A 72,089-nucleotide genomic window follows, 5' to 3' on the forward strand; every position below is an offset into this window, starting at 1 on the left:
AGATCTTCACTGAGCTGATCTGTCTGCTGGAGAAAAGAAGCTCTGATGTGAATCAGCAGATCAGATCCCAGCAGGAAACTGAAGTGAGTCGAGTCAAACAGCTTCAGGAGAGACTGGAGCAGGAGATCACTGAGCTGAAGAGAACAGACCATGAACTGAAGCAGCTCTCAGACACAGAGGATCACAACCAGATTCTACACAACTACTCCTCACTGTCAGTCAGTGAATCTACACACTCATCCAGCATCAGGATCCGTCCTCTGAGGAACTTTGAGGACGTGACAGCAGCTGAGTCACAGGTCAGAGGTCGACTACAGGACATTCTGAGTGAGGCAAAGACAACGATTTTACAGATTGTGTCTCAAGTGGATGTTTTACTGCCACAACCAGAGCCCAAGACCAAAGCTGACTTCTTAAAATATTCACAGGAATTCACATTGGATCCAAACACAGCAGATTAACTACTGTTTATTGTTTGAGGGAAACAGAAAAGTAACATATTTTGGCGAAGGTCAATATGTTCCTCTTTACCCATACGGATGCCTTATTTGGCGTCAGGTCCTGAGTAGAGAGATTCTGGCTGGACGTTGTTACTTCGTGGTGGAGAGCACAGCAGGAGTTGATGTAGTAGTAACATACGCGAATATCAACAGAGCAGGGTGGTTAGATATAATTGGATTTGGATACGATCATGAATCTTGGTCATTGTATCGTGAAGGTTTCGGTAATATGCAAGTTTACATCTGCTACATTGATGCTTCTGGGTCTAAAGGTCGTACCTCCAGAATCGGAGTGTACCTCCAGAATCGGAGTGTACCTGGATCAAAGCGTCGGTGTTGTGTCCTTCTACGGCGTCACTGACACCATGACTCTGATCCACTGTTGCCAGACCACAATCACTCAGCCTCTCTATGCTGGACTTGGCTATGACAGGCTTGCAGGCAGAGCTGAGTTCTGTAAACTCAAATAGACTCGAGTCATTTAAAGAGCAGTGACTTAGATTCTGTGATTAAATCTTGAATTAAAAAATAAACTTTTATCTCCATGTTTTTTGCTCAAAGTTCGTCATCAATGTAGAAATAAGGTTCTGTAATGTTTTATAAACTGTATTTAGATGTGAAAAAAGATCTGAGAGGAAAAGGAGGTTCCTAATAAAATGTTCAGTTTGTGGTTCTAAACACTGGTTTTCAACTGTACTCAGAGACAAGACTCCACTGTCTGCCATTTAAACATCTTTAAATACGTTGTCAGTTCCTTGCAGTGGAGATTGAACAGGGACGTGTGACCCATTAGAAAAAAAATCTGCATCTGTCGACGTCTGCCGATTTGAATGACGCATCTGTCTCACAAATCCTTGAACATTATGGAGATTCAAACTAAAACTAAAAACAAAAAAGGGCTTTAGTGAGGTCACAGTGACAAACTGACACATGATGAGTGAAGTGTTGAAACGTGAAACAGCAGCAGAGGAAAACTTCACTCTGAGCATCGCATGGTTCTCTCAGGAGGATTCTACTGATTTCACACATCAGCAACAGATTCTTCAGTGATAAACAATATTTCCACTGAATTATATGAAATTCTCCTGAATGAGGGTTTGTCCTTTATCTTTAATGAGGTCATAAAGGAAGAGGCGGACAGAGGGTGAAAGGCCACAGTCACGTCCTTTTTATTCGGTTTGATACCAACAGAGAAATGAAAACGACAAAAATAAAGCTGAACAGACAAAATTGTTTCCCTCTCCCTACTCATTACACAACAAGACATACATTAGAATCAAATAAGAAGCCTCACTTTTTAACATTAGATACAAAAATGACCTTTATACATCCAGCTCCACTGTTACTCAGGTTGGCACATACAGTCACACAAAAAAGCAGATGATGATGGGAACTTGCCAGGAAGCCTGAATAGAGGCTGGATCTTCAAAATAAAGAACCTCAACTGGAAATAAGACCATATCCGAAAGCCTAAAAAGGCTGGATTTCAATATAAAAGCCTCCGATGTTAATTAGACATCACCAGGAAGCCTGAAAGAGACTGTTTTTTCTAAATAAGAGACACACAGACTCCTCTGCTCGCCTCTCTCTCTCTCTCTTGCACAAGGCGCACATTCAAAACTTCTCGGGAGGAATTTTCTAGTTTTCTATAGTCCCTTATAAATACAATTATTACTCAACAATTTGTATCATTTCATCTCAATAAAAAAACAAAAAACATCTTATTGAACTGTAAATGGAAAATAATGTCCTTATGACTGTGGTGTCTGCTGCTAGCCTTTCACCTAAATAAGAACCAAAATGGGGCAATTAGGTACCGTAAAAGTTGCTGGAGTTGTAGAAGTGCCAAAACTCTGCGCAGGCACTAATCTCAGCTTCACAGCGGGTCTCGGCCCCAGCTTCAACCTCTGTCTTTTATCTTCCCTTTGTTGGCGTGACTGTGTCGAGGCAGAGGTTCACCGAGTCTCCTCCCTTCTCTGGTGTGGCTCCGCAAAGATGATTGCCTTCTAGTTACAAGCCTCTGCCCCGCATCATGGCTACCATCACCAGTGTACCTCACCCCACCTCTCCCCCCTGTTTCTCCTTCTCTTTCTCCTGTCTCCCTTGTTCCCCAGCTCCGTGCTTAGCAAACATCAAAGGGACCTATCATACCCCGATGGTTTAAATCTTTTAACAGGGAATAACAGCCGGAGTACATCCAGACCCCTCGCGTCCCACAGTCATGTCACCATGTGTTCCCGCAATGATAGCCAGGGGAGAGGCTCTGGCTTGGTGGAGATCTTTGCTGGTGGTGTGTGTTGTCTCTGCAGGACCGTGAGGGGGGCCAGGGCACTGTGATCAGGGGCCAGGCTAAATTCTGTTTGAAATGTGAATGGGCTAATTTTTATCAGCCTCACTCATGCTAGGGGAGGTCCCAGGTGCCACAGCATGCCAAGGGTCATCATTAGAAGACAGCTGCCTTCAAAAAAACAAAATAGATACCATATATATATATATATATAAAGCAGGCACGCCAAAGTATCTTGTGGCAATGCTTCTATTTTATTCTTTTATTATTTCTCTGTTAAAGTCATAAACATTAATGAACAAAATTTATACAACCCACATGCTCCTTCTCCAAGGCTCCCACATCTTCACTTTTTCTTCATCTGATTTCTTTCTTTCTTTTCTCCCAACCTTTTTTTTCTTTTCCTCAGCTGGTGTATAAACAAACAAAATAGTGACTGAAAAATGTGGAGACGACCTAGCTGGAGATATGGGGGGAGGTTCATATCTGATTTGAAATTCAGACGGATTCCATGATCAAAGGAGGCTCAATATCTCTCAGCTGTTCAAAGGGACTTGTATAAAACAAATGTGATGTGACCAAGTATAGAGGAGCACTCATTAAGAGCTAAAGCAGATAATGACAGGTAAGATGAGGAGATGGCGCCGTGCTCTAATTCTCTCCCCCCACTGAACAGGCATTTGTTTGCTTTTGCGCGTGTTTTAGTGTGTCTTTCTCGCGCCTGCGTTTTTGTTGCTTTTGATATTGATTAGGGAGGAAATAGGATCCCAGGATAGAGGTACAGACACCGCTATCCTGCTCCCTTTTGTTGGATGCAGCCCTTGAGTTCTCGTTGTTGTTCTTTGCCGTGTGCCAGCGTGGGGAGTTTGGGTTGCTTTGCACACAAAGTCACAAGGAGCTAAACGCCTCCCTTTAGGGTCTGCAGGGTATAAACCACCCCATTGTTTTCTCTTTAGTGTAGTGAACGTGAATCTTAAACACACCTCGTCAAGGCTTTCTACATTAAAGAGCAACTTTATGCATTTACAAATAAAAGGCAAATTCATCAATCTAATGAAGCGACTGAATGTGCTCTGAGTTAATGGGAGTCTCGAGTGTTCGCAAATAATATGTTTACTAGGGCATTAAATCGACGCCATCAGAGAAACAATACCAAGCAGGACAAAAGAAACAATGTTATTATGAAGTATTAGATATGTGTTTGTCTTTTGCCCCCGCCTCTCTGTTTTCAGGTCCTGACCTTTAGCGAGCACACAGCTCCAAATGAGCCAGGTCAGTTTTGTAGTCTTTTTGTGCTTGGAAGAGCCATGAAATATTCAAGCTTAGTGCTTTCCTCAGACCAGGCTGGTGGCTGTGGCTTTGTTACAACACCTCGCCATGCACTCCCCGTCCAGTGTCCAATGCCGCACCTTGAACCGGGGTCTTGAGGGGGCGCAGTCCGGAGTCCACTTCCTCCAATCATAATGTCCCATTTTCTGCTCGTCTTTACCTGTTGTTTCTCCTGCTCGGCTCAATGAGAATCCGCCACACCTCAACGCAGTTCCTCGCACCTCATTGCTTCATAGCAGCATATCTGCTTGTATCTGCTTGACACAGTCCACATAGAGCTGTATCCCACACCCTTACCTGCTGGAAAAAAGCTCTATGTGGACTTTGTCAATTCATGACCAATGGCGAGGTCCTGCATTATACACTAAGCTGAGCAGGAGAGCAGGTTTGTTTTATTCACAACCTTGTGGATTCAAACAGATTGCCCAGACTGGGGAATTGAAGCAGATGCTATCATACAGGTCCAAAACATGGAGAGAGAACAGGTAGAAATAAACTATGTATAAAAGCACTGCTAAGCTTCAGCCTCAGGCGAAGCTACATGGGCTACAATGTTACCCTCCCCTAAGCCACAATCAATTCTTGGCTTCACAGTATCCAAATGTTTATTTTTGCTTGGCTGAAATATAATGACAAGTCGTTCGGAGATACAATTGCACAATGGTATTACAAAGTGCCTTGTTTATATTCTCCTTAGTTTGGGTTGAGTTCAAAGCTGATCAAATCTATTCAAGTTCTAAATACTGACAGCTCGCGTCATGGCTCTCGAGCATAAACTGAGAAATGTGAAGCATCCGTGTGGTTGCTGTTTTAGAAATGAGCCCATTCACAGTTTGTCGAGATCCCAGCCAATTTCGGCAATTCACATCACTCCAGATCCTAAATCCTGCATGTCAGAACTAACAGCTGTAACATATTACTGCTCTATCCCACCTCTATAAAATAATGCCCCAACCACATCCAGAAATATTATCATCTCATTCAAATTCATAACACTGATGGCTTTCAAGCATCATCTATATAATCCTAGAATAATTTCGCCATGCGTCCGTCCATATCAGGAGTCATAAATAACTCTTCCATGAACAAATCCTTTGTAAAAGGGCAGACTGCCTGTGTGTCGCTGTGGCTACGCTGTGTCCGTCCTCTGTGATATATAAACCCCACTATCTACTCTGTCTTGCCTGACATGTGCTTAATCCAGCCTGACGAAGGGATGCGCTCTGTCGGTTAGCAGGGGCTTCACCGAGGAGGCGAGCGGCACCGCAAGCCCAAATCCCACCTCCACCCCAATCTTTCCCTCAACCTCAGACACACAACATCCATAAGTATTCCATTAACCCCAGTCTGAAGAGCTGAACATGGCTAAATCAATGAGTGTGTGTATTTGTCTGTTTGTGTCTTTGTCTGTGTCATTGCATCACTCTTGAACAAACGTGTCTGTATCTCTACCTGCAGCCCACCTAGCTCCACTTTTTGCATTATGCTGCTGGTTCACTGTCAGCGCTGACATATGAGGCCCTTTGCAGATTGTGGTCCCCTCCTCTATGCCTTAGAAGTTTTAGTATAAAGGAATACATCACACATTCGACTGTACACACACAAATATGTATGAATGTCAACATGATAGTAAACAGTGCACCATGTTGTCCCATTTATCCCTGAGAGTACCCGAACATGGCCATTACCCTGACCCTGACCCTGACTCACCTCCATGAACATGGCCCATCTTTTTCTTACCATGTAAGAGTAGATTTAGGAAACCAGTTTGTCCCAAGCTCATCTTCCACTCAACTGGTTTAAATTAAAATGCTGCTTTCATATAGAACAATTGTGGTTTATCATGCTGTGTTTTGGTCATTTCTGATACAATGCATCTCCTACTGCAAAGCAGGATGCAGGCGGAAGCATTGATTTAAAGCTGTAATGCTTCACACTCGCACTAGGGGGCAGTATGGGACTTGAAAACATGCACTGATAAAGCCAGTGCTTTGACGGGCCCGTGTTCGCGCTCTGAAAAATAGATGAAAATTTAAAGTAAAATTGATTTTATCCTTTATAAAAGCAATCCTCGAAGCACACATCAGCAATATCCCTGCCAAGCATGAAGATTACGTGAATTCAACAGCTTCTAAATAATCACATGTTCTGCAAGTGTTGCTTGTGGAGCTCTATAAAATAAGGAAGAGCACATAGCATGCTTAGCAGGATTAGTGACTGCAGCACTTTGTTTTTACACAATAGTTCTTTTACAGATAGACACTGTTGCATTGTGAGATCTGTATCTTGGAAAGTTTGTGGTTGCTGGGAATGTAAAGTGCAGCTGGGAAGAGAGTATGCACTTTTGTAATCAAGTATTTAGAGAGAGTTGAATGCCTATTTGTATTTGACTATTTGATAACTTAAAACTAGTGAGATATCTGAATGTTTTACACTAAATCTGTCAAAGGCCTGCATTTAATTTGACACTTGTTTAACATAAACCTTTGCTGAAGCCCACCCGATGCAGCCTGTTCTTATGTGAAAAAAATCTAATGTAAAACAATTCTATTTTGTGTGTGTGTGTTTTGTGTGGGGATTTATATGTATGTATTTCAAAATGTAGAAATGCATGTTCAGTCATGCACATTTTAGTAGGCTAAAAAAAAATATGCATGCACCAAAAACATTCGTTTAGGTTTCCACTTAAAATGCAGGTGGGCATGACCACGGCGCTGACACATGAACAGAGTCAATTAGAAGTGGCTGCAGATTATTTGTTAATTAAATAGGGGCTACCTTAACCACAAAGGTACAGCAGCTCACACCTCACAGTGCAACACTAACAGCTGCCAGGGCCTTGTTCTGTGTGTGTTTGAGTGTGTATGTGAGAGAGAGAGAGAGAGAGAGAGAGAGGGGGCTGTTCATTAAGCAGCGCCATCTCTCCTGGGCTTGTCCACCTGCCTTGATCACGTTTGCATTAATAATGCATCGCCGAGCGCAGTAATACAACCATTACATTCGCTGCTCTTCTCAGCCTCTCGCTGGCAGCTCTGCCACCACAACATGGGGGGAGAAAAAAAAACTGTAATCTTTTTCTCCTTTATCCAGGCCTCCTCTTATATTGCCACCCCAAAAGAACACAATTCTGCTGTATACACACACACACACACAAATACACACACACCAAAATGGCTTTACCCTCTCTCTTCTAGGTTCACTACACTTTGAAAACAATACAGAAGACACGGCTTCCGCCAGATGAAAGTTGACCATTTGGAGTCGCAGTCTGAATAATGTGCATTCCACCGTCTGCTATGATGTGTACTGTCGCAACTACAGAACAACAGTGTTCGTTTCTCAGAGCGAAGGAGAAGTGCGGACCGATACAAGACTTTCGGCCTTTCAAGGTGACCATGAATTTTAACGGCAGCGGGAATAATTTAAAGGTGCAGGGGTCACATTTGATTATTGCTCCGTCCTGATAGGAATAGATGGGGTGAGATTTGCATAGAACACCTTTAATTACATTTTAACTGTGCTAGAGGCCTCTGTGGAACAGCAGGTTTTTCATGGTAGAGGAGAAAAAGGAAGCATTTCCAGGGATCACATCGTGCTCTAAATTCACACAGTAATTGTCTTTGTGTAGGGGAACAGTATATCCAAACAGTCAATAGGAGAAACTGAAGCAGTGGCGGAGCGGCCGAGGCTGCTCGCTGGCTGGGTAAATATTACTTATTATTTTCTAATGTAACACTCCTAAGCTGGAGCTCAGATTTCCATTTGGAAGCAAACATTAAGGAGATCCAGGAGTCATCCAAATGGCCAAGTAATTAATGTTACCGCGCACGCCCAAGATATTAGAATGTTAACAGTGTTGGAGCCATGTGATTCCGAATACAGAGTGAGGGCTTTATTACTGCGGCCCAGACAGGGGGTGACATCCCTCCTAATTGGGGACATCAGAGTTCCTGCTGCTGCGTCTTATCCTCAGTTCAGATCGCTCCTCTTTTTTTTTTAATTTATTCACTTTCCCTTCTCCCCCCTTCTTTCTCCTCTTCCCTCGTGCTCCTTATCACTGGGATCTGCTCTCATTAGCAGTCGGCTGCGGCGTTCCCCCCCCACCCCACTCGTTTGCATTTCAAGTGGCGGCGCTGTGCGAGGAGCAGCCCCACGTTACCGTCAGGCACGGAGAGAGAGAGAGGGTGAGAGAGTAAGAGAGGGGAAGAGAGAGGGAGCCGTCGTACACAGGCGATGCTTCATCACGCCACCGCATCCCGACATCTGGGGCCATCTTTTTTTCCCATGAGCACCAGTGTGTCATTAACAGGATTAATCTGGGCCCTAATTTCCTAATGATTGCTGTTTTAATGTATGTGAACGAGTGCAGTCTCTTGACTCATTACCGCCAATTTGCCTGAGACACACATAATCAGACTCCCTAACAACCCACCAACATTTAGCTATTTTGCTAATATGATTTTTTTCCCTTTTCATCCCACTGTGGATAGAGCAAACACAGTTTAGTTCTGGCTGAGTGGATTCCTAATCATTGCTTACTGTACGCTTTACTGACACTGAATTACATGCAAATCAGAAAAATCTCATTTACCTCAATACATGTGTGGCCTGATGTTACTTTTCACGTCCAATGGAGGCTACTTAGTGTGTTTCCTTGCGTTACGATGACCTTACCACCCTGATGCATCAGCCCTCTGTAGCACTAAAGATGGGACATGACATTGTCTGATTTAGTTTTAACAACTAGTGCCTGCTGTAAACCTGCCTGTTATCTTGTCCTGTGTCAATGCTCCGAAGCTGCTTCAGAATTATTCCATGTCATTAGTGAGTCCTCCTCATACAGTTCTACAATATACTGTCACTTTGTATTGTGTGTGTGCTGGACGTTGTATGCAGAGCTTTTTATAAACAGTCTATGATGCAGAGTTAAGTTAGAAAACTTTGTGTTCATCCTACCTGGTTTGTCTCTGCAATGAAAATTTCCTCCACGACAATTTCATAGTTTCTGAAATGAAAATGAATTGGCTCCATTAATGTTCATGTGTGTAGTTTATATTTAAATTTGATTGATTTATGAAAATGCTGTTTTTTTTTCATACACTACATGTCGGCAGTTTCAGAGGTCTGTTGAGCACTCAACACAATCTTCTGTCCCAACTTCACAACTTTCAAAATAACAGCACTGTCATCAAGCTCAACATAAAGCACTGCAGCAAAGGAAACACATGTCTTTACTTTGAAGACAAATTGCCAAACAGGAAGTGGTTTTATGAATGTTGTTGCTATGATGGATACAGTACACTGAACCCCAGTGAAAGTCAGTGCTACTGTGTAATATGGTGAAAATAAAATAATCAGATTATCAAGATGATCTGGCAATGAGTTTGACCCAGTTGTTAACCACTGCTGTAGTTTATCTGGGGATCGAAGACATTGTTCTCGCTTCGCAGACTCAAGTCACACTGTACAGAGTGCTGGTCATCTGTTTAATCCAAATTTTATTAACATATCATGTGTCTAAATCACACCAAATTTGGAAGAGCACTTTCCTTGGCCATTAACAATACAAATGCCAAGAGTGAAGTCGATAAGATCAACGTTCTTGAGAAACGAGTTCCACATACAGAAAGACAGACAGATGTTGTTATGTTGATAGATTGTCAAATGCTGTGTAGACGTCAACAAAACTCAGCGTCATGATGCAAGTACATCAAAACCAGAGGCCTGCGTTTGAACACATGCTATACAATGTGCAGGAAACCCAGTAAGCCCACTTAAACATTAACATCAAGTGTACCATTGACTGGGGAAATGGTTGGGGTTTTGTGGCTATAGTGGTACCACACCATCCGATAAACACACAGATGTATTCAAGCCCCAGGGCAGCTGCAGGGCAGACCTGTGAAACCTGGCCACGGTGTCTTGGTTTGAGGGAAAAGTCTCAAAGAGATTCACCCAGGAGGATCGTCCGTGGCTTCTGTGACAGTTGACCTTTGACCCCCTCCCCCCTCCCATTCAGCAAAAAAAAAAGTGGTTCAGGTCGTATCTCTGCAGGTCAGCGGCCCTTGTGTGATTTCATAAAGACCAACCTGAATAGAGAGTGATGAGGACACAATGTTTCAAATTAATGTTTGACATATTTAAAACTGTTCATGAAGGCTTGTTTTGCGTGTTGAATTAACATATGGAGGCATAGACTACAACTGCAGTCATTCAGAATAATCATTTAAATTATTTTAATGCATTAAAATATCTGATGATGTCTAACAAAAACCTAAAATGTTAATTGTCTGATGAACAACAGGAAGAATGCAAAGGCATATGTAAAACTGAATTGACCTGAATATCAAAGATGTGTGCATGTGCACAGCCACATCCAGGCATATTGTTAATAGTTATACAAACAGGTTTAATGGTCTCCCTGAGGAGGAAAGGTGTTGCTCACCTTGATATTTAGATGAGACGGAAAAGAAACCCTGTGATTTGTTTGATTGTTTTCTTAACGACCAGTTACCTCCCTGACTGACAAATGGTTGACGTAGTTTCAGATTTTTTATTTATAATACAGTAGTATTATAATGTGCTGTAAAATGTCAGAATAAATTATATTTAGGGGTGGAATGTACTTAGTTATATTTCAATGCTATTTGTATTTTAAAATAACCCAAACCAACCAGTTTTCCAATGTCATCATTAACTATCTGCTGCTCCTACACATCATGCCAATGTAAACAACAATCAATAGTCATTTGGGTCACTCAATATGCATTGTTTATGGATGGATGACAATAGATGCCATGTGCAATTCTTAAAGTGGTATTACATCTGATAAAAAACACAGCAAGACCCCTACACCGTAGAGATCTACCTTTGTATTATTTAACCGGGAGTTAGAGTCACCAATCAGCATAATAAAATAATTTAATAAATTAATATCAATGCGCAGTGACAACAACTAGCCTGTAAGAGAGATCCTGGTCAGAACATCGCTGTAGAAGACACTCCATGAATACATTGCATTCTCTCAAGTCACATCATCTTACCTGGAGAGGGATTTCTGCTCCTCCCACGCTATGAAAATCATACGATGTAACAAGTTTGTTACCGTTCCACACAGCGCACGCAGCACGTGTGAGAGGTGTCAAGAGTGGAAGCTGAATCTCACTCTCCAACCTGCTGATAGTGCAACACGCAAGACCCCAATATTTGAAAACCAGCGTGATAGGCTTTTAAACATAGCTGAAATCTGAGTTCATCTGTGACGAAATATTAATTAAAGCACTTTAAATGCCAGCCTGCTAATTGGTTTGCACCTGCATACGAGGAGCAGATTTCATGATTAATTTTACCCCCGGCTCACCCCTCCATGCCCGGTAACTCCTGGTACAAGTGGAGAAGTGCAGGGTAAATATTGAATCTGGGACTAAACTCCTGCCGTAGTAGGCAGAGCAGGGAGAAGAAGTGTGAGAGTTGAGAAGCTGTCCTAATTAAGAAGCTGTAATCAGGCTTGGAGCTAGAGGGTAACTCCCTGGGTATCATTTGTGATATTAAACCATGCTGTCCTCCTCCTTCTGTTTGTTGTGCCTCACTGGCTGGAGCTTATCCCTTTTAATATAGCCGCAAATATGCAAATGGCCATTTCAATATACCAAACCTTCCATAGCTATCCCCTTTTAATTCAACAAAAGTCAAGAGCAGGACCTTGTCAGTCAAACTCCATCTCCCCTCATAACAATACTAATGTTTTCCCATTATGCACAGTCCAACTAATTAAAGGGAAGTTTGTGGAGAGGAGGATTTGCGGCTCCCAGGAGGGTGCCGGACATGGCTTCTCTCAGGACTGGCCTCAGGCGGATCTCCAAATTGTTTGCTTACACTCGTCACATCTTCATAAAATCATGCAAATGTGGAAATGCACACAACAAACATCTCGGGTCCAGTGTAGCCCAGCTCCCCTGGCGGAGGCAATACTCTCCACACGAGCAGCCATGGAATGAAAAGCTCAGCATCGCTGTCTGTGAATGGATGATGCAGGTTGTGTGCGGGGTTCGAAAGGCCAAGTACCCCACAATGAGATAGCAGCATTTATATCCTTGCTACACAATTCATAAATAATGGATGAATCTGTAGATCTCTAGCATCCTGTGCATCTACATGTCACAAGTGACTCAATGATGATGCCATAAAGCAGAGCTAAAGTGGTTTAAGGTCTATTCTGTGGAAGTCTCAGGATAAAGAGGGCTAAGAGAACCGAGGGACATACTTTCTCCAGTATTCCCCCGCCGCCCATGGGGAATAAGAGAGGAAGAAAAACTCTGCTCTCAGCTGCTTAACCTCCCGACTAAAAACAACCCAAGAACAATGTTACTGCCAGCTGATGGTGGGAGTTTCAACAGCACAGCACAGGGCCCTTTGCACTTCTTCTCTTCATTTCTCGAACTATCTTCTGAAACAAATCAGTTCTGAGCTGCAGAAACAACATCATTTCTGAAGAAGCATGGACAGCTTTGGTGAAACAAACACATCTGCTGCACAGAAATGAAATTGGGGCAAAATGAGAAATGACATAAATAAATTGAATGCAAACATGTAAACCAATGATTGTTTGACTCTGATTTTATTGCAGACATTTTGTTGATGTTAATAGCATACACAGTGTACTGGCTAACGTAGCTTTTATTATGACATGCAATGGGTAAAGAGCTATGATTACCGTCTTACCTGTGAGCGTTCTACAGTTTTATTTATGAATATGAACCCTGCAACATTTCAGTACAGTTGGGTCTGGCATATTTCCAGGGTTTGCCTTATATGAACAACGCAAGCTCGTGGCCCAGCAGGCAAATTCTCCTGCAGGATTTAACATGTTTTGTTTACAGCACTTCGACAACAGCATCGGCCCTTATCACCCAAAACTCCCTTGTCATCTTTGTCTGTGTTTCCCACGTGTATACCACGTATACGTCCATCCTGAAATATTTGTATTATTTTAGTTTTTTTCTGTTTTGCGTTTGTCACGTGTTCGAAAACGTCATCAACACACACATTTGCTCATGGTGAATCCTTCAGTTAATCTGCTGTATTCTCACATGGGCTAGTTCAGACATTATCTGGAGATGTGACCTAGGGCCTGGCAGCAAAAACTCTGGAAAAATTCAACACCAACTGACTCGTTCATAGGAGTTCTCACATAGGCTACAACCCATCACGCGTGTCTGACAGCAGCTTTAGAGTTGTTACTTAGTTCTGTGGTTTTTTTGTGCAACTAGCAGTGTGTATTTTCCTGCCAGTGTTTGATGTATTTCTATGTAATTGGCTCATGCCGGGTGAATTTAGAGCCTATTTCTGCTTTTGAACGTGTTGCTCAGTATTTGTTGTCAAATTGGTGTTTTTGTCATTACATTGCATCTTGCCCATTGCCATGTGCTGAGCTCTCAGGTCCTCCATGCCCGTGCCTCAGGGTTTGCACTGTGCACTCACTTTAAAGTAACCTAAACGCAGCCTCACCCTCGATGTATGATTGATTCTGATTATTGTTGGAATACTTTGTTTAATCACTTGCGAAAAGCAGTACAGAGCTATAAAGCCTGACTGAATTCATCGTGAGCTTCAATCACACGGAGACGTTAATAGGCCTCATGCCTGACTTGACAGTTGCTTGAAGGTGTTACCTCTAGTAGACTGCAGTGCTGGGCTATGACCTGTTGGTAAGCGTAGTCAGATGCATCCCTGTAGGTGCAAATGAGGTGAAAATGAGGATCAGATAGACGGCTGAGACCATGGATTCACAGTGTTTTTTTTTATTTTTATGTCTTGTGCTCCTCGAAACAGATGATTAAGTGGATCAGGGGCTCAATACAGATGCCAAAAAACAAGAAAAAAAAACTCCCAGCCTGCAGAATAAAGAATAAAGCAAGGTAGACTTGCCGCTGCATCAGTCTGGCGCAGCTTTCCGACGTACATTTTAACTTGCTGGGTAAACTCAGCCACCCTCCTGCCCCTTCAAATAGCTGTGGAAAAAGCTCCTTCGGTAGCTGTTCAATTATTGATTGAGAGTAAGAAGCTTGTGGGTTCATTAAGATCATAGATATGCTTGGGGTAATGCTCCAAAGCTGGGGTAACTGCACAGCACTTAGTCACAGATGGCCTGGTAACAGTGCTCAATAGCTGGGAGGAAGGAGCGCAGACAGGAGCTTCTGTCTCATACTGAACCTGGTATTGGTGTACCATTAAACACTGAGCCAGACTGCTTCTGCTAAGGATCTGTGTATCTGCTCGAGGGGAGCTCAAAGCAACAGCCACAGACAACCTCCTCAAGGACGCCACATAAACGTCACCTCTTACTCTTGTTAGAGGGAACCCTCGATCGTACAATGCTGCGTGTGAATTAAGCCTGTCGTTTTAGCTAAAGCACATGAATATCCATATGGGCCATGGAATCAAAGCACAGCAGATTTTTCACTCTGAGCATCACAGAATGGAAAGGTGCCACAGCCAACACACGTCGACCCACATCTGCTCTGAGCAGCAACGGCACCGCATGACATTATATGACAATCCTGCATGATGGGCGCAGACACTGCACCCCTGGAGTCAATTTATTGGGGGAGTTTACATTTCAGGGAGTTAGGCTGAGGGGCTGGCTGTGGAACAGTGAAGCCAGGTAATGGGTCTCTCAACGGAGGCAAGTGCAATATGAAACAAGAGGCTGTTTCATTAAAAAAAACTGCTATCTAGGTCACTGGAACTAACTGCATAAAGATCACTGAATTATTAACTATAATTGGTGCACCTACTTGAAAAAGACTGACTCAAATGAAGGGGTCTTTAATTGTAAGTTTTGAAAAAGGGATTCTGTTTACAAAACTAGCCCCAATTACAACACTGGAAAACACGCAGCACTATATTAAACCACAGCACGCCCTCTCTGCTTAACTTATTCATGTTAAATTGGCAACAATATACAGCAGATCATGATTATAAATAACACAATGATTGTTGTCTCCTGACTGCTGAGCAAAAATATGAATGCTAAGATGAAAAGATTTCTCTTGACTCGCAGCACTGTATGTTCATAATTAAGTCAGACGGAGGACTTTTCCATTCCCCCTGAGGTGGACCAGGTTAAATTGAGTTGAAAATGAGATTTGAGCATCTCCTGCAATAATAGCAGGGAGCTGAACTTGGGTATGATCTCTGTTAATAGAGTGAGAGCACAGGAGAATTTGGTGTTACTCTGTGAATAGAGGCAGAGCAGGTGGAAACTGGGATCCTTTTCATGAACAGACATGAAGTCAATTAGACAGGAGAGAGGGAGTGTGAAGATTGGAGGAAGGAGCGTGTGCTCGTAGAATCTGGAGCCGTGGTTAGCGGTGTTTTGGTAGACGTCACGTGACGGGGAGGAGGCAGATTTGGCACAGAACCAGGATTGTTAAAGAAAACTAATTCAGCTCCAACAAATATGAAAAGGAATTGTTCATTATTCATTCCTGATTGTACTTTGAGTAAGAAAAGGAGTCACATGAAAGTCCTTTTTTTTCCCCCATCGTCTTCCCAATTAGGCTTTTCGTTTTCATTGAAAACCGGTGCCTATATAAATCTATACGGGTATTAAACATGATTGTTATGGGTTAATACATTCACATTCTACATGGCACATCCAGACTTTCTCATCTAAGGCGTATACATTCTTCTAATACCAAGTAATAAACTGAATGCAGATATTTTCTGCCTGTTGGTTTTCCTGAATCTGTTTTTCGAATAAGCAACTTGAGCTAGAAGCAAAACAAAAGGAGTATAAAGTCAATGACAAGATGGTCATGACGACAACAACCAATGATATAACATGATGTAAAATGCTAGTTGTCCACGCAGGGCTAAAGGGACGTGTAAGGCAAATGAAGTTCATAACTAGATGAACACTTGAGGTTTCCCCAGCTGTCTCTGCCTCCTCTCTCCAGGACCATTCGGATGTTTGACGTCAGACAGGACCTGATCTGAATTACCGTGATTTGAGTGGCCAGTCAGTGCACTTGACTTGAATTTGTTTGGCTGCTGCCTGCACTGTTGCTTGAAAAGTTGTGTTTATTTCGACTTTCACCGGACACAGCGCAAGCAAAGTGAACAGAACAGAACCAAAATTTGATTACACAACACATGACGTCACCATATTCAAAGGGAATGAGCCAGCGTTTCTATAAATCCAACACGTAGGTGTGACTCAGACAGGAGTAAAATGAATATACAGTTCAACAAGTTAACAAATGAAAAATGACTGAAAATAAATGACAACAGTCCTAACGATGGGGACATGTCCCTCAGTTTAAAGGTGTGTTTCATTTATGTATTTTTAATAGTAACAATGGAGGAGTGTGATATATGAGGCTTCAGGCTCACAGCGGTAGTTGTTGGTGCAATCAATTCAATCTTTGGCTTTGGACACTGGATTTGACTTGCAACTTTTGATTATTCAAATTTTTGATTAATTTGCTGATATTTTATCATATCAAGTTAATAATCAATAATATGGCCTAAAGATGTTAGAAAATATTGAATTATAATAAAACATATATATATATTATATATATATATATATATATATAAAAACATATATATATATATATATGTATAGGTTATATCGGCAGTTGGTTTATTCATGTGATCAGCAATAAGAATCCCAAATTTGTTTTCACAGAGGATTAACAACAAGCCATTCTTGCTAAAAAAAAAAAACCTGAAATTATTGATTATTAGAATTCTTGCTGCTGATTTTTTGAAGAAAAATATGGCATTTACCTTGTAAATGTAAAATTTCCACAGAAATTGATATAAATTGGAAATTCTATATCTAATATATATACAATAATATAAATAGCCTTTTTCAACAATACCTTTTTTCACAATTTCAGTTAAATACTATGTCCTATCGCTACAAAATATTGTGGCAACTCACCATTTTACAAACTAATTGACTCACTATGGTTTCACTTACACAGTACTGCCTTTCAGTATTTAATGAAATAATGATCTAACCATCATCCTCTTTTTCAGATTGTGTGCCCATGAGTGTTTACTACACTGTTGCACACCGGGGGTCGGAGAGTGGCTTTCAATTAAACCTGATGTCTTTAACATTCCAAATATGCAATTAAGCTAATTGGTAAGATGACTCTTTGTGATCCATTGTGGAGGATGATAAGGGGCAGGCCTCATCAGTCGCCTCTCAGCCCAGTTCATTGGCCTCTCGCTGTAATCTGCTTCACTAGGCGCACTCTTGCCCTCCCCATTAGGACTATCCCCAGTGGAGAGCCTTTTCCTGCATTACACTGTAACAGGCTTTGTTAATAATACATTAATGAAGAGCTGCTCCTCCAGATTAGGTGGTGGCCCCTGTGATAATGGGAAGCTGGAAGAGGGCCAGGCAATCACCTCACTGTTGTAATCTAACCTTGGGTTAAATAAGCTTTTGTTAGTGAGAGACAGAGAGAGAGAGAGAGAGAGAGAGAGAGAGAGAGAGAGAGAGAGAGAGAGAGAGAGAGAGAGAGAGAGAGAGGGAGGGTGAGAGAGGAGGGGGTGACAGAGAGCACTTGCCCAAGGAAATGTAAATTACTCTTTTGTCTCAGACATGGGTGAAAATATGAAACGGTGAGCAGGCAGAATTAAAGCCAGCTGCTGTTTGTGGCCTCGCCGTACGGAGCGGTGGAAACACAATTACCAGAGAGTGTCGGCGCTGACAGGTGACGGCTGCTCTGCCTGTGAAACCCTGCAGACAGGCTCAAATGCAGCAGTGTCAGCAAGTGCGTGGCAGGGATCGTTCCACGTGTGTCAAATTCCCCCCCCTGTTCGCCGTGAGTGACGGTCCGCGCTCCCGCACAAGATGTACTGCGCCGCTGTTTGGGATCCCTGATTGTTAATGTATTCTGATGCACGCAATCAACAAACAATAAACACCAGGAAAAATGCCAAAGAGTTTGGCTTAAATATTTTAAATACCCTCTGCTCCTTTTTGAACGGTGTTCACTCTCAGGATGTATGGGCTTGTCTCGGCGGCGTGCTGTTCTGGCAGCCTCTTTCCCGCCCTGTCTGTCTCCTAATAGAAATCTTGATAGAAATATCAGAAGGAGATTTTAATCACAGGGGTGTTGCGCGTGCTTACTTATCTGAACCACAAAGGAAGAAAGAATTTCCAGCCGACGCTGTCACCCCTCTCGTACGGCAGCCTCTGTCAGTGAGGAATGTGCCTTAAGACACATCTCCGATTCAGGCTATGTAACACTTGCCAAACTGCAGGAAACTTAACAGCAGCCGAGAACAAACGGAATGAGGAAGCGATAGGAAAATAAGATCGAATGAAATGTTTCCTAGAGTCAAATACAGTATGTTAAAGGAGAGCCTTGAGAGAAAACATTCAGGGGGAGAAGGTAAACACAACCATTAAGTTTCTAACTGAGACAAGAGTGCACAGGGAATTTGGATGGTGCTTTTGTCTCATGACCCCCCCCCCCCACTCCCCCTCCACAAACACACACACACCCAACCACCCCCTGCTCCAACACCCACCAACCTACCCAGCCTACCTCCTCCTTCCAACCCAGTCTTTGTTTTGTTTTGCACCTGAGGGTGTTTTGATGGGAGCAAATTTTTTGTTTTAATCCACCACTCAAGTGTTTAATTTGAACATCTGTAGATGAATCAGAGCCACGGGTTTGAAAGAGCGGAAACTTACGAATCACCACGCGGCATTGTGCTGAAAGCCATGATCCATATCCGTAATGCCCCCCCGTCTGAAAGTTGCGGCCAAGAAATCAGGACTAAATCAGAGACTTGTCTTTTACTTTTGTATGTAATAAATAAATCACAGCACAAATAAAACTTTGGGGAGTAGATTAAAAATAAAGAGCGGCTGCCAGAGTAAAGTCAGTCGTGTTAAATTAAGCCCTAATAACCAATGTTCTTTCTAAAGTTGGGGTAATTCGAAGCTCCCTGATGTTTTCATACAGGCCTTTTCTACTCATCTCCACATAAAAGGGGCAGTTCAGAAATTGTTGTCCCAAAGTAAGTTCTAAAAGACCTTCAAATCATTAAGTATGAATTTTCAAAGAGCTGCCGATTGAAAGCCAATGGGAAAGTCCTCACACTTTTATCTAGGATGTTAAAGAGAAAGATGAGGATCTTGAGCCTGGGCCTTTCAGATAAGTGAATATATTTAATTTTTGAAAGAATCACAGACATGGTGTCTTTGGTCCTCATGCCTACTGGGACTGAGGCGTGAAGAAGTCAAAGTTTTTTTTTTCCCCCTCCCTCTCTCTCTCCATCTCTCACCCTGCTGTACTCATAAAGAGGAATAGGCCCTAAAACCTCACTGGGCCTCTAAGTTGATTTATTTATCAGGTCTACTCTGCTCCCGAGTGATGGCTGTGTGTGATGGATACCCAGGGGTGGGTCTTCTTGGAGTACCCCCCTACACCCCCCCCCCCCCTCCCCCCTTCCCGCTCGTCCTCCTCCTCTGAGCTCCCTCGCCGTGGCTTCACAGCTCACGCCTGACACCGGGCTTTCATCGCGGGGGCACGACTCAGGCCTCGACGTCTAATGAATGCAGAGTTGCTGCTGGTAACATTTGCAAAGAACGTGACTGACCAGGCCATTAAAAGCAGACAGGTTGGGTTTCACGTTCCCGCCAGCCCCCTCCGCTGTGTGGCTCACACGCGGCGCTGCACTGTAACGTCCCACACATACGCCACAGATGTTTATTCAGCCCTGGGAGAGCTCTTTGTCGCCGAGCCAAGACTGCACTCCAAGACTCTCCTGGAAACCACACATGCAACACAACAACAACAAAAAAAAACCTCCCTCATTAACCTGACAAGGAATGAAAGAAGGATGAAAAAACTGTAAGTGTGTGAAAAACACTGGCACTCGTTCTCTTGGAAAAAAGACAACTTTTAGGGCCTGCCGTTGTCTATAATCCCAAAGAGTCCTTTTGTTATTTGTTCCAAAATGGCTGCTGTTGGTAACAGAACACATTTGTTTGTTGTTGTTTAGTTTTTGTTGCCGTGTTGCAACGTGTTAACGGCGCCGGGACCGCCGATCGAGAGAACATCTGGCTTTTGTGCATAGCTGAAAGAGTACACATATATTATACATGACATGCTGTACATCTGCCAAAGAGCAAGCCTGTATGTTCCTCAATCAGTGCAAACACACAATAATACACTACGTCTGTGGTATTTACTACGAGCCAAGAATCACAAATACTCCATCACAAATACTCCATGTCCATATCAAAATCCCACTTAGTTTGAATGGGAATCTTTTTGGACTGAATTCTTAGCTTGGTGGGTTTTGATGCACCCGCTGTAGGGGCACAGTTAAATATTGAGTTTACCAATTAGGAAAATTCGGTGAGAAAGCAGATGGATTGCCAACGGTGTTACAGTCGACACCTGAATTCTGTCAATTATGACACCATGCTCGGGTATGAGGATAATTTAGCTGAAACCATCAACTCTCTCGACATAATAATCACCTTGCTTACCTGAAAAAACTCCACTTTAGTGTTACCCTCTCTTGTAATGTGCTGTGTTGCAATCAACCTGTATCCAGAAAAAAACTAAATGTTAGTAAAAGACGTGAAAATACTCCAATATTAACACTGGGATAAAAACCTGTCCGGTGTTACAAGCAGCCACCTGAACACTCAACGGGAATTCCTCTGGGTCTGGGTAAGTGAGGTGCAGCTCAACATCTGTTTCATGGCTATTAGGATAACAGGAACTCTTCCATCTTCTCAAAACCAGCAGAAGAAAACAAACTAAACCACAGCAGATGCTATCTTCTCAAAGAACGAGTATTAATACTGATACGTACCTATTCAAATTTGAGAAATGGAGTAGTAATATAGGTAAATGTCTGTGTAATTGTAGGCAAAAACACAGAGAGAGGGATCTGACAAACATATAACTTGTTCACATTTATTCACCCAATATCCATATTGTAATATGATGTAAAAGTAGTAAAAGCAGTCAAATTAGCAAACTGCAGGGTTCTTTTGGCTTTTACAGAAAATTCAATAAGTGATGAATAAAAATATTCATTGATTTAAAACATTGTCCACAATGGCCTAATACATCTGCAGATATAGAAAACATATTGTTACCAGTGTTTAAGTAAAATTGCACCGCTGCATTATATTTATTAGGCTGCTTCTAATATTCTGCGCATTTGTCACTCTTCATTCCTACATCCGACCCAATCAGAAGCAGGAAGCAGACAGGTCTTAAAAACTTTGTTTTGTGAAAATGTGAATTCTAAAGCTTAGCCAGAGCTAATATGAGGCTAAGCCAAAGCTGAATTAGCTAAATTAGGCCTCTGTCCACGCTAATAAAACATATGTTTTCCTCTGCATTTGAGCCTCTCTTTCACAAACAAACTGCACTTTAAGCCACTAAAACTGAGATTTTTACAAACGCCTTCCAAAGATTGGATTTTCAAAAAATCATCAATCAATTAAATCAATAAAAAACATATATCTGTAATTGTGTAGACGAGGCATTATTGTGTATCAAGGTCTTTTCAATATGGCATTCTCTGATACATGATGGAGGAGCAGCTCCTTGTAGGTTTGTTGTTGGGAAGCTACACCAGCAGTGAAGGTCCAAGCGACTGATGTACAAACCCATTTAATAGGGTTGAAGCCTCGTATTTGCTTCTTGTTCACTTGAATTTTTCAATGCAGCTTTAAACTGAAAAAGCAGAAGAAATTCCAACTATCAATAAATTTCAATGTCAATACAGCTTATTATCAGTGTTGTACTAATAAAGACACACAGGATAACTATGTTTCTTTTAAAACACATTGAAGTAAACAACCTGTACATAAAGCTTTTCAGACACAGATGCAGAGTGTCCATACTGCTGCCTACAATCACACTATGTACACACAATACCCAGTCCTGAATAGATGAGGTGAATTCAGTAGGGAGTAATGCATCTCACTGTTGGCTTGCAGTCCAAAATATGTCATATTGTTTCCCTGACACAACGCCGCACATCTCTTGCCTTATGTGTCACATCTACTTTCTGTCAACCGGGGCAAGTGTGTACACAGAAAGTAGCACGATCTGCACTCTGTTCTCACAGGAAAGTTTCACCGTTCCGTGCCGTCTAGCCGTGAGAGTGATAATTGGGTAATGAGTAAATAAACAGCTGGAGTCCCTGTTTTTTTTTCCTCGTCGAGTAAAAATTGTTAAATGTACGATGAGAACGAGGACGCGATGCGCACGCAGCTACAGAGCCATACATGCACATACACACACACAGAGACACACACACACACACACACACACACAAAGTCCTCTCCGGTGCTCCCTCCAACACTACAGAGGTAAACTTGTCACAGAGGGAGCAGCTATTTGGGGGCCATCTTGTTGTGTGTGTCTCCCTGGCTGAACTGCAGGGAACAATGACAGGAAGGAAGCAGGCTGGAGGTGAGTGAGGTGTGAGAGCCCTAAGAGTGTGGATCCAAACCCTAATTAACTCTCTGCTGCTTCCTCTCTCCCTGGCATTTCTGCCTTCCTGGGGCACATGCCAGTTACACGGAGGTTGTGTGTTTATGCATGCGAGTGTGTGGCTGTGTATGTGTGTGTTTGCAGGCGCCATAATACCACTGTCACCACCGTTTGTTCCTGTGCTCTCCCAGCACCCCGCCCCCCGTGCCCCCTCTCCCTGTTCGCCTGGCACGCCTGCCGTCCTGTGTCAGGTTTTTTCCGTGAAGCGTCCCAAAGCCACCGGATGGAGCGTAATTACCCTCTGCTCGCTGCGAACCCTTGTCCTCCAAACAAGAGCCTTCTTAGAGTGTATCCATAAACAAACCAGCACACTCCCTCCTCCCCCTCCCCATGTGCCACCCACTCATTATGGGTGTTCTTCTCACTGCAGACCTGGTCAGAGAGTGCCCCTGAGTCTGACAGCAGCTTTTTAATGACATCTCAACATGGTAAATGTTCTCTAACAATACTGTCTTGTACAGTCGATTCTGACCCTCTTCTTTAAGCAGGAAAGTCAGCTACAAGTACGACCTACGACAGCGGCCTGCTGCTTAGTGAAAATGTATAAGACTAACACAAGAATAAGCGTTTATTTATCCCAAGGTGCAGCACTTGCCCGCCCCTCCGTTTGCGAAGCTCATTGCTTTTGAGTAGCCTTGCCAGAACTTGATGCGAGCCATTAAAGGCAGTGATGATGCACAGCGGCGCCCCCCCGCTCTGACAGCCACACTGTCGCCGCCGAGCTGCAAAGCTTTAATACATGACTAGGAAGGCGTCCAAAGACCAGAGTAAATAAAGGAGGAAAAAGATGAAATGCATGCAACAGTGAGGCAGACAGCTGAACAAATGCAATGACTTAGAAAATGGGCCTAACAGCTCACTCTTCCCCCACTCTTTACACAATCAACCATGTAAATTATTGAGATATCATGAAAAATAAATAGTTCAATAGAAAACTGGCTCTGCCAAGGCCCAATTGAGCAGCTTAGCTGCATATATCAGTGTTTCCCTGCTTGGTAATGAATAGAATGAAAAGTCTGTTGTTATGTGGAAAACATAACAGATCTAATAGATCCCAGAGTGGCTCAGAGTGAGTAGAGCCAAAGCAAAAAGAGGGCTCAGACCGCGACATGACACAGCAAGCTGCCAGCCTTAATCTCTCCATCCTGCGAGTTTATCTAAGAAATCAAATCAGGTGAACTTGACACAGCTCAGCTTCCAGTCCGAGTCAGGGTTGCTCCACTGCTGCAGCGGCACTATCTTTGAAGCATTAGCTGAATGAGTCCTGGAGAAGGGAGAGTGCAAAGGCTGTGTTAAATGTCCATTGTTTTAACGGTTTGAGGCTTTATCCCTGTGTTCTCCTGTGGCACTTCCTCAAAGAGTAATGCCCTGGGAGTCTGGGCGCTTTGAGCTGGGACTATCCCTCTTCCTCTGGTCCTTACATGTGATCTCCTTGATTTTAATGAGGCCACATGGACCCCCTGTGATGTGCTTTGGAGGATGGGGAGAGCCCGAGCTCGCTCTGAGGCCGTGATGGTGGTTGAACACCAGTGACCCCTTCTCCCCACACCCCTCCTTGCAGCCGGGCCTCTCAGGCACTCCTAATGTTTTATTAACCAGGTTCACTGGTTCACACTCTTCTGAGGAAATACAACAGCCTGTCAATCATCCATCTGTATAAAGTGCAGTGTGGCTCCACAATGGGGCCTGCATGTATCACATGCACTGGATCGATAAGGAATCTCTCTGACTGCTTCTCAGAGGATGTTGACAATGTTGCTGCACCTGAATATTAAACAGGCCTGGGGAGTACAGTGTGGACCTCTGTGGACAATATCAACACGATGACAGTTATTAAACAAACCAACTAATTAGTCCTGTCATGTAAGCATGATGAACATGTATAATAATGATCACTGAGTATGATAGCAGCACAAGCAGCATAAAACCATGTGCTGCTTCTGCGACAGTTGGGGTTAGTGAATCAGAGCAGTAGGAGAGGATTGGAGAGGAATAGCAGACGTTACAGGTTCTCTGAGCTCTATGGTACAAAAATATCAAATAATTCCAGAAATCTGTCTGCCTGTAGGATGTTTAATTAGATCTGATTCACATTAAGCATGTATGTTGTTAAGGGCCCAAGGAAGCGCAGGGTGAATTTAGTGTGATTTTGACACAAGATAACAATGCAAGTGACATTGTTCATCGTCACAACAGCATGTGCATGACGTGGACAACTCCACATCAAGGCTCTGCCTACTGAGTTCAGCTTCACAAAACTTGCTGCTGCTTAATTACTGCAGGTCACTTTTGGCGTTTCAGAAAGATAAAAGCAACCAGCATTACCACAGGGCAAGTGGGCATTTCAAACAGGCAGGTTTAGAACATGAGCTGCACTAATTTATACAAAGCTGGACCATGTTGAATAAAATGCTTTATGAATTTTTATTGTCTTCAATGTGTGACGTAACTTGGTGACTCTTACTTCTACATACTTCAACTTTACCAAAAGCAAATGTTAACGGATTTAAAATCAATATTTTTACACTAACAGCAATTCAAATCATGCATGTGAAAGGTATCACTTAATGGTGACAAACCATAGATAGATAGATAGATAGATAGATAGATAGATAGATAGATAGATAGATAGATAGATAGATAGATAGATAGATAGATAGATAGATAGATAGATAGATAGATAGATAGATAGATAGATAGATAGATAGATAGATAGATAGATAGATAGATAGATAGATAGATAGATAGATAGATAGATAGATAGATAGATAGATAGATAGATAGATAGATAGATAGATAGATAGATAGATAGATAGATAGATAGATAGATAGATAGATAGATAGATAGATAGATAGATAGATAGATAGATAGATAGATAGATAGATAGATAGATAGATAGATAGATAGATAGATAGATAGATAGATAGATAGATAGATAGATAGACAAAAAACAGACAATCAGACTGAATCAAATTTTGATTTTCGCCCATGAATCAAAAAGTAATGACTGGATTTCCACAGAAAAATTAATGGGGATATTTGCAGCTCCCTGAAGATGAATCTTAACTTTGTTTAAACTCCTTGACCTTTTCTCCGGCTCAACCATCAGACTAAGCTTCCCTGTTTCACACAACAAAGATCAAAATCTAACAGGTAGATCACATCTGATATTTGCTGATGAACCCAGGAGAATTCATTCATTTGAGTTTAATGAGAAGAAGTCATCTTTAATAATGCTACAACAGAAACATTTCAGTTTCATTTCTTTAATCCAACAATTAATAAGGCACCAGGATGAACAAAACCATCACTATCTTTTATGCATTTAACAAATTTGTATTTTTCATTATTGCAATATTGGGGAAAAAGACTATTACAGCCTCTAAAGGCCACTGGCATATGTAGATCACACATCCCTGTTTGCATGTTAATCTACTGTTAAATGTAAGATAGAGAAAGAAGTGTGTCAGCGTCACAGTATTGTGTATTGTAAGTGTGTTAGTGTGTCCTTTTATGTTGTGCGTTCACACACATTGGGAAATGGCACTGAGTCAGAGGTGACACTCTTGAAGGTGAGACAGGAGACAGAGGTAAGACATGGGTGAGAGAGAGCAGGCCGAGACAGGATCTGAGACAGGCTTGTCATGTCAGCATGGGGCTCTGCACCTCCTCTGACACAGATACACACAGCTACACTATCTGGGAAACTTAATTGTTCCAGTGTTTACATTTTCACCTTGTGATTGCAGAAACCCATTATTTCACCTCCTCTGACAGTTTGTGTTGTTCAGGTAATCATCATACAAGAGAGGATTGATGTTTTCTTTGTTGTAGTTAATAACTACAGATACAAATATGGCCCGCATGCATTATATTACTACAAATAAGCTGCTTCAGACATGCACTGATCTTTGCAGTTCCTCCATATTTTCCCTGGAATAGGTGCATGTGTGAACACAAATGTTCAAGTGAGATGCTACAGACTTTATCCACCTGGCCTCCTAGTCTAAAGTCCGTAGAAATCTAGGAGATCGTGAACAGCAGGGGATCCCCCACTGGATTCACTATGGGGATTCACTATTGCATCTGTTGTCATTCCTGACAGATGCAAAAAATAATATATATATATATGTATATATATATATATATATGAAATATGACGCTGCTTCACAACAATATACTGTATGTACTGTATATACATTGAATTATCAATGCATAGTATTTTTAACCACCAGTTTTGCAAGATATGTGCACCAAAGCCAGAAATAGCAAGAATAACCATCGGCTGAACTATGAGAAATTTGGAGTCAGCATTTTTTTAACTTGAACTATAAAATTCATATCTTGAGGTTTGCTAGATCTGTCATTGTAAGTACCTGAACTTTAGGGGGGGACAATGACTTGTTCCTCTGTGCTATCTCTTCCCAGATATCCTACTTTCATGCAGAGGGAGATGTCAGTACTATAGTTCTGTTTGCTGAATGGATTAATGAATTTATTCAACTGACAAACAAGTCTGGCAAATCCGAAAAGGTTGACTGGTGTCACTCACACAGTTCTTCTTGAAAACCACGTGGCAGAAATATAGAACATATTGTACTAGTGTTGTAAATCACTGAGGAGTTTCACAATTTTGGCAACTTATTTTTCAATTCACAGGAATTGATACCATAACAACAGATGTAGTATTCTAGTAGTCAGTGGAAATTGAGATTACATTAACATCCTCTAAAAAGTTGAGTCCCGTCATACACATAACAAGACTTACGCTTTTGTAATAAACAGTAGGTGAACACATTGTATTTTTGTATAATGCTTCTGTGGCTTTCCTACTGTTGTCACCCTGGAACAAACAAAAACAATCGAGTGTCAAAATCTGTCGCCATAAGTATAGATTGACCCAGACACACACCGGCTCAGAGAAGTCTGAGGAGAAGTCTATATGAAACATCGGTTCCAGTCACGGCATCTCTTTCTCAATCATCGCACCATTTGAATCGAGACAAGTCATTACTGCTCAGCTAAAACAGCATTACTGAGTGGAGGAGAGCGCAGCACATATCGACACTTGCTGCAAATGTAATTTCATTTTTAAAACTCACTGGACCAGGTCGTCGGTTCTACCTGCATCAGACAGCAAAAGTCGGTTTTCTATTGCTATTCTGTGTGGATAAACATAAACTTAAAGAAGCATGGAGAGTTATTGAGTTCATCTCATCTCATACCTGCTGTATGTCGCTGCATATATGCAATTTCCATTTCCCCTCAGGTTCCACTGCTTATGCTGTTAACTCTGAAAATGTGTATAACAATCCACGGACAGAAATCGAAGGCCATTAACACATCAGTACAAACAGAGCAGCTTCACTTTGAAATAGAAGAGATCTCTTGACTCCATTCAGGCTGTAATATGTTTATATATAAGTGATCATTAGACTGCAAGTACATTTATGTCCTTTGGTGATATTTTTCAAGAAACACAAAATGTTGGACATTTCCTTCTCTCTGTTCTGCATTTGTCCCACATCCAAAGTAAAAACCTGTTGTTCCTCAGTGGACGTTTGTAAGGATAGATATATATCTTTCAAATATTTTATGTTTGAAGAAGTGGTCACTGTTTACTTACGTATTGGATTTGGCTGCAACGCTGTTTACACCTGAAGCTCAAAATGGGTTTTGTGGACACTCCACCCACCCCTCCATGTGGTGAGAAGATAATTATCCCTTTAAAACTAGTCAAATATATAAGGCTCATTTCTTGCCAGTTCACAATTACACTTTGAATTATTCTATCTATAAAGCGTATAATATAGAATCAAAGTTGGTCATGGAAAATTATAGGAACTAACTTTTATGTTTTAGTCTGCATTTGTGGTTTTTAATAATGATAACATTAATAATATACCCATCAAGTGTGCTTCTACTGATGTTGTGATTTCAGAATTTAAACATAAAATTTGCAATACCAAAGTACAACTAAACATCAAAGAATTAGGGTCACAGGGAATGAGGAAGAAGACGTATCCTAAAGAGGTCATAATTTGTCTGATTTGTCCTGTTTTTCTTTAACTAAATATTGCATAGACAGTAAACAGATGAAGATGACAGTAATGGCCAGAGTGGTGAGTTCACATCCTGCTCCTCTTTTCAAATGGACCCTCAGTGGGAGCAGAGGAAAGGCCTCTCTCTGTGATGTGTCCCACAACATCGCGATGAAGGACAGGCTCAGGAGAGGAAAGTGACATTTCGGAAGAGCTAAAACAATAGAACAGTAGTGCTCTAATGTCTCATAAGACGTCCTCTAAACATGGCTTTTCCATCTGAAAGCATCTCCATGCTGAGTCAAGTGCACTAACTGTGCATGAAAGCGCTCGTTCCCTCAGGACAAGGCTGCCTGATACCCGCAAGAATAAACTGGCCTTTAACTGCCAAGCTCCACACAGCACAAGATACACAGACTAAAGCTCCCTGAGCCAAAGGGACAAAACAACACCAGACCAAGGCTACAAATCTGTGCAGACCCCTACTCACAGACACACACATACACACACACACGCACACACACCATAACCCACACCAAACCGTCTAAAGTAGACCACCTTACCAAAAACATGAGGGGATCTTTGACTTTGTTTTTGTGGAGATGCAGAAAGTTTCAGTAGCATGTTTGAGATGGGCTTTGCTTGGTGCATATAGTAAAATATGGGTAAATACTATTTCACAATATTAAAACTTATGATCAAAACTGTCAATTGCATATTGGGATAAGTTGCATGACTTTGCATTATTAAATATAAGACAATTAATTGGAAGTTTGACAATTCAAGTCTATATTATAAGTTACTATGTAACTATGTATAAGTCAAATCTCTTGAGTAATAATATAATAACAAGATTTAAATACATTTTTACTTTTCAATGGCACATTTATGACATACTCAGTGTAAGTCAATTGATTCCAAAATTGGATTAGTATCTTAAGTATCTTATCATTTTTATTTCAAAAGTAAACAGTTTTGTTATCTCATAACTGCTTAGTATAAGAAAACACTTAATTTTAACACATCATTTTCTTTTCCTACTAAGCACTAAGAGATTATGTTATAGAAGCTCATTGCCGCAAGAAAAAACTAATTCTATGTGAAGATTGTTTTTCAACAAATGACATCACTTCAAACTTTTCTTTATTTTTGTCTTGTCAGGGCAGAATTAATCTTCCATACCTTTAACCATTATCATGTAGCAAACATTACTACTGTGTTACAGAGGTCTTGACACAAGCATTGTAATGACCTAACCTCTGAATTATGAAAAGATGTCTTGCAACTCTTTTTATAGACCTTCTCTGCATTAGATCCAATGCTTTTCAAGAATCGCCTTCTGTCAAATTCTGATTAAAATTGATGGAACCGAGCATCGCCCTCTTGCCCTGATGCGTAGCTCACAGTTACCAGTTTGGAACGGGCTGCTCAGGAAAACAAATATTTTTTTGCCAAGCGGCTGTGGTTGTGAAGTACATACGTCCTGCAGCTCTGATTTTACATCCTGTCACATTAATGATTCAAAGCACTCAATATAAATATTAAAAGTAATAGCTTCACTATTCAGCTATTACTCCATCATTCCCTGAAATCATCATAAAACATTCAGAGCCTTTTAGAAAATTTACACACTTGAATTTGATGGCAGGGAAAGGAGGCTGTCAGAGTGCGAGGTCCTGGAAGCTTAAATAATAGTGGAAAGCTGTTTATGGAACATGCTTTATTTATTCATCGTCTCAGAGTAAGGTCCTCAGTTTAGATGGAAGAGCAGAGACAGAGAGACAGAGGGAGGGTGAGACGGAGAGAACGGCACACAGCAATTGAGAGGGAGAAAAATCAAAGTAAGACCAATCTGGGGGAAGAGCTGAAACGTAACTCTTCCCACAGTGCAAGAAAAGGGGGAAAGATGCAAAGTCCATGAGATTCTCGGCACAAGGTCAATCAGTGGAAGGACTCTTGGTCCAGGAGCAGCTAATGGATTGTGAAGCCGCGTAGCAGGTTTATGAATTTTTAACCAGTTCCTTCTTCAGCCCAGACCTCCATAAATCAATGACGGCTTATTGGAGAGGATCAATTATGCAAACTGAAAAACATTTAATGACAGATAATGAAGAGGTCGCTGGAGGTGGGCTGGCAGGGTGGAACCTGACTTGTATCCCAGGAATAATTTGTGGAGTCGGATCCAAAACTGGGCTCCTGGTGCAACTTTCAAGGCCACAACTTAAACACCTTGCTCACAGCTTAGCAGCGCAGCGTCTCCTCTGGGGGAAGGAAAGAAAACACACAGGTGGAGAGAACTGATGTGGGCATTAAACCTGAATCTGTTAGGAACGCTACACATTTTTAAAACATCACCATCTGAATGAGCAGAACACTGGTCAACATTGTTCTTCGGAATATGGTGGATGTATGTGAAGGTGTTTGGTCTTTGTGACATTAATACATTTCATTGACAAATGTACACTGACCATAAAAAGGTATGAACTGGTAAAACTGTGTTCATTGAGGGTCATTCAAACTTAAAGTAGACAATTAGATAAAGTGCTCCGAGTGGAAGAAATCCCTTTGTACAGTTTGAATTATTTTGTCTACGGTGCATAATACAGGGTGAAGGTTGTTATCTGAAAAAATAGAAAGAAACATATAATATCTTACATCTGTTTTATTCTTGGTCTTAAATAATGATAACACAATTAAATCCGAACAAGGACGACTCAACTGATGTCGTGATTTATCAGAATAGGGCAGAGCAACATTTATAACATAAAAATCCGCAGCTCAGCGATGATTTCACTTCTCTGTCTCTTTAAAAAAAATCTGTTTAAGTCCAAGTTTGATGTTCATGTGATAGATTTTTCTCCCCAGCAGAAGAAAGAGACGTCCACCTTAAAGAGCCAAGTGTATTATTGGCAACATTTTCCAAAGCTCATCATAAAAATGCCCCCGGGCCGCCCCCTGTGGTAGTAATCTTAAATCACTGAGCTCTAAACAATGTTAAGCGCAAGCGCGCACATTAAAAGACTCTGCAAATCTGTCCCCTCCACTCACGTCGCACACAATGCTTGTGACCCTGTCACCACATGCTTTTATGTAGTCTGTGTCCTTCGAACAATTCATGTTTAATGTATCACTTCTCTTTTACTTGTCTAGCCATGCGCAAAGGCTGTTCAAAGATTGTACAGCCGCTTTAGTGCTTGTTATATCTCCACTGAAAAGGTAATAATGCATCGTCTGCTTTCTAAATTCTGATATTAAGACACCTTTAAATAGGTGTTCAGAATCAGCCAAGCTTTAACTAGCGAGTCATTTGAGCATGATGGTTCCTGCTATCGCCGAATCCATACAATCCACAGGACTGCTTTGCAATTGTGGACATTGCTCAAACTGTGCATGCTGCTTAAGCAACACATGAGATGGTGAGTGAGGAAGACACAGATACAGATTACTAAGCAAATGCATCATGGCTCAGGTCATTTGTGTTTATATCGCGGCAGGGAAATTCATTTTTTATTACGTTGGGTACTGTATAAATCCCACTGACTATTCTTTCCAGATGTTTCTGTGTCTCCCAGGGGTGTCTGCGCCGCATCTACAGGGCTGATGGAGAGACTTATAACCAAGCTCACATCTGTCCCCCTCGCCATTCTTTTTCCTTGGGGAGCGCAACCTTTTCATCACTCTGACAGTGGAAGAGAAAGTGCTTTCTGACTGTTCTGAATTCCTCTGTAAGTACAGTACATTCTGAAAACGAGAGTGACGTGTGTTTGGTTTGTTTCCACTGGTCTATAATGCCAGAAGGTCATTTTTTTCTCCTCCGGTCTCTGGTGGATAAAGGAGGTAAAGAGGCACTTAGCTGCTGATGGGCTTTAGTTCACACGGGCCTTGCTTGAGATTTCTTTGCCCCATTTCCTCTTGATTTCTCCAAATGCACCTCTGAGACATGTAGTTAGGTAATTACACATCATTTAAAATGACCTTCCATTTAATCATTTGCTGTTTAAACGTGCCTTTTTTGGGGTTATATAGTAAATCTCAGCTGCAGTTACACTGTATTTAGTGGTATAATATGTCAGCGCCGGTTGTAAACCTGCCTGTTTGGAATGGGCTGTTGTCTTGTTAATGCTCCAGAGCTTCTTCAGAATGATTCCTTGTCATTAGAGGGTCCTCTAAAAGTTCTACAATATATTGTCACTTTTTTTTTGTATGCAAGGTTTTGTGCAGAGCACTTTTCAAACAGCCTGTGGTGCACAGTGTGTCGTTCATATGCAAGTTTAACTGATTTACTGAAATGCTGTTATTCTTCCACATTGGATAGCGGATAAAAAATAAATAATTCTGACCCAAGTTCACAGCTTTTCAAAATTAAAGCTCTGTAATCCCACTCAGTATAAAACAAAATGAGAGTTGTGCTTTTACTTTGAATACAATTGACAAACAGGAAGTTATTGTGAAAGTTGTTGTCATGAGGATCAGTCCGTCTTTGTCAGTGTCAAAGAGCTGGTCGTCTGTTTATTAAATTTTTATTAATCCTGAACGTCCACCACAGCCACGACTGGGTCTAACTAACAATACACATGCAGAGTGTGAATCCAAAAACATGAACAGTTTGTCAGATAGGTATTCAACATTTAGATGAACATTTATTGAATTTGTAGGTGTATGTTGCTGAATGCACTGCTCTGGGATGATGTAATTAAAATGAAAAAAAAAAAGGAAGAAAACTATAAAGGAGGAGGTGCGTGTGTTATGCATCATCATGACAATTAAAGAGGAGCGCTAAAAGGAGAGTCTGCAATGACTGAGTCGGTCCTGGGGTTTGTGCAGGTACATCTTCACGCTCCGCTGGGCCTCGTCCAGACAGGAGAGATGACCCAGAGTCAGGCCAAAATGTTTACTGGCAGATGTGTTTTAAAGGAGCTCTCCTTAGCTGGTCATGGCAGCGGAAAATACCCTGCTGTTCGGTGCATCTGCAATTCGCTGCTCCACCCAATTCCACCTACAAAATCCTGACCTTTAAAGAAATGATGGATGAGCTGGCCATGCTACTGTTTCTGCCCCTTTCTCATCTTTTTTCTTCCCTTTTTTTTTTCCATTCCATTGAAGATTGAAGCTCTGTCTATGTTAAGCTCCGAGGCAATTTCTGCCCCTGTTTTGCTCACTGTTTCAAATCACTTTAAAGTCTGATGCCGGCTTCGGCCAGAGCCCTTTGGCACTTGGCTTCTGTGCAGCGGTTCGCGTCAGGAGCTACGATTTGTGATTTGCAGATGACATGAGCAATGCCTCGCTTGTGGCTGTTGAGGTGCTTTTGTAAAAGCAAAGTCAGTAATGTGCAATATGATGTGACTGGTGCTTCACATCACCACAGCTGATAAAGGGTTTCAGTTGGTGAGTATGTTTATGACACTGTACGTGATTTCTGTATATTAATGCATATGTATTTTGTTATTTAAACAAGGGTTGTGTTTTAATTATGTTTTAATACTTCTTCTCACTCTGTGTGCATGATCCTTCAATTCAATTTTGTTGAAAAATATTTTTTCATTCAAAACACAACATCTGTCGTTCATATGAAGCTATTCTCCAGATTTTCAATGTCTGTGATGAATTCCTCTCTTTCCCCTGTGGAGCATCACATTAGCACAACAGGCCAAATAAATCTTCTTCTGTCTTCCTAGTTCAAGTCTTTGGATGTTCACTATTTCATACCAAGATAAAAACTACATGTCAGTGGTCCTTTTTACATCAATACTAGTTACAAAATTAATTATAGCACCATCAGACTTTAACTCAGCAAAGAATGTGCCTATAAAATGATAATCTGTGTTTTCAGGCACTTTCTGAGATTAAAAGGTAATCTCCCTGTGTCCTGACTTGGCTTCTTACTGCCGGAAGAAACTTCACACACCGATGAACATCATCATCTCAGTTTGATGAAGCGCTCTGGCTCGGCAGGTCTTTGCACCAGCCCCTGATCAGCTGCAGTCTGCAGTCAGAGCTACATGATAAATCAGAGTTATTACTGTCTGTTGCTTTATTGGACAAATAGGCAACACAAACTGCAACCAGAGCATGATGACAAATATTTGAATACACTTATATACTGTACTTGAACATTTGTAAAAGCAAAGCATTTCAGACACTCCTGCTATTATATATGTTTTCAATATATATATATATATATATATATATATATATATATATATATATATAAACTTATTCACATAATTGGTTGGAATTTAGATGAAGAAAATATGATAAACATGAAGCTATAACCAGCAGGTTGTTAGCTTAGCTTATCACAGAGAGAGGAAATAGGGGATAGCAGCTAGCCTGGTTCTTACCACCATTTACCACCATTTACCACCATTAATGTGTCACATCTTGTTTGATTCATCAGTAGAAGGTCTGGTAATAAAGGGGGTTATGTTGCAGACTATTACTAAGCCAATAGCAATGAGTTCCTTGGGCCAGAGATATGTGCACAACAACGCAATTTCTCACACTTATAGGGTTATTTATAAAGAGATGTTAGTTAGGAATGAGTGCACATGACATCACAGATACTTCAGATTAGAAATTCACATGTTTTTCTAAAGCCAGCTGTTAGTGATATGATGGTGCTGTTATATGAATAAAAATAATGAGTACAATTCTTTTCTAGGTTCCTTTAATTTACATAAAATTGTTTTGTTGACAAATGCATGATTTAATTTTGAGGAATTATTTAAGAATTATCATTTTTGTGTCTGGCGCTAACTAACCTTACTAACCCTGTATTTGCTGGGACAGTTGTATGCTTTGTTTACCCTGCATCCAACCACTTGCTACTGATTCTGCTGCTGTTAATACATTTATAAGGGTTTTATTTATGAAAATAACATACAAATATAAGCCAATCCAATTAAACCCACCTGTGGTCATATTACATAAACTTCTGAGAGTCCCCCAGTTTAAAATTACAGAAGCAAATCCAAGCTAACTCCAGAAATCCAATCTTACTTTACTTCATCCTGTCTAATATCAGGTTAGCAATTCCTAAATACTCAATCAAACATCAGTTATCAAACTTTGTCTGTTACCTAGCAACCAAAGCTACTTTTGTCAACTCATTTTGCTGAGGTATTTTTGTAACTCCTAATATTTTTCTTTGTCAGTAACATGGCTACAACTACAGCGTCACATAGTATGGCACACCACTGCCAAGGTCCGACAGTCACCTACAATTCATTTAAAGTGAAAGTTCACCCAAAATTGAAAATTCCCTCATTATCTATCACCACTATGTTGATGGAGGGCAGGGTGAGGTGTTTGAGTCCATAAAACCCTTTTGGAGTTTCAGGGATTAAGAGATTTGCAGCCAAATCCAACACAATTGAAGTCAATGACCACTTCTTCAAAAGTAAAAAAGGCAAAAAAACATGCCTCCATACTGCTCCTGTGGTGTCATTCAAGTGTCGGTAAGTCCAGACATTCAAGTTTCACTCGAAACAGCGTCATTCACACTGTGCTTTTAGTCTAAATGTCCTCTGCTGTCCTCCTCCTAGTTACAATTTATTGCAAGAACTGCAGCAGCTACACCAAATTACACACACACACGTCTCACAATAATTTTAAAAAAGTGATTCAAAATGCCTGTATCTGCCCCTTTGTCCAGATCCCCACCTATATTTTATGGGGTTTTCTTGGCCCATGTCCCACCCAGTTTCATGAAAATCTGTTTAGTAGATTTTGCCTAATTCTGCTGACCAATCAACCAATCAACCAATCAACCAACCATCAAATAAACAAACAAATGAACAAACAGACAGGTATGAAAACTCTCCTTGGTGGAGGTTCAAATCCATGTTACTAGTTTTGGTAATTTCATCTGCATCTGCATTAAAGGGAGAACAGCAGTGGGATAAAACAAGTCAACCAAGGTGGGGGGTGGGTGGGGGGGGGGGGGGGGGGACTGTGCAATACACTCCTATCATCCTCCCTTTTTTTTCCTAAATCAGGTCCTAACCCTAAGGATTAGGATTAGTTCAAGCAGGATCTGCAGTTTGGAAGTTTTTGCAATACACATATTTGCCTAAATGTCAAACTGTCTTTGATTCCCTCCTGACAATATATTATAGTTGTACATATATTAAGACTCTTCAGATGGAAAAACCACACTCTTTGTGTACATGTATTTATAACTGTATTGGGAATTGAAGCATATCTTACATTGACCAATAGTTCTCCTGAGAGTACAATATGCCCAGGGCATTGTTTAGTTTAAAAATCCTCAACAAGAGGTTTTGCTGGATTTCTACTGGTCCCCCACTCAAAGATGGAATTGACAGCATGTGAAAGAAAGAGCAAACACACTGGAGACGCCTTGACAGTGTCCCAGACAGTCAATCCCTGGTGACTGGGTCCACTGATAATTTACTTTTCAGGACGAGATGTATTTACCAAGGGTTACAATTGAGGTGCTAAAATATTGATAAGGGACATTTTATAAGCTTGGGAAAAGGTTGGACGAATGACCCCACACATGGGCTGGGAGGGCAGATGCTATGAGCAGGGCCTGCTGATGTTGAACTGCAAGGACTTCAAAGACTTCTTTTATTATCATAACAATAAGTTAAATGAACCCCTTCAATCCATCATTTTGAAGTACATTCTCAATTTTTCTCAAAAAAGTGACACAAATGCTAACATTTTAAAATATAGAAATCTTGCATAAATGTTTTTAGAGGTAGAAAAGTTGGTATGACTAAGTTAAAATATGCCTAGGTCGATTGGGAACTGACTTAGCGAATAATTAATGACTTACATGAAGCATTTGACTTCAATGCCTGTTTTAATTATATATGTTCAGAAATTGTCTCCTGATTTTGTCAGTAATTTAACAGCAGTGGCAGAAACAGGCTCAAGTCTAGACTGTATCTGGCCACCCTTTGGGAAGCTTGGTAAAAAAAACAAATAACCTTTAAAATGTAAATTTTCTATTGAATTTTGTGAATTGTCCAATTTGTTGAGAATAAATGTTTGCAAACATGTCCCTCACCCCCACGCCCACCCCCACCCCCCCCACACACGGGTTGTGTTGGGCTCCACTGATTATAAACTCTGACAATCGTGAGGGAATCTATCAAGTTGTGTCATATATTTTTTGAAGTGCAAATATGATGACACGGCCTTATTGATGGCCATGCCAGTGACACATGTGGCCTGGGGCTAGGTCAACAACAGTGAGTCCTTCACTGTAATGCCTGCTCTACAGGGACCCCCGGACACATGCATCTGCCCCTCCAGCCGTTCTGCAGCAGCCAAAGCTCACAATCCCTCACTGATGAGACAGAGACGCCGCCGCCTTTGTCCATCGGCCTCGTGGATCAGGAAGGTGTTGCTCGGCCTGTCAGACGGGGTGAACAGGATTGACTTAAATAGCTTGACCTGACTCATCCCTGATGGCTCTACCTTTTCACCCCAACCTCTGAACTCTCCCAGCCACTGCATCGCCACAGCGCTGTATTCACAGCGGAGATGGAGACCTGCCCAGTCTGCCCACCGGGCTGCCCCCTGTCCAAATAAATTAAACCACAGGAAGAGAAGGCAAGGGGCGGGAAAGAAGAAAGGGCCCATGTCTCGACAGTTAAATTATCCAACTCAGCTTTTTTGAGGCCTTGAGAAACAGCAGGTTGAATTTGGTATTCTTAATCCCAGCCTGCCATAAAGGAGGGGGGGCAGGCCAGAGAAAACAAGGGGCCCTCAGTGTCCATGGATTATTACCAGGAGGAAATGACTAATTTCCCAGTATGCTGCCACAATAACCCCCTTTCTGTCTTCAATACAGACATTACATCATAGTTCCTCAATAACTGTGACACTATATTCATCACATTAAAAACCAAATGGTGTAAACACAGTTCAGATAACATCTACATGCTGGAAAGTTATTTGTAAATTTATTGAGATGGGAATTTTTTGAACTGTAGCTAATTAACTCCCGTTAGTGTCACTGTATAGCTTCAGACAGCTGCTTTAATATGGTTTACCTACAAATGTTATCTCCTTATATGTTAATCCTGTAGATCACAGCCCACATATTGTAATGTAATTAATCATTGGAACATTTGTTGTATCAATAAAACCCCTATATAGAGACAAACATTCAACTAGAGGGTTAAAAGGTTGGAAATAAGGGGGTAATAACATATTGTGTAAGAAGACAGGAAAAACAAGAAAATGTTGCAGTGCAATTAAATTATTATTTGAAGTGGCATCATTTACCACAAAATTCCCAAAATGTATAAAAAAAAATACTGTGCAAAAAAAGGCCCCAAAAAGTAATTATGTCATGTTTTGTGTTGGTCAGTGAGTTGCTCTTGCATCCATGTGAGCACCCATGGTCTTCCAGTGAAGCTGCTCAGGTGCATTGCTGGTCTTTTCTATCTTGAGTCACTGGGAATGGTGCCTTTGACATCAGCCGTGCAGTATTACACTTTGATTTTATATTATATTCTATGAAAATGCTAACACTGCTCTGCCCCTGCTCCCAGTGTCTCTAACGTCACAGCACCACTTGCAGTTGAGGAGCCTTTTCCAGATACTGAGCCCCACCCGCAAGTTTATACGATTTTAAGGTTGGTAGCATCACACTAGTCTTATTAAGGTTTGTCTTGACATGTTAACATGTTTAAAAAATGGGAAGGGACTTTTAAGAGAAAGTGGGATGACACTTTTTCTGTTGCATCAGCAGAAGTGGATTTGGAAACGTCTCAAATGAACTTGCACCGTGAGCTTTAGTCCACTAGATGTGCTGAGATTGTTAAACTAGAGCCCCAGGTGTTAAAGTTCAGCCACAGGATTAACTTTAATCCCCTGTACTGACCAGGGAATCAGAACAAATTTTATTCTGTTTCCAAACACAGGTATTGAATTCTAAGTTTAACGGTTAAGTGCGAGTAATGATATCACCGCAATTTCAACTTATATTAACAGAAAAAGATACGCATGTGTCACAAATGATCTAAAGGTATTTGTTATGAAACAGTTTGACACTGTTAGAAATAAATATAAAAATACATGGAAAAAAATAATTGTATTTTGATATTATATTCTACCTCTTGTCACTTTCTGCTGACCGCGGCTTTTGGACACCATAGTTTTCACATGTGAGGTTTAACATGTATATTTAATCCTCCTCACCCTTTATTTGAGGCACGACCTTATTGATTTCTGCCCCCTTTTCTCTCTCTTTCAGCGCCAACAGCTGCGTTCACTAGGAAACATTTAAGAGGCGCTGATAATAAGCCGGAGTATCTCAGGGATGCCCTGAAGAGAGCGAGCGGTGCAACTTTGTCCCGTGCTGACAAGCTGTAAGAACACTAGGCAGACAATATACCATGATCAAAACGCTCTGTCGCGCTCCCACGCATCCTCTATTCTGTCAAATCGCAGCACCACTGTAGGACATTAACGTGGCGAGCGTGTCAACATGGTCAGATGAAAAACAAAAATAGCTCTGCATGCACTAGCAGTGATAATGACACATAAATTGGTGAGGCTCCTCTGCTGAAGGAGCGTCTTTTCCTCTACAAAACACAAGGGAGAGGGGAATTGTGACAGAATAAATTGGACATCCAAAGTGATATTAACACTGATTTACTTTTGAAGTCACGGCACGTGTAATATTATCTGACATAAAACAGACAAGACAGGGATTTCACAGAAATATATACAGCATATGTGTATATGTGTGTGTGTGTGTTGCAATGGTGATCATTTGTATTATTTGCAGTCTTATGCTATTGAGCTGGCGTGATATTCTTCTGGTGGCAACGTGGAAATTAACCCGCACTGCTCCAACAGCTATTCACCATCTAACTGCAAGTGTGGACAAGCATGGCTTCAGGGTCCAGTAATTGTATCCTTGATGTGTCAAAACATGGTATTCTTGCGACATTGTGCTGAGCCGGAGCCGTCACGCTCCCCGGTGAAAGGTAGAGTTTAGATTTGCCCTGGCTTGTGAAGGCCCCAGGTCTTTTTTTTTTGCACCATGAGCTAATTGTGTATATTATCACACATTTTTGGTCACTGTCCAGTCCACAGCAGCGAAACAAGCAGGGACGCCTATCAAAACCATTATTCCCAGGTGTGAAAAGCTGTCACCTTCTTATGTGTCACTTTCTGTCTCTGCCTTTTGTCCCACTTCTCGTACATTTTGCCTGGGCAGGTGAAATATGCGCCATCTGCCATTGCTTGCCCGCTTTGGCGCTCGGGATTGATGGAACACATTCTCGGAGAGGGTGATGGTAACTGACAGGGTCTTTACATCATTCTACGTGGAAAAAGGGGCGATGACCATTAATCAATACTATTTTCACGCGCCGAGCAGAAAAAGACAGGGCTGATTCTATTTCCGAAAATGTGCCCTTTACCTCCCTCATGCTACAGTAAACAAGCAGAAAACAGAGGAAAATCAATTTCATTTTTATAAATAAAAATCCTTAGGCTACCACACAGCCGACATGGGCTCTATGGGTAACTCTGTGGTAACACACCACAATGAGAGTGATAATTACTGAGCTAGTCCTACCTGATGTGATGACGGCTAATCCTTGTTTTCTGGTTCTTTCCTGTCACAACAGACACTAACCACGAATCCAGACAACTTTATGCTACATTTCATCACTGACTGACCCATAAAGCATGTGGTGAGAGCAGAGAGCAAACTGACACGCAACAGCGATGCCAACTCTCCATCTAGACCACAATCTAGTATGCACAGTGCCCCCCCCCCTACACTGTCTTTAAATAGTAATTTACTGGCCCAGCTGACAGCAGAGCCCAGGATCACTCACTGATATTTCTTGGCAGGTTTCAGATCTCTAAAAAAAAAAAAGAAAAAAACGCTGTCGCTCTACCTAATAATTTCTCACATCTTTTCTATTTTTTTTTCAATCTAATGTTTGGGTTAAAGTGGCTGCTGCAGGAGGGAATTGCAGCGCTGAGCAGAATCCAATCTGTTGATTAATCATCTAGCGTTACAGGCAAGATCACTTCCGCTCCGGCACACCGTTCACGGAAAAAGCTTTTTTCATGCTTTATTTAACAGAGAGTCAGTTTTTATTAGTGTGGAAAGATACTTTGAGAGGCACAATGACTAAATCAGACCTGCCAGACCTGCTTTTACCTTCGGAGGGGATGATATTGACAAGACAGGCAACGGCAGCTGAGGAGATGCCTACTCAGGGCACAGCTGCACATGGAGACAGATTACTTAGCAGGTCCCTTTTTCTGAAAATTTATTTGTGTTTAGAATTGCATTGGCCTATTAGAATTGCACCTATTTACAAAAAAGTGGAAGTAGTGTGTCAGCAGAGAGATTCTATTTTCCTCAGTCACTCCTTCATGCACATTTCCACCCTCACAAAATGCTCGTGAGAAAGGAAAAGCATGGATCTACACCCTCCTTTAATATTTGCCATTCCTACAATCAATCAACCCTCCAATGACTACAAGGGGGCTCGACGTTTATGGGCTTTGCTCAGTCAGACGGCTTGACTGGTTGCTATCGATTCACAACCCAGCCTCAAATGTCAATACCACCTCTTTTGGGTTGTGTCAAAAAAAAAAGAGAAAGATCTTCATTGATCACTGTGGTCGGTGAGCAGGTGGCTCCCTTGCAGTGTGCCACAACAATTGGAAACACTGGTTGGTACGCAGCCTGAAATGTTAGACAGGCAATTCATGGTCGAGTAGGTCACCTGTCAGCCACCGACAACAGTTTTTGAAGACGCATCTTCACTGACCTGTGGCCACCATTAAGAGGAACGCAGCGCGAGCCCCCGCACGGAAGCACACACTCGCCTTCCATATCTGCCTCAGCTCAGCTTGTGTGTTACATGCGTTTAGTACGAAAAAGAGCCTGAAAACTGTGTGTTTGGTCGTGAAAGGTCAAGCGCAATAGTGGCAGGAAATGTGTTCAGTGGTTAGGATGAGACTCATCTCAAAATCCATGCTGGTTTTTACCCAGACGGGGAAAAAAGCACAAAAAGGCTGAATTTCTGTCAATGTTGATTTTAAGTGCAGCTCAGAGAAGGGGAAGGAACTTAAATGGCTTGTTTGAATTCATACATAAATGAAACATTCATGCAACACAGCGACTGAATGTCCCATATTTATTTTTGCAGCGATTAAAGTTTGAATATTTATAAGAAAAAGAAAAGCATTGTATTGTTAGAAGAGCAATTCTAATGCAGTTTACGAAGATTTTATATTCAACTGGACAGAGTCACTGAGGCATTAGAGGATGGACTGGACACAGTTACTGTAGTCAGCAGTGAATTTAAATATGATGAGCTGCATAAAACATAATTCAAAGCAAATATGTTAATGCAATTATTGAATTAAAACAACCTTAGTGGTTTGTGTTTACATTCATTGTGGATATCATTACAACCAGAAATCTGATATTTTAAACCAAAAAAATACAAATTCAATCATAATAATCATAATCATGCAAACGCGTTAATTAGAGTTTTACCATACTGCATTTGTTTGCATATCACTTAATCCTAATCTTAAAAGCTCTTTAATATAAAATAAGCAACAAAAAGAGATATGTACGAATGATGCAATATGATTCAACATATTTTAACATTAGCTTACTTATAGTAGTTAGCACAAACTAGCTTTCCAGTTGAATAATTACATTTTATTTTCATGGATCATCAACTGGATGCAATAAAAAACATGTGGACATGTAGCTTTAGATATATTCTATAGAAAATAATGTTTATATGTAGCTTTCAATTGCAAGTACCATGTAAGATCCTTTTACAAAATATTATCAATATTTCCATCGGCTAGTAACAGATAGGAGTGAGACAAACAATTTTGCCATGATCATTTCATATTTGTTGCTGTAATACTGATTTAGGCCACAAGGGGCCAAAGTGCACCCATACGCCTAGTCTAAATTCATATATTCTTCTGTCTCTTTGGCCAGAAATGTATTTAATTTTAACAGCTTTCAGAAAGTGAAGAAGTCAGCACATCAGAGGCCAGTCCATACATTGAGCAGATTGTGGTCGATGAATGGATCGAACACAAAATTTCCCCCCAGGAGATTGGCTTTTCAATCTCACTTGTTTTTCTTGGCCTAGTTTTCTTATTTTTTTCCCATTTTTTATTGGATATAAAAAGTTATATAGTGTGAATTATCCTGGAAAAAATGACTTTTTAACTTGGCTAACACTGAGCATAAAAAAGCCAGCTAGCTGCAGCTGACCTAAATCTGCGAAAGTAATTTCAACCAGTAAAATCAACGGTACTAATAACTGATACATATGTTACCATTATCACAATGAACTGTACCTGTGCTGTGTCAGCATAGAAAGTTAATGTACATGTAATTAACAGTCATTTGCTGATCTTAAAGGTCACTACCACACATTTCAGTTAAACAGAATGTATTTTATCAACTGGAATAGTCGGCATGGAAAAGCAGGAATGGCGGCTAAATGTGCTGAAAAAGCAGAGATCAAAATGTCAATGTAATACTACTCTCAAGGTGTTGTAGGGTATATTCTTATTAAGCTGGGTAAAACTCGACTGTAAGCTCCTGGGAGAGCGTCAGCCCTTGTTATCTGTATCAGCATTATCTGGTGATGCCGTCTTCACGGGTGTTGGCCAAGTTCTCCCTCTTCATCCTTAAAAAAGGCAGAGATCCGAGACAAAGAGCCTCCTCTTCCTTATCATCATGATAAACGATGAAAGCACTCTTCCCTTCCAAGTGTCATTCTCTCACGGAGGAAATCTTTTCCACTTTAGATTGGGGTGTTTGAAGTCACTCTCTGTCTTCTTGTCTCATTAAACATAAAAGAATGAAATAAAATTCAAATGAACTGTTTACCCTGTTACTTTAAAATGTGTAATTTACCCTCACTCTGCGAGACAACTCACAATTACAGTGGGTTGGCTCTCCTAGATCCGTTTAGTGTATTTTCTATAACAAACCCCTATTAATCATATCAGAGATCAAAGTGACACTGCAGAAGAATTTTAAATATTTAAATCTCCACTATACACATCTTATATCCAGATCAAAGAATTTTGCTTTAATTTCGCGAGGCACATCGCCAGTAGACACAGAGACATACACAGAGATGCACACAAACTCCAATTAAATATTGCAAATTTCAGTAAATCTCCATATGATTTTCATATCTGAGCAGGCCTCACACTGTGTGCATCTGAACCGCTGAAAAGGAGGCAGCCGCACACGTAATTGATTATTATGGTCGGTCTTCACATGTTGTGTGGATGACAAGTAACTTAAAAGTACATGCCACTGATGACGGGCTGACAGTTTCCGGGGGTAGCGCAACACAAATATATATAATATGTTTTATGACAAAGGTTTCAAAATGTAGCGTGTAAATTGACAGGTTAGCATTTGAATTGGTGTCAAGAGGATCCATAGTTGAGATATGGATATTTCCTGTATATTAGTGAGCATTGTTTGACGGAGGACCACTCAACCGCAAAATTATCATTTTCTATTTTTTGTATTTATACCTACAAACTATATGGCTATTTCCCGACACTTGCCATTATTTCCAGGTGACTCAAACACTTTTATATTTAAAGGGAATTTGCTGTGAGTATATTTTTTTCAAATTATCTGCATATTTTTACATGTAGTCATGATTCAAAAGGTCACATGTAAAGGCGTCTTTCAAAAGGAAGTCTCCTGCAAGTGAGTTCATATAATGAACTAGCTCAACGACCAGTTTCCCGTCTTACCTTGACTTTTCCAATCAGTCAAGTGGTCCAATTTCCACACCATTGTTTTAAATCTGTAAATGTAATTATTAATCTCATTTTATTAGGTATATATATATGTCAGTATAGTGTAAGTGTCATAAATGTGGTTAGTTAATTTACAAGAAAGAAAGTACTCAACCAAAAATATGTATGGTAGTTACACTCGGGCTCAGCAGCTACAACTATTCACACTAGTCACCTGGCTTACTGAGGCATTAGCATGAGAGCTGTACTCTATTAGGTTCACCTTAACTCATCAGTTATACTAATTCAGTGATAATATATATTTAGTGTGTGACAATCAAACACTTTCTGCACTGAGCACTTTTTACATGTTATCCTTTCAGTACATTTACCTCATAATCTGTATTCTATAACAGCTTCAATAAAATGTTCAAATTTAAACTACACACTATTTATTTTTTTATAGTATAGTAGAATTACTTTTACTTGAGCAAAGCTTTAGATGGCATTTTATTATAACTGTGAGAGGTCAGTCATTTAATAGTATATGTGATATTATCAGAATTAATATAATCCAGTCATTCATATGTAAAATTATTTATTAATGGGCTAATTCCAAAGTAAAAATTCTAGCTGGCCTTGATATATAGCTGAGTAAAAAGTCTAAACATAAACACATACACATAACATTTAAATAAAATAACATTAAAAATCTCCGCAAGTAAAATCTTTGTCAAAAAGCAACTGTTGACTGCTAAAAGGCAATGTGTCGTTTTAAGTGATTACACTATATCTGCTGTATCTAGACAGTGCATGTAGATGGCAGAGTCATTAAAACTGTACATGTATCGTAATAGTTACTGGATCTATCAGGCCATGGCAGAGAATTATAGAGCAAATGAGTCCAAGGTCTAGTGTATTGGATAAAGCAGGTCGGGACATGGACGATAAGACAGCAACACAAAGCAGAATTCCTTTTATAATCCCATTAAGTCCAAGTGGAAGTTTCACACCCTGTTCATGCATCAGCTGAGGGTGAAACAGAAATTACAACAGCAAAGAAAAACAGAGAATGACTTTCACTGTTGAAACCTCTCACAATACACCGTCTAGACTACAATGACAAGACACAAGTTTGTTAAACGAGTTCAGTAATTAATGCATCTTTGTCTTCTCTGTCCTCTGGCCTGTGACCTGAAAATCAATGGAGGTCTGCCGTGTTTAAAGACGTTCCAGTGAGTAAAATGCGCCTCAGGGGAGACTTTTCTCCACATTCACATCTGACACAAGATTTCTCATTTTAATCTATTCTATATACATGCACACACTTCAGCTGGGTTATTGTCAGGGGCATTTTCTGAGGAGCTGCAGTTCCAGCTTCATAATGTTTCTCCCTGCATCTGGGGTTGGAGAGTATTGGGTTTTTAACTGATTGTTCTGAATTACATGGACAATGTTTGAATAAGTTAAAATTCATTATCCTGTTTGTCACTTTTATAATTGATATTTCCTCAGCCTCTGATCCTCTTGTACTCATGTGGTTACAATTTCATAGAACAATAAACCTCTGGTATTTGAAAAGTCCATAAATGAACGTGACTTATTACTGCATATAATACAAACCTGTGAAATGCACTTGATATTTATTCACACAGACACGAATAGTTGTGTGTGAATCTGTGTAACACAACACATCAAACAGTTCAATCAATCATATATTCATAAGGAGTAAACTGAGCTCTGAGACGACTAAATGGTTTAATAATAATATAACACAAGCACAGTGACAAGTGATACAGCTGTGAAAGATGGTTGGTATGGATTTGAAATGACTGATACGAGTGCTGCTATTATATCTTAATTTAGATAGTGACACTTGAAAACAATATTATACTTTGAAGGAATATAAATTAGTTTTTTGGTGGATTACTTTTTGTCATTTAGAAAATTAATAATAATAATAAACTGTCTGATATCAGGAGAATAAGGGAGATAAGAGTGAGGGTCTGTCCAAAATACATTTAGGTTCAATGGCCAGCCTCAGTCACGGGTAACTGACATTTCCTTCCAGTTACACATTCAGTGTTTCATCCATGCATCTCTTCCTAGGTCGTTAGTGGGAGGAAATAACAGTTTTTTTGAAAAACTCCAGAGCTCCAGTAGTGTCTGGTTTATTCCCCTGAAGCTGCGTCTCGGTGACGCACATTAAGCCAGTTTGCTGAGCCGAGGCAAGGTGCTCATCCATCAATTGTCTGCCAGTGATCTCACATTTCCCATGATGAAGACGAAGGATGGGGATTAAACCTCCTCTCCGTCGCTCTAACCGTCACCTCTGCCCTCCTCCCTCTCTGTTGCAGTTGGTAAGACTCTTTGCCCCGGGCCCTCTCCCAGCCTCGGGGCAGTCGGCTGCTCCCAGACACCAATAACATTTAACACAGGCTATAATGAAGACAAGGTGCTTACACAAGTTTAAAAAGTGGGTGCAATAATTGTCAGATTATAGAAAACACTGGAAGTCACTGGAACGGTTGTTCAGTCCGTTCAGTTCTGTCTTGCAGAAAAATAAAAGCATGATATATATTACGAGTGGTTCAATTGAAATATATCACCTTATCTAATTAGACTGTGGCACGATGTGCGTCTGAAAGCAATTGCCGTTGTGTCCCTGTCAAGCTGTCTCATTATCAGTGCAAATTGGATGGATCTCTCCCAATCAGATTACCAGCGAGCGATCAGACTTTCCAGACGGAAGCGCGGGAGCCTGGCAGGAGGAATGCCTCCATTTTACTGCGAACACGGCCATGCAAATCAGTCAGCTGGCACGGCGCTCGCAGGAGTTCCTTGTGAAAACTGCATGGAAATTTCCAAGTAACGGAAGGCATGACACCTCTTTGAAAAATGCAAAAGTGAACAGACGGATGTGTGCCACCAAAAGCTCTCATTGCGACAGGTTAATACTACGCCTTTGACTACAATCCATGCTTGATGTCATCAGTTCATCTCTCTCCATTGTGCTTTTGCTTTTGGAATGGGAGAAACATTTTCCCTGTGGATTGGAAGGTTTTCATGAGCAGGCAGATGGAGAAAATATTGTTGACATTAAACTGTTCCTCTTTAAGGGAATTGCTGTGACAAGGTGGAGCTCCCATCACTCGAAATAGCAGCTGTGTGCTGTTTACAAAGGGGCCCAAAGCAATGTTTGTTTCCATTGAAACGGTGGCAACTTTTTCTGTCTTTGTAATGAAGAAGCTTCTGGCATTATGTGTTTGCTCTCACATCTACTGTCATCATAAAACAATATATTTGTAGCAACAGTGTTGCTCTTGTTATGAATTATTACAGCGTCTGCTGTTATTGTGATTATTGCCACAGTTTTCCTGTCTTTTCTGAATATTCTCATTCTTGTTAGGGACTGTGTAAAAATGATTGTGCTGTGGAAAGGGGTTTAAACTTATGGTTAATTTACAAAAAAATCAAAACCCTCTTCAACTTTACTAAAAACATGAGAGGACCCTCCCCTTGACCTAGATACACACTGCAACACCTCCCTATACAATCAACCTCTAATTCAACAATGTCTTTGTTTATGTGTGGAACGTATGTCTCGCAAACCATCTTGTTGGCTTCACACTTAGCATTTGTATTGCTAATGGCCCAAGGAAGTACAGTGCCGATTTCATTGCGATTTGGACAAGCAATGCATTTGATATTTATAAAAATTGAATAAACAGGTAACCAGCGCTCTGTAGCAGTCAGTGTGGGTGGTGCCGGGTGCAGGCAGTGTGTGGACAGAGTTGAACATGTCTTCTTCTTCGTCCTCGAAAAAGTACACTGGGCGAAAACTGACTCTGATCACGGGTGGTGATCTCTGTCAAGGCAACAACAATAGAAGCTCTTCCTGTTTGGTAATTTGTCTTCATAGTAAAATATTTTTTCTTTGTTGCTTTAATACTTTAAACTGAGCGTAATCACAGAGCTTTATTTTTAAGGGGTTGCGAACTTGGGTCTGAAAATTGTTGTGGTTGATAACAGACCTCTGAAATAACCAACAAGTAATGTATGGAAAAATAACAATTCAGTAAATCATTCAAACGTATATATAAACCACACAAACACAGTAATAAAGTATCGGTTTCATTTAATTAAAAAAAACATGGACCATGAAATCTTCACTGCAGATAAACCAGGTAGGATGAACACAAAGTTTTCATTTCAAGTTGCCCCTGTTTATAAAAAGCTGCTGAACAGTTTTTACAACTGTCAGTGACTAAATGAAATGGGAATAGAATTAAAATGATAAGATTAAATACAAATCATGGGTGTATGTAAATTTAGAACTCGCAGTCTTTTAAAAAAACTTAGCCTTCCCTTCAATAAGAAAAAAAACAATACACAACATAACTCACATAGCTTCCCCAAAATGTCCATAGTCCCTAAGTGTTGTGTTTTTTGTTAAGACAGTTGAAACATAAACCTGGCTTAGTTGATCGACCCCTTGGGAAGAGCTGCAATGATTTGATCAATGCAAAGTCTCAGACGGGAAGTCCAATCAATGGAATAGCCTGGGCTCTTAATTACTGCTCCTTTTGCCACCGTAAGGAGAAATCAATTATGTCAAGTATTCAAAGCGAGAGGCAAGGCTGCAGTGCACTGCACACGAACAGACACACTTCATAGACCCCAAGTCAATTCACATCTACAAAAGACCTCCTCCTACTAAACACAGCTCCTTTCAATCGTCTGCCCTGCTGATTCTGAAGCAGTCGATTTAAAGGTATTGTAACGACAGTAACATAACTGAAGGTGACAACAAAAGAAAAAGATGAATGTACAAGAATCAGTCAAGGGTAGGCGAGTCAAGGCTGATTTATTGATTGAATAATGAATATTGAGAGTCCCAGTATTACCACTTTAGACTTACTGCTAGCCTGACTGCTCACTGCAAACAGGCTATTGTAAATCCTATGTGAATTAAGCCCAGACTTGTATTAAGTAAATTGTATTTGCTACTGAATAGAACTGAATGTTTCTTTGTATTATCTACCTACTAATTCCACAAATGTCTGTCTGTCTGTCTGTGAAATGCAGATATTGAAAGCCTTTCAACATATAGACTTCATACTTGGCCGGTCTATTATAAATTGCGCAGGGAAGTCCAGTGTCAATGTTGGTGTAATCTATACACGCATTACGTTCAATATTGACAAAAGTTGAATTAACCGGCAGCCGGTGAAGGCGGGGCCATGTGTCTATGTCCTCTGATACATTACAGCAGTGATCGACAATTGGGTAAAACAGAATGTCAAAAATCGCCATCAGATAATTTTTTTATTTAATTGTTTTATTATCTTTGTTGTGTATCAGACTGGCACACAGACAGATTGACCCACTACCTGTGCTGATCTTCATCTTAGCAACAGCACAGAGTCGCTTATTAATGACAATCTGTCTTTAAGTAAAGGCCATTACGTTCGTTTTGTTACTGCGATGCTTTGTACATAGCAGAATTAGAGAACTTTTAATTTGAAAAGTTTTAAACTTGGGACAGAAGATTTCTGAACTAACCTCTAAAGTAGTCAATATGTAATGTAAGAAAAAAAATCACAGCAATTAGGTTAATAATTGGAACTTCTCTATGAAAACACACATGTTGTGTCAAATTTCAGTTTTGTTTTATGAAAAACATTGACTATAACATCTTTATTGCAGATACACCAGGTAGGATGAACACAGAGTTTCACTTCTCTCAGCACCATAGACGTGATGTTACGTTTGTTTAAGAGTGAAATGTGTGTTTAAGATGTTGTTAATGTGGTGAGGAAAGTAGGAAATGTAAAATCGGGGACATTAATAAAATATGAATACAATAGAAACAACAGAATAGATTAGAAACTGAGTATGTTTAAGTTACAGCTAAGTTGAAGCCAGATCATATGTCTATTTTGATGTTTTTGAGTTTAAACACAATTTGACAGTTGCAAATGTAAAATGAATATACTGTAATCTTTTTAATTTGGGAGTTTTCAGCTTTTAAATGTATGAATCTGTTAAATAGGAGAGAAATTTGTTGAGATGTTAGTACATTGTAGCAATTCAAGTACAACACAAGTCTCAACTTCTCTTAAATCTCAGGTAAAACTTCACTGAATACCCTTTCTTTCATGTTTCACTGCACCACCAGCATTTAACACAGGCACTCAACATCAGAAGCATATGTTGAAATGTGAATGTAATGTAATAGTATATTTATGCAGCGGTCATACATAAGCTGGATTCAAAGTTTTTCTCCAGCCCTTTGCAGTCCAATTCAAATGACGTTCAACACTTCAACTTAACTATTATTTTTCCCTTCATTATTAAAATTTTCTTCCTAATGGCTACTTTGCAGGCTTTCTTATGGCAGACGATGAAACTTTGATGACCAGTGAACTATTCCGCTTTCACATTAAGGCCCCACAAAGCTGAAACCGAAGGCACATGATGTGCACATCATCCGGCCTCATTAAAGTATGCATCGGTCCATCCATTTGAGAAGTCGGCTCCGTCTTTCACGCTACTATGCAATCCAGCATGAAGGAGGAGCATACAACATGTAATGTGATCCATGAACACAGACACTGTTGTTCAGACGGGGGAGTGAGAGTGAGAAGCCAAATTTCTCATCAGTGGATGCACATAGTGATATTCTTATTGCTGGCGCTCTATAAATCATATTATATATTAGAATAATAATATTTGAAAACATTTAAGTCATAAAACATGAAAAAACAAATTCAGCTTTTGTTATAAACATAATAACAACTTTTATAACTCATTTTGAGGTATTGACCAATTTATGCTAATGTCCCTGAGTAAAGTCTAGTCAACACATCCGCCTGTGCAACTATCAGTTATAGTCATACATATCAACATCCTCAGCTGATCATTGGCATTATCTAACAGTATTTCATGCTTTAAAATTGTTTTGTCAGTTTGTTTTATTATTTAAATCTAATGCAATGGTCTGTATTTCTGTTAATCCCATGAAAATACCAAAACCATAGAAATCCAACTGTAGCCAAATGAATTCTGTATAAAAATATACAGATATAGAAACTACATTACATTCCATAAATAAACTACAGCACATAATGGTGTTAGCTCAAACTGGCATTTCTCTATTGGATTTTTGTATTCACTCATATGGATTTATCTGAAATAAGATAATATTGGCTGAGGTACTGTGTACCTCTAGTTCAAAATATTTTTTGGGCACTCAGCACCCAAACTTATTCAAAATAGAAATAAATTATAAATAACGAAAAAAAAAAATATTTTGTAAACCTTACCTAAATGGGGGAGGTAATGCATTTTTTGGGGAACTATTTTCAGTTGTGGATTAATACAAATTTAGTTTCAGAGCGACTATATTCGGCAGCAGGTCTGTGGGATTGACTCAAAATATGAGGGATGATGTGGCTCAGTGTAACCGCGTGACTCACTGATGTTATATGGTGTATTTCTTAACCACTTGACTTCTGTGGGCGTCACTGACGAGTTTTTAATAGTTTGTGGACAACAATGGAACTGTACAGCACACAACAGTCAGATACCACATCAGGTTTTGGATGCAGTTATTCAAAAATAGAAATTGTTGTATGAAGATTGAAGCTGTAAAAGTAGAGACAAAAAAGACAGCATTTCAATAGTCGCAACACACACACAGACACACATTTTAGTGAAACTGCATGTTTTCTACTCATTGCATCTGTTTGTATGAAGAAATTACAACAGCTCAGAGTCTGGAGGTTGTCATGTCCACTGCACTTACACTGTGAAATTACATGAGACTAAGAACTGTGTTAATATAACCAGCACAACGCATGTTAACACTAAGTGGGCACAACTGGACCCCTGTGTTCACAGCTAAATACACTGGCAGTCACATTAGGTTGTGGAGTAAAGATATTATCGAGATATTCTAACAGGATTAATAACAACAGACTGCACTCAGTTGTACACCAGTCATTTAAATGCTGAACATGTAAAAGTATCTTGAATTAACAATGCAAATACATCATTAGCACATTAGAAACAATTGAGTGTAAGGGAAACTACCGTGACTTGTTACACTAATTGAATTAGCAGGTCTGTTAATCATGCATAAATAGTGACTGCACTCTAAGGACAACAACTGGAATCAAGGTAGTGATTCTCTTTGTTGTCATTTCCTTTTAGAGGAAGCTTTATCAAGCAGGTCTGCTCTCATGTCACTGCAGCCTCCCCCACTAGCAACTGACACAAGCCGGCTACATGTTTACAGATGGAAGGTTTAAAGACGTTTTAGCCAATGGTGGGGATTTATTTTAAGTAATGGAGGAATGTTTTCTTTTAATTCATTTTTATACACATTTTGAGTAGTTGAGTTGTAGTTTTTTTTTGCATTGAGTCATATAGAAGTTAGGTCTGCTGGTTTGTCTGTGTCTGTATCCAGCAATATACAAGCCAAAAGTTTCTGCTTTTTGGCTGAGCGTATTCATTACCTCACATAATCATCATTTAAACTGGTGCCAATTCAAATACATAATATATAGCTATTCTTTCATGGTCTGAACTTATTTCTCAAAATGACTACTAACTCAGACCACCAATCAATTGAACATCTCAGTTACAATTTGATTGGATTTACAATGGATCAGTACAGTGGGATGCTTTATTATTTTATATTTTAAATCTGCAAAAAAAATAAGGAAGTTGTTTGTTTTCTCTTTTCAATGTTTTCATCATGGGTTATCTTAAACTGTACTTTAAACTTTACAATTTAACATGTACTTTAGCAGTGAACTGTACTTTAGTCCTATCATCCTTATTGTATTTTATGTCCTGGCATTCATATGACTGTGTATAGATTTAATTTAATTAAACATTTTTTATGATTAAATAGCAGTTCCTATTGAGAGTGCACTGATTAAGCCCCTCTGAGTTTTTTTTGCAGCTCTCCATCCAAAGCTGCTTACCAGTTCACCAGTCTGCAATTTTTCCTTCCACTGTTGGTATTGGTCAATTGTAATGGTTAATTTATATTAATTGACATTTGCCGCGTATTTGTTTAAGGTCAACTTGTGCACAAAAATCATTAATCATAATCAGTTTTATTCCCACTACTCGTAAGGCCCTAAACATAGCAACAACATTTAACAAAAGTTGACTGCAATGTAAAGAATAGAAGTTAAAAATAGATAGAAGAAAATACAATATTTTTGTTGCTGCTCTACAGAAGAGTGAAATAACTAGGCTTCATGTGTTGGCTTTTCCTTAATATGGCTGATTGTCTATATTGGGTGAAATCTCTTCACTATTTGCAGAAATGGCTTCATGGAAACCTCTCTGTTTCTTGAACATGTTGGGTTGGATCAACTTCCATCTTCACATGCATGGAGTTCAATGCACGGATCCACCTGGCAGAGATAATCACACTACGTGGCAGGAGTAAGATCTTTGTATTGGAAGATTTGGATATTTTAATATGCTGACGAAAGCACCCACAACACAGGTCTGTCTTTGAACATTAATGATGTGTATGTGTGCGCCCAATCTCCCAGACATAGTATTAAACATTGAAAGCAATCAAATTAAATCAAATTAATGAATAATTTAATTGACAGTGGACTTTGCAGTAGTGAGCCAATAAGTTGAGTGTCATTTGTTCACATTTAAATGTTGTTGCACATATTCAGTAATATCTCAGCAAACAGTTTATTACAGAGCATTAACTTCCACACCTTCAACATTATTTTTCTGCATTAATCTTTACATTTCAGTCACATAATGATGACTTAATTAAAGTCAAGAAAAAGATACTATCTCCGTGAACTAAAATGCCCCAGTCAGCCCCAATTAAAAGTTTACATTCAATGCAATCATATCAAATAAAGCATGAAGCGCATCACTCATGCAGCCTGTTTTCATGCTTGTATTCGTTGTTGTGTTATTCATAAGAACACATTTAATTATTCAGTAAAGAACCTATATGTTGCATCTGCGTGAAAATTCACTAGCTCGTATTTAATATCAAAAAACATTTTATGACAGGTCGTGCTGTTTGAAATGTTTCTACTCGATTAAGACGTTAAAGTGTACACCTGCACCAAGCCTTCCATGCGCCCGGTGTTTTTATGAGAATCTCTCCTGCTATTGTTTTCCTCAGAAAAGAAATAAATAACTAAAGTGAATGTGGCTTGAAGCCTCAGACCCTCAATCACACACAGCTTCTCTTTCGTCCCCACACAGTGCCCATGGCATGCCCTGACTCGCTATCTCACTGACTTCCACCATACAGTGAAGGAAAGGGCCAAAATAATTTGTATCTGTTCAATAAAACATTAAAGACCATCATGCCATGTCCTGCTCACCCTCCCGCTCCCTCTCCCTTTCTCCCCCGCTCTCAAAGGTCTTGTTAATGTTTCAAAACTGCACATAAGACAGACCAGCCAGACGATTAATTTGAAAGATACCCACAGGGTACCTGCAGGATTTTTTCTTACTCCTCTTGCTTCTGTAGTGTTAACACCTAGCTTTCTTCAGAAACGAGGAGTGGAGGGGTGGCAGGCCAGGGAAGGGGGTGAGAGTAAAAAGCTTACAAAGCGTACCCTGCAGTTATAAAACAGAGCGCTTTTCAAAAACAGCCATTTGATATGTGAAATACGCTGAAACTAAATGGGTTAAATATTTTAAATGCAACCGTTTTTATGTGTAAGAAGTGTGACAATTTGGTATAACCACACCTTTTTTCCACTTCATGCTAATTCCCCTGTTTTCTGCCTCCTCATCATCGCTATTAATATCACCAGCATAATCGTTTCCACACTGTTTATCTTTATTAAATGGTTACGCTACACTTTATATAGGCTGATGTCCTACTTTTCAATGTACACAGTGATAACACTGTAATACTTCTGCGGAATAAGCTTACAAGCACTTGGCCTGATTAAATTCAATTAGATTCAAACAGGAGTCTTCACTTCAAGAAGGTTTAAATAAAAAATTCTGCCTTAGTGCACTTGCTGACTCGTGGAAAGCAGTCCTGGAATTTTTTAAGTGAATGCAGAAAACAAGCCGCAGAGAACTTATATTTTTAATGCACGACACGCAGGTCAGTAGTGGTCAGTATCCTCGAAAGACATAAAGAAAATGATGATTTCTTCAGTGTCTTGAATGTGCTGCAACACAACGTTCTGCCTTATTGACATGTCTGCGTTTCTCACTGCGAGTGCGGTTATTCCAAAGTTCTTCTTTTAATGCAGCCCTAAATGCTGAGCTATGAAAACTAATGCAGGGTGCATTCATTTTAGATAAATAGTTTAAGCTCTGGTGAATAAATGATTTATTTTAACTCATAAATAATTTCATCAAAATATCCCAAAGCACTTTTTGCCTCATTGTACATCATTTTCTAAGTATGCAAGATGAGCCCTCATTTATTTTCAAATATCACACCATGTCTCTTGTAAATATGTATACTGGTCTTTCTACTTATTTATTTTACAGATCTGATTTTAATATTTCATCCTCAGCATAAAGTTCTATTTGTTTCCAAGGGCATGATACCATGAAATAAATATCAGAAGTATAATTCCCAGTCTTAACATATTGGAGCGCATGAATCATTTAAGAGAAACAGATTTTGTACATAAAGCCAAGGCCTAATTTTCCGAGCAGCACAGTTTGAAAATGTTAATCAGTGAAAACTCCGTCTTGTGTTTCTACAAGGCTACTGCCTGACAGCACAGTTTAGATGGATGACTGGAGGGTTGCAGGCTCACACCATATGGTGATAAACCTGGTGATGCCGCCCCGAGCCAAGGATTTACTGTAGATTGCTTTAGTAAATATTCCTCTTAACTGTATAACGAAGCATAACACGGACCTAAAAGGAGTCTTAACCGATTGGTCCCTGCCAGGAATTTACCAGCCAGTTCCAGCCAATGATGTATTCAGGCCTTAACAATGCTATGCAGTGCAGCGTTTTAAGGCAAAGAAATGCATCTCATCTTGTGCTCAAAACCTGATAGTAAGATTTTCTCCTGGCACACAAGTGCAACTCGGTAACTCGGCTGTTGCACAAAAAAAAAGATTGGAAGAGTAAATGTAATGCCTCAGAGCGTAGTTGGAAATACACGCACACTATCAGTGAGCACATGAAGAAAAAAAAGTCGACATACATTGAGCGATACAGCTCGGTAGTTGACTTTTCTGAGGAGTGAGTAGGAGGGCGTGTTACAGTACAAGCTAGCTTAAATGTCTGTGTCTACTCGGAGGCACATTTTTCCGAGCTGTTGCTCGAGTATCTGGGCTTTCAGACAGTGAGTGGGCAGCCGGAGCGTTCACAAATGTACAGTAAACAAGCCACAGCCTGCCCTGAGTGGGACACAACATCCATTTGACCAGTGCAAGCCTGGCGCTGTTGCAAATTAGAAACTATTGAACTCCATGAGCAATGTGCGAGAGCGGCAAAGCGTTAAACACAGAAGGGCCAAAACAACTTTTCTGATATGACACGAGGAGGGGAAATAAAGGCAGACAGGCAGACAGTCCGCTGTCTTACCGCGAATCACATGAGAAGATTGATATTAAAGTTAAATGCTCGGCTCAGAGAGCTTTGTTCAAAACTGTTAGCCTCTGTTGCATGTGCCTTTCCACCAAATCCACAACTGGCTTGTTTACTACAGAACTACCCAGCTCGGCACCGTACACTACAGTTGCTCTGGGTTTGATTGGTCACACTGACAGTCCACCCACACAGATATTTTCACTGGAGTCCCCTCATTAGACCTCGGGGCTGTGTGGGCGTGTGCAGACTGTACGTGGCCGACCTCTCCCTCACTCTCCCGTTAGTTTGGTTTTACAGCATTCATTTAAATACAATGCGTTTGATGACACTAGCTATTTACTAGAGCTCAACCCAATCAGGATGGATTTGGAGGTGTGAGTACCCAGGGTTATTTCAAACTTAGACAGTCCACGAAGGGGTGGACAAAGTTGTGGCCTTATGGACCGGGTAGACCATAAAGACCAAACCAAAATGCAAATGGTCTGGGTTATGGAGGATTTCTCTGGCGTCACCAGCTTGTCCAGCTCTTACCTTTGCATTGTTTGTTAATTTGATTTGCATCCATATAGTTAGCTCATTAGCCTCAGCACTAACATGCATTGAATCTTGGGATGGACTGAGAATGATAAACCCTTTAAATCCTTTGTTGCACAGGACTAGATGGAGCCATTTGTTGGCCGCATTTGAAGGAGCGTTTGGAATTGGACAGCCAAGTAGCATCGCTGATACAATCCAGAGTCAGCCTCGCTGCCAATTGGTGCCAGTGGCCAAACACAGTACTACAACCTGAATAGCGTTTTCCCATTGACATCCACTGTAAAAGAGATGTCTGTTAAACTGTATATAATATAAATACATGTGTATATACTTATATAAATACACGTGTATATACATATATATATGAATATATGGGACAAAGTCCTCATAGTGACGAAAGTGTTCAAATTGGATAACAACATCGAGTCAAGACTTTTGACAATATTGTCAAAACCTTTTTCAAGAGTTAGCGGACTACATCTTGATTTGTATTTACTTTTACACTCAACAAAATCTTGACTGCTTTGGGTTTTTTAAAAGTGCTGTTATATTTTAAAAACAGTTTTTGTCCATTTGGTTATGAAGTGCACACATGTTTTATTCATGTGATCATAGAAACCTGTTATTCACCTTTTTATACAATAACATGAGTAAGAGTGTAACAATTCAATATAGTGTATGTTATATTATATCAAATGCTTTATCCAATTGGACTCAAAACAACTTCATTATTAAATAGCAAGTAAAGCTTCTTTTTAGCATGTCAAATTAATAATAAACAAATATTTATAATTTATTTTTAGTGTAATTATGTATTTCAGGTTTTAAAAAGGAAGGACAACCAATCAAGGTAGGATACATCATTTAAAATGAGAGTTTTGATTTTGTCATGTGTAGCCACATGATACAACAATTTTTGTGGCCACCTATCACAGAAAAAAAGTCGATGGGGCTTAATATACTAAATATAGTTGTTTGTCATTGTGATAGTGACCACACTGTTGTTACTCAAACTGTCAAAACCAGCACAATTTTGGCTGAAGCAGACAACAGCAGCAGCCTTAAGAAAGTGTCCATGAATGATTGAGCACAGTGTCAGTTGTACAAATGTATCTGCTCTAAAGTTCCAGCTAACTCTGGTCTTTTCCTGTGAGAACGTATAGTATCTATATGCTCTGAGTGAAATTAGCAGACATGTTAAGTGGGAGTAATGTAGGCATGCCACATTGTACATCACTTATCGAGCGTTTTCAAGATTGTTACTTATGCTCAGTTGCGTGTCGAGGAATCAAATATTCCAATGTTCTGCGCTGCCTCTCAGTCGGATGTGTGAGTGCTGAATCGTTAAGTTCACAGCAAGATATCTGCAGTGGTGTGGGACACAAGAAAGCACTGGAGCTGGTGCATTTACACCACCGAGAGGAGATAAATCGCTTTCTTTCCAAAAGGTTTACCACAGAGTCATCAACAAGAATCAACAGTGGTGAAACACACTCGCCTGCTCCAGCCCACTCATGAAGTGTGTGTTTGCCTCCGACTGATACTGCAGCACTCTATCCTACGTAGGTACAGGAGCATTTGAGCTAATCCTTGGTGACAATACTATAATTACACACTCCTCTCTGGGACTGTCTCCTTAAGGGATCTCCAAAACGAATCCACATTTAATAAATAGGATGACTTCACGCACATTGCTGTTTAGAGAATTCTGTCACACAGGGACTCTTTCCAGCTGTTAACTGTTACGTATAGTATTTTTTGTAGATAAAAGTGAGCCGATAACCTGCTGAATCAACAAGCCATCAAATTATGTTGCCAAATTATATCTACTCATAAGGTTTTGCACTGATAAGCCTCGTGACACACAGTGTGTCAGAAAATAGTGATGTTGTGAAGACAACATTGATATAGTGGATCTTAGTACAAGGCTGCTAACACATAATATATCCAATGTAGTTTTAAGTTATATGTGCAGTTTTCTGACTGGTAGTGATAATGGTAAATTGTCATTCAAATAAATGTCACAACTTCCATAAAAAGTTTTCTAAATCTCTGCCATTCTGATAATATAAGATAAGATCAGATAAGATAAGATGATGGAATTATACTGTAGCTGTGCATTAAGTATCAGATGTTGAAATAAATGTATATATGCGTATCTAGACTGTTATATAGACAGGTATGGTAAACATATTATGTAAATATGAATATAAAAACAGTATTTATTATATATATAAATTTATATAATTTCAGTGTAATTTTCACAGTAGAATATCAAATCGTAATATACTAGATATAGTGTCATTCTCTCTCTCTCTGTATATGTATATACACACATATATGTGTAATTGGATACAATATTATATAATTATCAAAAGTGTAAAAAACAAAAATCTAAAATCAGAAAAAGTGTGTGCAGTTGAATATGTGTTCTTATCCATTACAACTATGGAAATAGAAGGTTTGGGTTCGTGGAAATGAGCGGATGGTTTTCAAATTTTTTACAGCAGAAGTAGAGGCAAGATGATCTTGACGACCTTGAATAGTGAAAATCAAAGTAAAAAACATAACAGCATTTATGTTAATTTATGTATTAGTGACAATCTTTGTATATCACTGTGCACAGATTAAGAAGATTTTGCAATAGCTTTTTCACTGTAGGCTTTAGACTGTAGTCTCTCAAACTGAATAGATTTACGAGAAAAGGTAGTTCTAAATTGTATTACATGACTAATGAAGGTTGATAATGACAGCAACAACTGAGGTTACATTTATTGAACAACTGAGATGTAGGAATCGGAGTTAATGAGCACTAAGGAGGAGTTATGCTCTTTAGCAGGATGGTTGCTGTTCTTAAGGAAAAAGACAGAGCTATAGCAGAAACTAAAATGGCCCCCACTATAGCACATAACTCAGTCAAGGCTCAACAGTCCCCTTTAATTTAGTCAAGCTGCACCAAATTGAACATATCAGTCCGCTAAATAGAATCTATGAATTATTCCCATGGTTAATACTGAAAGTGTTGTTAAAAAAAATCTTGCAATGTTACACAGAGAAACAAATGAGTAAATGTGAATTCGAATATAGTGGGTGTTCCCTGACCTTTCGTCCAAGTGGCATGGTGATCAGCTCAGTCCTTTTGTTTAATCTTACAAACACACATAAAACCACCCCAAAAAAAATAAAAGATTGGGTGAAAACATAACCTCCTCTCATGGCTGAGGTAATACAGATTTTCACAAATGAACATCCTCACTCAAAGTAAAGAAGAAATATGACATCATTCCATTCTAAACAGAGAGATAAACAGATTTTAAATTTGTGGGAAAGACAGACACTTGGCATCAGGTTGGCCAGTACCCCAGCATCAGGGATGGATCAGTGCAGTGATCCACTTTAAGCGCTATGATGAATCTGCGTTGGCACTTTAAACAAAACTGTCCCCGTCACACTGGGCACTGAATGTCTCAAAACTTTTTACGACTCACTCAGTGACAGTGAATGTTAAATAATTTCATTTGGTCTTCATCTCCACAGGCTTGGTTCAGAGAGTCAGCCCGACAACATCACATCAAACTGGAGTTGGTTTTTAGAACAGCCTGACACTTGAGGTTCATTATATACAGTAACAATACAATAGCACATGCATGTATTAAGAGTATATCAAAATTACAATTAAATTCAAAGTATAATCTAAAATAAAAAATCGAATTGACTTAATTGCATTGCGTAATTTATCCAAACCAGAATGCCTACCTGCTCTCTGGTTCATCCATTTTGTCAATAAACACATAAATAACATTATATGCTACTTCTCTGGACTGATCTATGATCTTAATTATCAAGCCCCAGTTTGTTGTTGCTTCTCGTGCATTTGTGGTTCATTTAGCATTATCTCATCAGGGGAACACTACTCAGCCTTTGAACACACTTTTATAATGTATTGTGTGGCAGTAAACGGAGCTTTTACTAAGTCTGAGAAAAATAATCCGTTTTGTAAGAGGAAGCCTGACTGACTAACTAACTAAAGAGCTATCCACTGTGCCATGGAACCATGACTTCCTTTTAGCATTTATTTTCTGACAGATATCTTGAGAATAAACTTGTAGATAGGGAGAGATAATGCTCTTGTTTGCACATTGAATAATTAAAAAACCTACAATGCAAGACTACGGATTCCTGGCTCCAAGTAACTGGCCAATTGTCGGCTGAGGTACAGGAGCAGTTTCAAGCATTGATGAATGACAAAGCTGGATTGCAAGACAGGAAATTTACCAAGCCACATTTATTCAGGATTGTTGAAAATTATAAAGCTATCATCTGGGGGTGCACGCAGAGGGGGAAAAAAGCTGGGATTGCTTCTAATAAAATTAACAACATGTTGGTGCATTTGCCTGCATTTGACAGACCTCTTCTTTATGTTGAGTTCATTAGTTTGTTTTACGGTCTCCACCAAAACTTATTAAGAGCTCTTGGAGCCAGTCAGCTGAATATGAAGGGCTTAATGTCAAGTATTTTAAAATGAGGGCACTCAGGATGACTGGAGTAAATTAATTATCCTGTAAAGTACATATTTATGGCAGGGAGAAACTGACACATTGATTAATAAGCCTGAAGGTGTTTGCTTGTAAGAATATCAATTAATTTTTCACATCCAAGTGGAGTCATTAAAATGAATGAGAAGACCTTGACTTAGCAAACCCAACAAACATGCAGAGAACCGCAGCAGGATCACAGGCAGTACACAGAGCGAGAGAGCGGCTGCGTGGTGGTTGGCGAAGATCCCAGGTCACATGCTTGGCCCGCCCCTGACGTCTCCCCCCTTCTGCAGCGCTCCACATCAAACCCACATGCCGAGCCAATTAGCAACACGGCTGAAGCGCCAGGGCCACGCACTCACCCTCCTTATTTACCTCTTTAATGAGGCTCAATCATCACCTTAATTTCTCTCTAAAAGGACAAAGCAGGGAGTAAGATAAGCAGTGCGCAGAGAGGAGGAGGCGGCGGATAGATAATATGAACATATTAAAGACAAGTGTCAAGGTTTATCTTAGTTTTAGCCTTTTGCACAGATATGAATCAGCCTTTCCCTCTGTAAGTGTTTCATTTGATCCTTTGCATGCGGCTTCCAGCTTGGGTTAAGAGAAGCCTTCCCGATGTGCAGTGTTCTGATTACTTAAGATGGGCTTAGGGTTGCATCTCAGGAACACACTGGGTTTTGAAAACAATCTCCAAGCCCTGTTCAATTACACCAGAGAGCAGGGTATAGAGGATGGAGAGGTGGGCCGTGCTGGCCTCGGCCGGTCACCAGGGAGGGGGCCTCTGTGGGTCTGACAGCCCGATGAAGATGAGGCCAGGTATCGAGGGGCAAGCTGTTTCTCAAGACCGCAGCACCGACTGCTTTCACCTGCCCTGACACTCAACCCCGAGCCATTCAAATATCTTCGCAGGCAAAAAGCCGTTCACACACCAGTTAAAATCACTGCAGCGTTTGAAGGAGATGCAGAAAGACGTTTCACGATGGCAGCAAACTGAAAAACAAGGCAGCTCTATTCATTGGTCTCTCATTGTCTGGTGGTGCTCAAATAATATAGAATATAAGAGTCATAGAACACGTCAGGAATGCAAACACGATGGATATGGAAGATGCGCTCATCCTGTGGAAACCGAGGATGTACAGGGGCTTTAAATAAAGGTAGCAGCGGGTACTCAAGAGCAAGACAGCCATTAGGAGACACTTACTGTCTCTAGATAGCAAAGAAATGCAGGTGGTAGTGAACCCGTGTCTTTGCACAATACTGTTGTCCTGACGTCGGAGCCTGACTTACTCCATCACTTACTTCCTTAAAATGTCTCTCCTGACAAGATGTGACACTCTTCTTTGGGGTTGTTGTAGCCCAACACTGCTGCTAAGTATGCTATATATTTTTATGATATCCATCATTGGTGGAGATCCACGGACAATAACCATAGCATTACTTACACATTGCAAAAACCCACTTCCTCCTGATACTACGCTTGTTTGTGTCTCCATCTCTGCTTGGGGCCTCTCTTCTTGTAATCCACTGCAGACGACTCCTGAGGGCCGGGTGTTACCTACACGGAACAACAGTGCAAAGCCATCTTAAATAAGCAGATACTTTAGCGGGCCCCTCGGTGCAGCAGAGGATCATTATTTTGAGGTGGAAAAATCCGGTTTGACAGATGAACTGTGGCCGCAGAGAGACACATCACTACACGCCACATAACAAGATCTCTGAAGAGTGAAACACCGACTCATTACATATCAAAACAGACTGAGAGGAAGGATTTATTTGTTTTGTTGCAGCGGGTGATGATTCTATTTCACGAGAGCCAAAGCCGCACACAAGGCAACCACAGGTTCAGGGGTATTATCTCTGGCCCCAGCGAGGAGATAGAATCCAAGGCAAGACAATCACCCCCCCTCCCGGTATCAGCAGAGAAGTCAGAGCAATTTAATGGGTGAGTCACTTAGGTTTTATTAAAGTTCGCCTTCTGCTGCATGGTGGGGGCAGTGGTGTGCTCCTGAAAAGCAAACTTCTAATGACCAACACGATGGAACATATGTTTATATGTACTCCAACTTTTCTGTCTAATTTGACAATGTCCCCTTTTCACTCTTTCTCACTTTTACTGCAAACATCTCTTTTGCAGAGCTAATTCTGGCACTTGATTTGCTTGTAGTCTTTGACAGTAACGTGCATTTGTTTTCGTCACATTTTAGACTTTTACACAGTGAAACTTTTCATTTTCACAGTAGAATCTTTTTTTTGTATGTCTCCGAAACATCCTGAAGCTTGTCGCCATGTTTGATGTGCTGCCTGCGGTTTGCACAATTAGCGATTCAAGCGTTTTCACTGTGTGGGGTAAGCTTGAGACAAGTAGCTAAATAGTTCCAAATAGATATTTCAAAATATGATATTAATTCTGTACCCACTAAAAAACAATAACACAAACAAATGGCAACTGAAAGCAGATTTAGCATCGACAACCTTTGGTAATTGTATGTAAGCTTACTATAAATGTTAGCGTACCTGCCACAGACTGTATGTGTTGAAATTAAAATGAGTTAATTTGTCATTATTATTATTATTATTAGCATTATTAGCATGTCATTGTTAAACTTCACTATCATGTGATTGGCCATAGATCTTGTTAGCCTTTTTTTTACCATAAAAAAAACACAATCCACCGATATATTTTGTCATACATTTGGACATATAAGGCTCAAATGAATACCGTCTTCAAGAATTCAGTGTGTGGGGTATTTTCCTTTGTTTATTACAGGTTCATGAAAAGCAGGCATTAGACATGAGCCTTGTTTGTTTAGTTTTTTAATAAAATGCTCAAATTATACAGCAAATTCTCCACCTTCTGTTTTCCAGGCTTAGATGTGTGGTTTCGAGGGTGATTAGTTGCAAGCCTCCATATATCCAGACAGAAACGTGACCAGCGGAGAGAGGGGCCTTAACCCTAACGCCCGTCATCACTGATTAATGTCTCATCTGAATCAAGATGCCATTTTCAACCATTGCGCTTTCTCTCAACCCTCCATTGCTCTCTGTACCTGGTGATTGTCATCAGATGTGACGGCACTAGTATTCCCAGGGTCAGTCTGTGACTGGAGTTTAACCTTGTTTCTATACTTCTCCTCTGTCTATCACCCTGTCCTTCATTGTGCATCCACCTACTATTGTTTTCCACAAAGTGTTTTGATGCTTCTAATGGTGTCCTCAAACCACAAAGCACATTTTTAAGGTGTTCTGATGCCAAACAGAAGATGGGAAGTGACGCAAGGCACTGAGCTCAAAGTTACAAAGGAACACATGGAATAATATTTGAATACACCATACACCAACATTTCTGCATAACCTGTTGAACTATAGTTTTAAAGTGTGCTTTCTCAAGATTTAGGCTCTGAATTCACCTTTCAAAAACTTTTTAACCTTTAACATACATTCTTCCTTATTATGGTTCTGATCTTAGCTTTTTTTCATAGTTTTTGGAATGTTTTGTTTTATTTAGTTTTTACTTTTTTATTGTTATATTTCTGCACTAACGTCTAAGTTGTTAGATCTTCAAAGTGCTTTGTAAAGCTCCCTGTGACCATTGATGTAGGTATACAAAGGTATACGCTTATACCCACTTATAAATCGCCTCTGGTGCGCATCGTTCAGCCGTGTGCTGCAAGCCATTTTATTTTACAGGGATAGGGCAGCATGACACATGTTAGTCTGCATCTGATTTGCAAATGTCCAAGTGATACGTGCCGCAGTTTCTACGGCCTTTATTCACCTGGCCTCTTATTCTAAAGGGCGTATACAGCATGGAAAAGTCGATGTGTGAACACAGCAGAGGATTCCCTGCTGGACACCAACAAAGATGTCAAGAGAGTTTGAGGCTATAAAGGCTCTTATATACTACTACGTGTCCGTTTCTCGGAGAGGTCTCAGCGGGAGACAAAGAGTCTTTTTGATTTTTACTTCTCCGTCAGTCTACGTCCGGAAAAAATTCACCGCCAAACCCATAGGTGGCGCAACGGAAGAAGAGCTCAGAGAAGCCTACCCCATTTGGGAAGAAGAAGTCCACGTGTCTCTGTTTACATGTTAGCTTGCGTCCCACACACTGAACCATGGCAACTAACAGAACTAAATAAAGTGACACCCAGCGGGTCAAGATGCTGATGTTATAGTTTCTTAGCGCAGCGGTTCTCCGGTCTGTTTTCCGAACTGTGTTGCTGATTCCACAGCTTGAATCTGCTTGAGGCTACATGTAGCTAGAAGCTACACGGACCTAGCTCCCCCCAGCTTCCACACACAGTCAGCAGGGACTCCCGACACTAACTACTACTATCCAGTGTTTGCTTCTAACCTGACGGTATTATAGAAACAGTGTCATGATAGAAGTGGAATTAAAGTCGTGACGGCGGGTTCTTGCACTGTTACCACCGCAGTTAGCATGGTGGCTAGCCTAGCCCGCTAGCCTAGCCTGCTAGCGCCGTTTTGAAAGCTCGTTATAACCGTATGTGACCGTGCACACATGCCCTCAGTGCTCTAACGAGCCACCGTCAGCCGGACAAGTCCGCTGGCTTAACACACACGTCACATTAATCGTAGAATCATAGTTGTGTTCGTGTTTGTTGCTACAAGTAAACAGGAAGTTTGAGGTCCGGAAATACGGAAATGACGTCATACGGAAATGATGTCGTTCGCGGACCAATCACAGCCAAGAGCGGTCCGTCGGGTCTCCAACATGAAGACGGATAGTTAGAAAAATCAGACGTGTACGAAAAGCTGTCCGACGCCCTCGGAGTGGACGTTTCACGACGGATAGGGCGGTCTTATCTGTCCGTAATAGAAAAAACGGAGAGGCATAAATTGGCCTTAAGAGCTGAGGACTGTGTCGGGCTGATGTAAACAAAATCACGAGATCTACGCAGTTAATACGTCACTTCTGCCTCTGTCTGCTGCACCCGGCTGCTCCAACTCTCGCCTGAACAATTCAGAGGATTTGAGTCTGTTGTGAACGTGTCTGTGCACAGAACCTCCTTCTGTGTTGTGCATGTGTGAAAGGGAATCTCTGGGTAACGTCCGTAGCCAATTCTCTGGATTTTGTGTTCAAAGAGTGTCCAAGACGTCCAGAAGCTGTCATCTCCCTCCTTTCTATTTGATTGACCCAATATGCCTTTCTTTTTTTAACCACTAAGTTTTTCCTTGAAAAAGTTTATTCTTTTAACTTAACTTCTAATATCTTTCCAAATTGACTTTCAAACACTCTCTTGTCTTCAATTAAACCAGCAGGCCCTTTGATTTGAGTTGCAAGGTAAGAAAGAAAAAAAAAACCTTCTGTATCAATCAATTTGCCTCACTCCTTCCTTTCATTTGTAAATGCAGGTAAAATATACCATGGCACCTGCTGGGGGTGGGGGGGTGAGCGAGGCTAAATCAAAGTGTATTAATAATTAACTCTAATTAGCAGTCTGTGGTAGAGATGTGATGCCTGTTCCAGTGGCAGCGCTCCACTCCTCCCTGAACCTCTGCCTGTTGTCGGGATCCTCCACTGAGCGAGATGACAGACTAGAGAGAGGAAGACAAACGTTTCACGGAGGAGAGGCGCCAGGTTAAAGCGACAGGACTGACTTTTTTGTATCTTCTCTTTATTTATTATGTTCAGTCAAAGAAACTGAGAGAAGGGAGGGAAACAAAGGGAATGAGACGAGGGAGAGGGAGCAAAGACGGAGACACAAGTGTAGCCATTTGTTACGACTTCAAGTTAATTAAGGAGCTTGTTGTGAGATGACGGGGGCACCTGCATGTGCAGGTTTTAACTGAGCGAGAGTATTACGGGGGCAACTGCTGAAAAAAGGACCTGAAAGGAGCCTTAATTAATGTCTCAGCAGGGGTGGAGAGAACACTGAGATGGAGCTAAAACCCTCACAGGCCCAGATCCAAACTAGAGCTCCACTTGCTTGGAGACCATTTTATTTCAGAGCATTGCATCATGGCGGATTATCCAACAAGCACAAGTGTCACTAAGCCAACAAACATCTCTAGAACCTCGAGGGGTAAATTAGTCTCCTTCCTCACACCCAAAAGTTAAAAAAGTAATAAAACAAAATCCACCCGATTAAAAACCAGGGACATGCCTTCAATGAAAGCTTTAATTAGAACTGTATGTTTGTACAAAGTGCCAGATCCTACATTTCCACAAATACATTCTGCTAACAAAGACAATTCATCTTTTATTTTAGGGGGGTGGGGGGGGGGGAATCTGATTACGGCTAACACTTTGACCCTCTTTGCTCGTGATGAATCGGGTGAGTCGCACACGCAGATTTTGATTTATCTCCCTGACCTTTTGTATGCAAAGGAGACACGATGTGTATACCCATAATGTGACACGTCAGAGAAAGAGGTCAGAGCTGTGAGAAAACAAGCCTCCCTCCCTTCCTCTCTCCTCCTCTATGATGAGTCTATTGTTTTGCCTCACAGTGGCTGCTCGTATATTGCTGAGCACTGGAAGTTTGAAAATTAGAATGCATGCCTTGATGTGAAGCAGCCTTGGAACGGTGACGTTGTGATTAAACACAGACACTGACTAGAGAGAAAATGTGACATTTATCTCACTTACGTGGACACGTTGATGACGTTTCTCACATGCGTCGGACACAAAACTGAAGCTGTATCACACACGTAGGTCAAAAAAAAAAGGTCAATAGAGCTATTAGTGATAAGACATCGGTGTTGATGTGCTGGAAACCAAAATGATCTCTGCCGTGGAGTTTATACGTTTGGTCCTGCCTCTGCCTGCTGCACCACCTCTCACCTACACACACTGGGGATTCCTGTGTTGTCGTGAATGCGACTGTGCAAAGAATCTCCTGCTGCGTCGTTCATGTGTGAAAGGCAAACTCTGGACAAAGTCTAGAGTACATGTCTGAGAAAAGGGCTTATGTTCAGTGTGAAGGCCTCACAACAACTGGATCAACGAAAGATAGAGAGCTACGGCTAGATACCCACCACCCACCACTGCAAATCAGGGTACTATTAAAGACATGAACATATGTTGCATGAAAACACAAGATAGGTTACATCAAATAAGGAGAAATGTTACCAGGCTAGGCTAATTAGCTTGCACTCTGACTGGAATTCAAACGGAACAGCACAGCCCCTTGTAAAGGGACAGATTTCCTTAATTGTAAACTGTTGATAGGTCAAATTAATACTTGAAAGAACAATTTCTTCAGTATTTTATCATCTTTTGAAGAAATATGCACAATAACTGCACTTTCACATCACGTTCAAGTCTTTTATTGTTACATAAGTGCACTGTGTAAAATCTGCTTGAAAGACGTCTGCAGAAATGAAACAGATTCATTTTGCCTCCTGGATTAGACAACGTACTTACATTTGAAGGTTTCAGAGATTCATGCATCAAAACAATACAAAGCAACACACCTCATCTTCAATCCCAAATCAGGACAGGATTAAGCTGAGGGTGTGTGTGCACATATGTTTGAGTGTGTGAGGGGAAGGCAGCAAGCACTTTAAATATTAATACCTTTTTTTTCTTGCCATACTTCAAAACAATAATGCCGGGGTCGCAAGGAGCCCCCCCCCACCCCCCCCACCCCCTTCCCAGAAGAGAGGTATTTGGAGAGAACGAGAGGGAGAGAGTGTCCTGTCGTAATTAAACATGCATGGGTATTTTTTTCACAGACGCTGTTTGTTCTGCTGGCCTGGGTTTTGACAGGACGCCAAAACAAGCCCAGGTGGAACAGGGTGTGCAAACAAGCTTGTGAGTACAGGCATGAAACACACAAATTAGCACCTAGACCAGATGAATATGCAAGTGCTGGGATCGGGGCCAGCACGGCGTCCCATGATCAGAGCACACAGCCAAGTCAGGTGATGGTAAACAGAAAAACAAAGGAAAGGAATCCGTTTTTCAAGGTGGATGGAATACACATTTTTTATTTTGTTTTTGTGCTTGTTTTTTGCACGAAAAAAATATCTGATTAACATCATTATGAAGCCACCGAGAGGCAAGTTGCTTATACCACGTTAAATCGATCCTTCCTCAGGGGGAGAATCCAAAAAAAGCTGTGAGTTTAAAAATATGAGATGGTAGCCTTTTGCTATTTTACTCAGCCCTGCTCAGCTGCATCCTGCTACTCCAATAATTAATACAAGAGAGTCTGAAACATTGGTCAGCAGGCAGCAAACCATTTGTGAATACAGGCCTGCCAAGCCTTAAAGAAAAACAATAACAAGCCAGGATATGCTGGTGTAGACAACAGATGGATTGTGAGTGTGGCGTGATGGATGTGATGGGGGCTGGTGGAGAGGAACAGAGGGAAAAGATTTGGTGGAGAAAATGGGTAGGATCGAAGGAGAGAGGAGACGGGGGAGCGAGCTAAGGAGACAGACCGAGGAAGAGTGAGTGGTCGGCACCGAGTCCCACAAGAGAAATTGTAAAGTAAAGCTGAAAGAGTGAACACCGCCAGTCCAGGGACATCTCGCAGGTTTTCTCCAGGCTGGACACTTCCGAGTGCATGTCAGGTCCCCCAGCGCCCCGGAGCCCAGGCACTCCCTGACATAAGTAGCCTCCCAGAGATGAACAGCATCACCTCGGCTGCAGTTAGAAGGTCGAGAAATTGCTCCCACCGCACATGGCCCTCCTTCCCTTCAACATCACGTGACCTCTCCCCAGTCCGCCCAGAGACGTTTCCCTCGTCATGCCGGTCCACTCTGGCCTCTCAAAAAGGAGCTTTTACACTTCTTAACTCTTCCACTTGGCGGGACACGGAGACCAGTGCAGCACAGCGGACCTTTTTCCACATGAGTTTACCCGTTAAGGCTGTTCTAAAATAAAGCCCTCTTAGTCACACATGAACTGAGGGTGAATTATAGATGGGGCCTTAGTGATGAAGTTGTGGGATATCTTAA

At 40.6% G+C, this 72,089-nt stretch overlaps 1 pseudogene; it reads left to right on the forward strand.

Annotated features, from left to right (window-relative positions):
• The window catches only part of LOC133011217 (tripartite motif-containing protein 29-like), a 1,422-nt pseudogene extending 452 nt beyond the window's left edge, over positions 1-970 (forward strand).
• Positions 971-72,089: the final 71,119 nt, after the last annotated feature.

This window comes from Limanda limanda, chromosome 9 (genome assembly GCF_963576545.1).
Source record: "Limanda limanda chromosome 9, fLimLim1.1, whole genome shotgun sequence".
Classification (NCBI taxonomy): domain Eukaryota; kingdom Metazoa; phylum Chordata; class Actinopteri; order Pleuronectiformes; family Pleuronectidae; genus Limanda; species Limanda limanda.